The 72,089-nt window shown below is 38.7% G+C and overlaps 1 protein-coding gene, 1 long non-coding RNA gene, 2 other non-coding genes and 1 pseudogene across 4 annotated transcripts; 3 read left to right on the top strand and 2 right to left on the bottom strand.

The window, feature by feature from the left end:
* Positions 1–21,291: 21,291 nt before the first annotated feature.
* On the top strand, positions 21,292–23,596 carry LOC120273000. The gene is made up of 3 exons (XR_005540484.1): positions 21,292–21,787; positions 22,342–22,540; positions 23,462–23,596. It is a non-coding gene; the product is annotated as an uncharacterized LOC120273000 (long non-coding RNA).
* On the bottom strand, positions 23,533–26,217 carry LOC120272999 (annotated as a pseudogene).
* A 2,748-nt stretch (positions 26,218–28,965) lies between these two features.
* LOC120273398 (ABC transporter G family member 23) lies at positions 28,966–31,070 on the top strand. The gene has a single exon (XM_039280025.1). The coding sequence runs from the start codon at positions 28,966–28,968 to the stop codon at positions 30,883–30,885; it is 1,920 nt and encodes a 639-aa protein (XP_039135959.1). The 3' UTR covers positions 30,886–31,070.
* Positions 31,071–41,653: 10,583 nt separating this feature from the next.
* LOC120274303 lies at positions 41,654–41,760 on the top strand. The gene has a single exon (XR_005540832.1). It is a non-coding gene; the product is annotated as a small nucleolar RNA R71 (small nucleolar RNA).
* Positions 41,761–70,946: 29,186 nt separating this feature from the next.
* Positions 70,947–71,053, bottom strand: LOC120274271. The gene has a single exon (XR_005540801.1). It is a non-coding gene; the product is annotated as a small nucleolar RNA R71 (small nucleolar RNA).
* Positions 71,054–72,089: the final 1,036 nt, after the last annotated feature.

The following is a 72,089-nucleotide window of genomic DNA, read 5'->3' as shown; positions in this document are numbered from 1 at the left end:
TGTGAGTGATCACCAAGAAGAATTCATTCTCTCGGAAGTAAATGAGTCAGTATCCTATGCGATTATAAGTATGTGAGATTAGAAGACCTTAGCCAAGGTAGTCAAACTAATCATGTGAGACATGAAGGGTAGTTTGGTAATCTTACCCCACTATAGCTATTTGCATATAATCGAGTTCAGTGAGTTTGACAATTACCAAGGCTCTCACTCGGTTGGATACAAGAACGAAAGGTTTATACACATGGTAATCATAAACGGAAAGGTTCATAATGATCTACTCATTTGTGTTCAATTGGGTTACGATGTGAGGCCACGGTGCTGGCTAGGTGTCACCCACGTCCTTTGGTATCCTCCCATTGCCAATCGAAACAAACCTAGGGAGTCACGCTTAAAGGGATAATGAATCAGTCTCGTTTTGAGTGCAGGGGTAAAATTGTCAATTTACAATTTTACGTCATGGGATGAGTGAAATTGTAAATTGGTCTAGGGTTTTTGTCTTAAGTTTAAATTTTAATTTAAATTTGATGGAGTCAAATAGATAATCAAAATTATAAGGATTCAAAGACAAAAGTGCTTTTAGTTAGATTAGAACTCATATTTCTAAAAGAACTTCTATGGTAATGTTTATCATATTATGAAGGTTCATATTTTGAATAGGACTTCATAATTGAATAATGTTTATCATATTATGAAGGTTCATATTTCGAATAGAACTCATAATTGAATAATGTTTATCATGTTTTATGAAGTCTCTATAAATATAACTCCTCTCTAACCATAGAATCAACTCAATTAATTCTCTAGTGAGAAAATCCCCAAGCTCTCTCTTCCTCTCTAACCTTAGCTGCTCTTTGTATAAGAAAAGGAGATTGTCTTTTAATTTCAGCATGTGATCTAGAGGCGTGGGACTTTCGTTCGGCGCTAGGAGATCTACAACAATCCGAGAGATAAATTTGGTGCATCAAAGAAAGAAAAATCATTAAGAGGTAATTTTTCTAGGCCTTTTATTTAAATTACAGTGTTAATTGAAACAATTAGAATATAGCGCAAATATATTGTTGCTTCTGCATGCCATTTGATGTTAATTGATTTTTGCGATATTACCCAACGACATGACCATTGCCCTAGTATTAGACTCACCAAGTTTTGAAGGGATACGTGTATGAATATGTCGTGACCATCGGGTGTTTTTACCCCTCCAATTTTAGGGTTGTTCTTGGTTTGTGTTTCAACCCTAACTAGAGAACACCATTACCCTCATTGCAATCGTAGAAGGATTTAGGTGGAGGAAATTCCGTGTCCAATACTTGTACCATATTAGGGGTCAATTGCCGTGATCATTGGGTTGACCTACATTAGAATTTTCTCAGTCCAACTTGCCACTTGCATGATAGTTGTAGCACCCTGCACTCTTTATTAACCCCCGAGGGGATCCACATTCGTGACCACTTCTTTCCCTTGATTAATCCCCGTGTATTGCCCTCACTACTGACACTTTAGTTGCATTTATTTTGTTTCTTTATAGTTTCATTGCCACATGTAGAGTTGCAGGTCAAACAACATTGCAAAGAGGAAGTAAGGGTAGATTCTCGTGCCTTGGGAATACGACCCTCTGGTGTTCGAACGAGAGTTATTACCTGATGACCCGTGCACTTGCGAGATTGCACAATCGATCAATATCTTTACAAATTATTGATTCCCACTTTTGCTAGATGCAAATAATGGTATTCTACAATAATTGAGATGGTAGATAATACAATTCTTCAATCAACCAATATACTAGTTCAAGCATCTACCACTGATCCTACCAAGGATTACGACGTGTGGGGTATGCTTAAAGATTTAGGGATCTCACACCCCATTCTTGGCAAAACTTACAGGATTCTCATCAAAGATTCAAAGTTATTGGAAAGTTTAATTAGATGTCCAACGGAGTAACGCAAGTCTTTATTGTTAAGTTGATTGGGTTATGTTGATGACCCGCATCAGTGAATGTTATAAGACTCTAGTAGTGGTCATGAATAATTTGAACTTGTTTTTGATGTTATAAGACTCTATATGCAACTTTAACACTTCTCAGAAAGGAAGCTCTGTTATTTCTTACAATTGGTACCAATGACTTCATTTTATTCTAATAGTATTATTTGGATGGTTGTTTAATTTTTTCCTTAATATGATTTTGATTTACATTTCTGCAGGTTTGAATTCCTAATAATAATGTTTGGATGAATTCATTTCATTCTAATAGTATTGATTTACATGTCATTACGTTAGTTGTGACTGCATGCTTTGAATTTGAATTTGATTTTCATTTTCATTTACATTTCTACAGGTTTTGAGGTTGCAGATTTTTCAACGGCAAATATTATCATAGATAAACAATTGCTTGATGATGACTCAAATATTATTCTATTGAATTCATTGTTATATGATGTAATTCTATGTGTATTTCTGGTGACATAATTAATGTAAGGAGGTGGTGTTTGTCAAATATTTGTCTGTATTTGTGGTGCCATAATTAATGTGATGTCAAATTAATGTATTTGACATAATTAATATAATTTTGTGTGTATTTGTGGTGCCATAATTAATGTGGTGTCAAATAATTAATTATTGTGCAATGTGATATAGTTTGGAGTGCATAAATATTTAATAGAAATATATGAAGAAAAGTATAAGAAAAAATTAATAGATAAATATAATCAGTAGATAGTTTTACATAATTTTATGTCTTATGTGTCTTTTTTCTTGTAAGGGTATTTTTGTAATATTATCAGAATACCTTACCCTCTATTACCTTCAATCCAAACATTACAAGGTTTGGTAATCTCCATTTACCTTACATTTGTCCCAAATAAGGTATAACATAAAAACACCATTTCCCTTACTTTACCTTACCCTACCTTCCATTATGAACTCCTCTTTCACCTCTCCCAAGCAAGCCCTAAGGTAAAGTTACCTTGGTATGAGAGTAATTCGATGTCTAAATATGGGACCCTTAATTTAGTTTAGATCCATTTAAGAATCTACGCAGTTCATAGTAAATTCCACAATGACAACTAAAGCATTACAGGTAAATTAAATCCTAACACATATAATGTAAGTCAATTTCTTTGAAGTCATCTTTGATTCATTTGGTTCTTTAATTTCTAATTTTTTTATTTTAATAATCATTGAATCAGTTTCTCATACAATATTAAACATAGTATTTTTTTTTTTTACTATATTCTTATTTCTATTACCGATATCATACTCATCTTTTTTTACTTGTTCAACTACTGTGATGCCTAGCATCTAAATTTGTTGCATCACTACATGCAAGTGAAAACTAAAAGATGATTGACAAATTGATAGTTACCCAAAATATGAGTTTGTAAAAGGAATTTAAACACGCCATAATAATTAAAAGCAAATAGTCTGTACAATGAGAAATGAAAATCTTATATAGAATCTCGATGTTTTGTCTTTTTCTTTATTTTAGTCAACTAACTTTCAAAATGTTTATATTTGCTAATGTATATATAATTTGAAATATGTACTTTAGCCACTTTCCGAATTTAGAATTAAAAAAACATAATAGATACTAAATACTAGCATTGTAAAATCCAATCAAAGTGCTTTACCAAGAATTGGTTTTGATCATTCCCCTATTTACCTGGAATTTGGTAATCATCCCACTCGAGCTAGAATATTCAAACTTGAAAAATTTTGGTACACTAATGACCAATTAGAGAATTTAATTCAAGAAAGGTGGTCGAATCATAATTTTGTTGGTTGTGGTGCTTACATAATTTCCAAAAAACTCGTTTCTTTAAAATCAAATCTACGCCGTTGGGCAAAGGAAAATTTTGGTGCTTCCAACATTCACAAAAAAAGTTTTCTTTCTGAACTGAATTCACTTGATTCCTTGCATGAAAGAGGGACATTTTTGAGGATGATTCCAATCGTTTAACTCATATCCGATCTGAACTATACACTTTACTAAAACAAGAGGAGATCTTTTGGAAGCAGCGATCCCGGAATACATGGCTTAAAGAGGGAGATGCAAACTGATAAGTGCTTGTGCGATATGAATGCGAAGCATTCATTCCTTATGTTGAGCATTACTTTTCTTAGGTTTTTACATTAATATGTGTGTTTTTATGTTACTTTTACGCAGGTAGGGCTGTGAGGGCGAGTATGAAGGAAATAGGCCAATGTGGATCATAATGCACCTATTTTGGAGGAGATCTTGCTAAGGTTCAAACGCGAAGACATAGGACAGGTGTGAGATGCTAGAGTGTGTGCCAACCTCCTCGCATTCGAGTGAGCACATCCATTTGGAGGGGCACAAAGGTAGTCACACTCGAGCATTCCGTCTTATGCATACAAGAACAGGAGCTCCACCAACATATATATCATTGAAGAAGCAAGTGATTCACGACGTGAATGTGTGCCCGTTTGCGTTATCCTGATGAAAGTATGGAATTGGGAAGTTATTCATGTCTAACACTATAGCAGAGCACTGCAGCAACGTTGTAGCAAGTACTGTAGCAGCAATGTTCACAGCCGGCCGAGAAATCAGAGAAACAGAGAATCCACACGGGCGTGTGGAAATTATCCACGCCCGTGTGGAAATTCCGCACGGGCGCGTGTATCGTCCACGCCCGTGGAGTTGCCCGATTCCAGCCCTATTTAAAGCCGATTCAGCCCCAATTTTGGTATTCTTTTCTCCATCTTTTCCCCAACTTGCGAGAGGGCTTCGGCTAGGGTTTCAAGGGGTATTGGCCAAGGTTTTGGAGAGGTTCTACGGCTCCGACATCATGATTCCATTAGGAAGAAGGTTGGTAGGGGAGCTTCGATCGAGGGGTATCCTATACCGGACGAAGGAATCCTTGGACGACGAGTAGAGGACTTTCCACAAGACCATCGACACGACCATAGAGGTGGTTTCTTTATGGATTCATTACTTTTACATTTGATTTCTTTGATTGTACTTAGCTCCATGGAGAGCTAAACCCCTAGTTGGTACTTGGGTGATTGTGAACCCTAGGATGTATTCGTTTCATTGAACTTCTTTATTATGCTTTCAATAAATTGATGTTTATTGTGAGTTCCAACCTTGAATGCTTGATTGTATGAACATTTCCCCTAGAGTGACACTAGGGTTGAGAGTTCTTGTTGGTAACCTTGTGAGTGAGTGATACACCACGAGCGTTAGACAAAGCTAGGTTGGAGAGGGTTGAGAGGGTGTGTCGAGAGGTACAGGAGCGTCCCCTTTCCCCTCCGACGTGATAGATTCTACCTCCGTTCCTCGAGTTCTTTGCGGCCATAATAGAGTGAATGGTCTAAGGGATGAACCTCCACTGGGGCCTAGTTGCGTGTGCAATAGAGTGAAGCGTTGAGGTGATCTTAGTATCTAGGGCTTAATTGTGGCTAGGGACCTTCCGCCTGGACCAAAGGGTTAGGTCTAAATCTAGGAAGAGATTTATCACTTGGAATCCCTAGAGCTCATTGCAACTCTATGCGAGTGCGAGGTGTTGAGATTGTTCGATTTCTCCTCCGGGACATGTATAGAGTTAGGCATAGTTGACCTTAGATTTGGGACTATGTATGTAAGGATTTCCACGACTCACCATTGCATTGATTAGGAAGCATAATAGAGAGTTTTTGCACTTGAAGCGATTATCCTAGGTGAAGCATCATCCAAGTACCCCATCTTTATCGATTGCCTTGCCTCCTCCTTACTTTTGCTCTCTTACTTGTTGCTTTTAATTTCTGAGAATTGAATCATTACCACACTTATCATTGTTGATACTCCACATAGCTAAGAATCGAATTAAGTGTCTTTACTTCCTACTCCCTGTGGATTCGACCCCGCTCACCCTGGATTATTATTTCGACAAACCCGTGCACTTGCGGGATATAAGCAAGGGGATCTTGTCACAAACACAAAATTTTTTCACTTACTTGCTAATGGCAGAAGGAATAAAAACCTTATTCCCCGCATTAGAAGTAACGTGAGTTGGATTGAAGGAAATCAAGAAATTGGGGAAGTCTTCACTGAACATTTTCAAGCCCTACTTGGCACCCCAATTACTCATCGTTTCATGCTCAACTGGCATTATCTATTTAATTTCAAAGATAGAGTTGACCTTTCTTCACTTGAACTTCCATTCTCAACTGAAGAAATTAAAAATGTCGTGTTTGATTTAAACGGGGATAAGGCCCCAGGTCCAGATGGATTCCCGATTTTCTTTTTTCAAAAACACTGGAGCCTCATTCAGGAGGACCTCATCAATTTTTGTCGTGATTTTTATGACGGTTCCATTAATTTTGAACGACTTAATTGGGTTCACATTGCTCTTATTACCAAATGAAATGCATCAACTAAGGTTTCCGACTTTAGACCCATCAGTCTTATTAACTCTACTTGTAAAATCATTTCTAAAATTCTTGCTTCTAGGCTGAGTTACAAGATTGGGGATCTAGTTGATAACTCTCAATCTGGATTCATTAAGGGCAGATGTATTGCAGATAACATAATTGCTGTCCAAGAAGTGATTTTTAACCTCCAAAAAAAGAAACTTCTCGGCTTTGCCTTTAAAGTGGACTTTGCTAAAGCTTTTGATTCTCTAGACTGGAATTTTCTACTTGAGATTCTAAGGGCCAGAGGTTTTGGCAATCGCTGGATTTCTTGGATACACACCATTCTCTCAACTGCTAAAACACAAATACTCATTAATGGTACACCTCGGGGTTATATTCGATGCAAAAGAGGGTTAAGACAAGGTAACCCTCTTTCCCCTCTGCTATTTGCTTTAGCGGGTGATACTCTTAGTGCTATGTTCAACCATGCTATCAATTCCAAAGTTTTGGTTGGAGTTTAACTTGATCATTCCACCAGCATCTGTCAACTGCAATATGCAGATGATCTACTGATTTTCTCGGCTGGAGGACATGAAGACGTTCAAATTATCAAATTAATACTTTATCTCTTCGAAGGTTTCTCCGGTCTTTCAGTTAACTATTCTAAAAGCTGTCTGTATTCCACTAATTTTGGTTACCAACCACACTTTTCCTCAGCTAGAATACTTAATTGCAATAGAGATTGTCTACCAATTACATACCTGGGTATACCACTTACCAGTCGACGACTTAGACGACAAGACTGGACAAAGTTAATTGAATCCATTCGTTCTAAGCTCACTTCCTGGAAAGAAATTATCTTTCTCTGGGGGGTCATCTTACCCTCATCAACTCTGTTTTATCATCTCTCCCAGTCTACTAGATGTCAGTTTTCAAATTACCAGCCTGGGTAATCCATGAGATCGATAAAATCAGGAGAGATTTTCTTTGGAAGGGTCCCGATCTGGGATCTAAGGGGATAAGGTTGATTGCCTGGAAAAGAATTTGTAGACCCCGCAGTATGGGCAGTTGGGTAATTCTTGATCTCCAGGTTTTCAATAATGCTTTATTAGGTAAGTGGTGGTGGAAGCTCACCACCAAGCTGGCCTCCTGTTGGTCAAAAATTGTCTTTGCCAACTATGTGATAAGAGATGCACCTGATATTTTATATCATATCCCACCAAGAAATAAATCTTTCTTCTGAGCTGGAATTAATTCCATTCTACCCTCCTTTCTATTCTGCATATCCAAATCAATTGGAAATGGTGACAAAACTCTATTCTGGTATGATAAATGGCTTGAGGGTCAATCCCCAAAAGATCGTTGGACATCACTTTTCTTGGACTGCTCTTGTCCTTGGATTACTTTAAGACAATTCATTCACATAATTAATTCCGGTTGTAATCAATTCCGGGCAGCCTCTGTTGATGACTTTACCGTATTAATAAACTTTTTTCCGGACTGTGCAATTGATCAAGAGGACTCTTATTCCTGGTCTCTTGATAAAAACGGAACCTTCTCTGTCAAATCTTTCTATAATTTCTTAATTAATGGAGGAATTCGCAGTCAACTTTAATCCAAATTCTGGAAGACAAAAACCCCTAGCAAAATAACATTATTTTGTTGGCTTGCCTGGGAAAACAAAATTCTTACTCTCGATAACCTTTTCAAAAAAGGTTGCAATCCCAATGCTACTGACACATGTATTCTATCTCATAATAACTCGGAAACAGTAGATCATCTTTTTATTGATTGTTTATTTTCGGAGAGAATTTGGTCTTTTTCCGATGTTTGTTTGATATTGCTGCTCTCCCATCCTTTGTCTACAACATCTGGACCATTTGGATCCCCTCCTTAAATTCTAATTCAAGGATACTCTCAGACTTATGCACTAGAGCCATATTCTGGAATATCTGGCTGGAACGCAACAATCGTATTTTTAACCAAAAATATTCATCCATTATTTCTATACTCTATAAGACAGCTAACATGCTTTTTTCTTGGATTTCTGCAGACTCGGTGCCTTTTCAGCAAGAACCATCTGATGCTGCCCAAAAGATCAAGCGTTCCCTTAACTTCCTGAACTCCAGATCCACTGATTCTTCAGGTGAATTGGCGCATACCATAGACCGGAAGTAATCTGCTTCTCTTTTATTGCTGGACAGGCCTTTGTCTCCAGATGGTGGACTTCGCCAGCTCAGCTCGTTTTCTTTTCCCAGACCTTCATTATTGTTTTTTTTCTAGTTCTGTTTACTATTATTCTCATCCCTGGTGAGGATACCAACTTCTCTTATTGTTGTTTGTAAGTTTAGTTTATTTTACTTTTGTACTTGATACTCTCTGTCCCTCTCTTTATTTCTAATAAATTTGTGGTTTATCCACTTTATTCATCCAATCAACTTATTAAGTTACCCTTCAACTGTTTTAAGTTAAATATTAAATTCGTAAATAAAATATAATAATAATTACTTATTTAAACTTGTAACTGGTAACCATAAGAAATATTTTAAAAATTAAACAAATAATCAATTTTTAAAAAAATCAAAATTAGATTTAAAAAATAAAATATAAAAACACCCACATGTCATGGTTCGTTGGTCAATTCATAATTTTATTAATTTCTATTTTCCCTGTCAATGCAAGATGGTGAATGTTTAAAGGCCACATAAATATATAAATAGATATATAGATGTCCTAAACTCTACAGAAAATACATTTAGTCTTTAAATATAATCAATATATTTAGTCTATAAATCACACTGTTAGAAACGAATTAGTGTTTCTATTTATTAAATAATAAATTTTCATGGCACGCCCCAAACGTAGAATGATGGTAAACAAACACATGCACACTAGGTGAAAACCTAATAGGCATGCAAGACATTAAGACTTGTCTCAAAAAAAATATATACAATAAAATAAAAGTACAAATTTCAAACATACAAGAATGAAACACTTTAAATTACAGAAAATTTACAGAGACAATGTTTAAGGTCTACATTTCAAATGAATAATAACAATTTAAACTAGTTAGTTCAAAGTATGCTTTATTTAATAACTACTAAGCTACTCACTGGTTTACCTTACTCCTTATATAAATAAAATGAAAACCAATTTATGAGATGGGCAACCCGGTAAGTAAATCACTACAAATAATTGGGATCATGGGAAGTTCCAAAACTCCAGTTTCAAAAAATAAAATATAATATTATCAAATGTGTAATTTTTAGGACTAGAGTTACTCCATAAAAACTTCAATACAAAACTAAGAATAATATCGAAAGTACAGGTCTCCCAAACTATATATTTGCCACAAAATATCATATATAATTTATTTATACTATATGATCCAAGTTAGAATTTCAGAGTCATGTATTTATATTGGATGACCCAAGTCAGAATTCAGAGGTTGTTATTGTTACACCCACAAAATCGAGTTAAACTATTGTCTCATTTTCAAAATTTCCATATTGGCATGGTCAATGTTTGACATCTAATAACAGGGTCATCGAGAGTTTATATCGAGACTAAAACCCAATGTTGTCAGACCCGAACCGGAAAAACCGGGAACCGGCCATGTGGTCACCCCGGGTATACCCCATTGACACGGGTATTAAAAAACCCGGTGTTAACACGGTGACCCGGACGGTTCAACCGGGAACCGGTTGACCCGGCCGGGTCAATCGGGTCACAATGTTTAATTTTTTTTTTACAATATTTAATAATTTATTATTATTTTCTCATTAAAAATCACAAATCGTGTATATTTATTAATATTAATTTATAATTTATAATCAATAAATAGAATTACAATATATATATACCAACAAAAATTAATATTTAAAAATAAAATATATTAATGTATTATGTAAATATTTTCTAAAAATTTAATTTATTAAGAAAATAAAACAATAAATGAGTGTAATTTTATTATAAAATATAAAATTAAAGTATTCTAATTAAATAAAAAATATAAGAAAATTTAAGACAAAATAAAAACTCAATTGAGATATAAGAATTAGTGAATTAAATTTCTTATTTATTTTAACAAAATCAACCAATAAACAAATAAATAAATAAATAACACCGAGAGAAGTTCGATAATTATATATTAATATATTAAATTTGTAAATATTTAAAAAATGTAAAAATAAATAACAAAATTAGAAAACTCTACTTTATATAAGGTCATTTATCAATTTAAATATCAAATTTGAGTAGGTTTTTATAATATAATTATGGATTTAATATTATATTTGCTTATTATTTATTATTATAATATTTTTTTATATTTAATTATTGATCCCGGTTCAACCCCGGTTCGACCCGGTTAAACCCATTGAACCCTGACCCCTGGGTTTAGCCTAGTTATTGCCCGGGCCGGGTCTGACAACCTTGCTAAAAACAATCATAATAGAAAATAATTTAAATCTTCAAATTTAGAATGTCAATAAGTTCAAAACTAAATCTTAACAATCATGACAATGAAAACAAATAATTTATTCGGCAAGCTGAAAAGCATACCAAGATATTTATTCAAGTAATTTTATAGTAAATATATTTGCATTATCCCAACTTTTAAAGAAAATACTTTAATTATTATCAAGTAAAGGAATCAATAAATAAAAAGTTAACTTATAATTTAATTAAGTAACCAAAATAATTAATTTTAAAAATAATAGATAACTAAATAATAATTTAATAAATAAATCATAAATGTCAAAAATTGTATAATTTAAATAAATAAATATTACAATGATTTATTTGTCGTTTTACTTAATTGATTCAAGCCAAAAAAATACCCTAATTTCTACTCCGAAACAAAGTCCTTATTATATCTTAAAATTAGGAAGCAAGCTTATCAGCTTCATTAAATAAGAATTTTACAATTAATTAAGGTTGTGTAAGAAAAATTCAGGTCATTAATGGTTGCAGCAAGGCTATGACAATATATGGGTTTTGGAGGATTCCATATGCAAAAAAGAACAAGCTAGTATAGCTAGTGAGAATAACATCTCTGCCTTGCCATCCAATCATGGGTTAATGCAAAGGTATACGTAACTATCCACTTTAATGGGGACGTATATGAAATTCAACAACAACCTGTGGGCACTAGAATAGAGTACTCAATTCTCCTTATTTTAATAATAAAACATTCTGTGTATCCTCAATGGAACATTATTAAAATACAAATATATAAGTGTAACATATGTACGATTCAAGTAAGGCTTGCTAACTTTTAGTAGCCCTTTTGACTACATTTAGCATAATTTGGCCGATCCTTTTCCAAATCACAAAATTCTTGCGTCTGAGAAGCCTAGATGCCAAGGACTATGACATCTAAATTTCATAATGTTTAGCGTACCACTCAATCAATAGCATTTATTTAAATCTTCAGTTATTTCTATAGACTTGTAATTCAGATATCTTTTTCCCAGTCTAGATTTTTAAAAATAAAAATATTCTATAAACAGTAAGCTAATCCAGCAAGAAACAACTTTTGTATTTACCCAATTCAATCTCTAAAATAATGAAAAATATCAGCCAATTTTCAGCGATATAACTTTACTAATAGAGCTATATATATCATAAACCACACATGCATAAAATCTAAAATATTGCCGCGATTTATTTAAGAACAGACTCTACATCTTTCGTATTTTGCTCTTTTTAAAATTCTTTCACTAAGACATTTGAAATTGAAGAAAGATTTCTGTTATTTCATTAACAAAGTAATGCGATTTTTTATTCTTACAATTCCTTGAGTAAAACATGGAATAATTCATACATTAAACACCTTTTCAATCACCACATTTGTGAGTTAATGAACCCTTCATTCTATTTTCTAAATAGGCATGGCATGAAGATTATTTAACATCATTTGTAATAGTAAGAACTTATTCTTGCTGTAATTGTCTCCAAGGAGTATTTCAACAAACAGTTCAAGTGCATTGCAAAGAGATAGAGCAATGCAACTAGTTTGCCATTCAAAACCTACAATTTTTACATGTATTAACACAAATTAAGGAATAGTCTAATAAGAATCAGCATAAACCAAAATATGTAATTCACCGAATCAATGAATCAATACCACACATAACTCAATGCCTTTTAAGAATAAGCGTGGATGAACTCATAGAACCAATAAATCCCTACAAACATCCAAGTGAAAAAGAAGCAAACATATTGAAAGAAAGATATTCACCACATTGATCTATTGGTAAATCCAATTGTTATACAATAGAAACTAGAAGTTCACAAGCATAAGAATCATTTAATGATAAAGAATGTATACTAGCTAAATATTACACTTCAGAATAAGGATCACACTTAACATCATGAGTCTGGTTTTGTTTTTTAATTCAGCCTTTTGTGCTTTGAGTTTGTAGCTCTTCTTTGCTTTCTTTTATTTTATTATAGTTCTAGCTTCTCTGGTTGAGAAGTTCTTCTTAAAAAAAAAAAAAAACATCAACATCAACAAAATAACTCACCTTCATTCCAACTGAGAATGAGTTTGCTTCGGGACCTCTGGCGGTCGACGGCCGGAGGAGCAAGCGAGAGCAGTGTGCAAGGTAGGGACTCAGGTAGAAACGACAGTGTCCTCTTCAGGCCGTCGAGGGCGTCGTATGCCCAGATGGTGAGCACTTCTTCCTCGGGTGAGGGTGCTACTGAGAGGAGGGATCTGCGACGGACGAAAAGAGAGGTGGCTCCTGTAACGTCGAGTGGAGGCCAAAAGATTGTGGGTGCTAAAAGGCCCCGGTCGCCGAAGGAGGCCTCTTGCGGACGTTGCTTCCGCACCTCTCACTATACAGCGGAGTGTAGGCATCAGGTCGTGTGCCTGAGCTGTTCTGGGGTCGGGCATTTGGCAGTGAGATGCAAGGTGGCGAAGAGGAGCCCGCCGCACAAGCATTTCCATGTAAGATCTAAGAAAATGGGGACTGATAAGCTGGGGCAGGATGTTCCTGCGCTTAAGAGCACACTTCCTGAACTTCAGTGTTCTCATCCGGCAAGTAGGGTTTCGATCTCTCTGCCGCTCTCGCCAGAGGTCTGTGCGACTAGAGAGGAACTGGCGAAGGTGGTCATCCTCTCGATTGTTGAAGGTCACGTGAATGAGTCGAGTATCCTGGAGGCGGCGCCGACCCTCTTGAATGTCCAGTTGGCGGGGCCAATTACCCAAGTGAACGAGAGTTCTTTTCTTGTGCCGCTGGCCAGCCGGGACAAAGTAAAAGAAGTGTGTAAACTTGGAACGTTCAAGGCTTCTACAAAAGAAGGTTTGTGTCAGCTCCGGGTAGCACCTTGGTCAGCTGAGCTTGGATTGGAAGGGAAGGCGTCGGGCGAAGGTCAATGGATGCACTTGTGGAACCTTCCTTTGAATGGTTGGACGTGGGGTATTATTTCAGAGGTGATACCACCAGTGGGGGAGCTGGTGGCACTCTCACAGGCGACGACGATGCACAAAAGATTCGTTTCGGTTCTGGTGAGATGACGGCCGGGAGTGTCTCTTCCGATGGAGATCGACGTTAGCTTGGGGATGCGCAGATTTCAACGTAAGGACCCAGGGACTTTTCTCGACCCGGTTGAGCTTTGCTCCCGTCCGACTGACGCTGGTGTCGCTGCAAACATGGTTGAGCTCAGCTCCCATGCGGGGGTGAGAGACCGGGGTTGTCCTCGGTTTTGAGTAGACCCGATGGTCCGAACATCACTCGTCGGGATCCAATGAGCATTGTCTGTGCTCGGATACCCGAGCGGAGACAGGACATTTCAAAGGGGTTGGGCATGAGATACATACGAGTCCAAGAGTGGCGCGCGAAGGAGCTGCCGGCTGGTATTCTGAGGGGGGGTGACAGATGGCTTTCGTCGGTTGTACAAGGTTATAACATCGAAGGTGGCAGGTCCGCAATCGGGGGATATAGCCCAAAAGATGAGGAATGATTCACTGTCTGATGACGTCCTTTGCTATGGTCCCATTATCTCTCCGGATGACATCGGCTTGATTGCACGTGAGGGTACTGCGATTGGGGTGCCTTCTGTGGACCCGTTGCTGCTGTGTGATGTGCACTGGGTGACTGATCAGGTGTTGGGCAACAAAGTGGGCGACCTGGGTCGGATTCTGGACTGCAATATGAATAATCGGGAGTTACAGAAATTAAAGCCTGGTTTGGGCAAGGATTCCATGCCCAGTACTGACCCTCTCTCCAAAGGGTTTCCAAAATCTGATTTTGATCATTCCGGTGGGCCGGATGATGGTTTTTCCACACACAGGTGACTAAGTACAAAGATTGCTCCTTTCCAAACGAGTCTTCACAACCTCCAATAGGAGATCCTCCTGCGGGTTTTTGTTGGAAATTCATCGTGAATGTCTAGGCGTTGTTTCCACAAGTTCAGGTTACTGGGACTGAGATGAGCAAAGTTGAGATGCCTTTGGGGGGGGCATGGTTGATACTGAGTTACATCGGGAGGAAGGGGCTTCCCCTGAATGCTTGTCAGATTCTGAGGGGTCTATTACGGAGTTCGAGAGAAACTTGAAGACTCTTTTGCCGGATCTCTAGGTCGGCACTGAGGCGGCAGAGGTGGACATTCCTATTGACACTAGGAGAAGTGAGAGACCGAAAAAGCCGTCGTCTCGCTTTACTGAGAATGCTGGTTTCGTTGCGGAGCCTCCTAAATCCAGCAAAAAGAAGAATTTAAAAGGGGACCATCTGGAAGGTACAAAATCACTTCCCCTTTTAATTAATGACTGGTCTGATGCTCAAATCTTGAATTAATGTAATGCTTGTGGCATTAAATTTTCTGATGATGTTCATGTTTGTATTAATGATATTCGCATGCTTGAACGTAGTCGTATGGCCAACAGGTCGGCGGAGACCTGTGTTGAGGTCCGCAAGAACCATTAGTTTTTATGAATATTGTAAGCTGGAATGTTAGGGGTTTGGGGAGATCGGCGAAGCGGTTTCTGGTTAAGGACTTTTTGGGAATGCACTTTTCGGAGGTGTGTTGTTTGCAAGAATAGAAGTTAGAGGTCATCTCTCCTGCCATGTGGCGTGAGATTGGGGGTGGGCATTTTGACCAATTTGCGTTTGTGCCTGCGGTTGGTACGGCAGGGGGAATCATTATTGGGTGGAATAGCGGGGCCCAGTCTGGTCGTTCTACCTACGTGGGAAAACACTGCTTGTCAGTTGATTTTTTTTCGTTAAAGGGGAATTTTAATTGCCGTTGTACTGTGGTGTATGGACCATCTGATCGTAAGTTTAAGAGGGATTTTTGGGATGAGCTGAAATCGTGTCGGGGAAATCAGGGTATCCCCTGGTTGATTTGTGGGGACTTTAATGTGATCTTTTCGGAGGAGGATAAATTGTTTGGGCCTTGTAATTTAGCGGACATTAGACATGCGAATGACTTTCTACAGGATCTTAATTTATTGGAACCACCCACTTTCGGTAGGCGGTTCACGTGGACTAACGGGCAGGAGAATCCGAACTGGATTAAGCTTGACCGTTTTCTTGTCAGCTCTGATTGGGTGGTGCTATTTCCCAAGTTGATTTAAAAATGTCTCCCTAGATTGGGATCTGACCACGTTCCAATCCGTTTGGAGGTCGGTCTTCTTTCCTTCAATCCTAAGCCATTCCGTTATGAATTGATGTGGTCTTCGGCGGAGGGATTCAAGGAACTTGTTAATCAGTGGTGGGAATCAGAGTCACCCGTAGGATGTGGTGCATTTGTGATGGCCAAAAAAGTGGCCGCCTTGCGGGGCCACCTGCGGCGTTGGGCCAAGATGTCTTTTGCCTCTATCAAGCTAAAGAAGTTAGACCTGCTGCATGAAATTGATAAGTTTGATGTCTTGAAGGAATCCAGGAGGTTAGATCCTAGGGAAGTTCAGCAGGAATAGGATCTTAGGGACAAAATTGGTGAGTTGCTCAAGTTCGAGGAGATCTGTTGGAAGCAGCGTTCGCGTTTATAGTGGTTGAGAGAGGGAGATGATAACACAAAATTCTTCCATGCGGTGGCAAATGGGCGCAAAAATAAAAATTCCATCGCCTTTTTGAGACATGATGGTTGTGAGGTCATCAATCCCCGTGCTATTGGCTCCATGTTTGAGGACTGCTTCAAAATCCAATTCGGGACTAGGAGGGCAACTAGATATAATGTGGATCTACATGATTTGCTGGCTCATAAGCCCCCGGTAAACTTAATGTCCTTAGAAGACCCCTTCTCCATTGACGAGGTGAAGTTCGCTGTGTTTGAATTGGGTGGTGATAAGCCTCCGGGCCCGGATGGCTTTCCTATACAATTCTTTAAGTAATTTTGGGAGACAATCAAATTTGACCTTTTTCATCTCTGCGAGGACTTTTATGCGGGTCGGGCCAACCTTGAGGGGATTAACTGGGTGAGTATCGCTCTTATTCCTAAAGTGGTGGGTCCAGAAGGGCCGGGTGATTATAGGCCCATTAGTCTCATTAATTCCACTCTAAAAATCCTTTCTAAATTATTGGCGTCTAGGCTTGCTAAAGTTATGAATGCACTGGTGGACGTGGAGCAATCGGCCTACCTTAAAGGTAGATGCTTGCTTGAGAATGTGGCTCTGGCTAATGAATTGTTATTTAGCATTCATAAGCGTAAATTACCGGGGCACATCCTTAAAGTTGACTTTGCTAAGGCTTTCGACCACGTGGATTGGGATTTCTTGCTGGATTTACTTAAAGTGAGGGGTTTTGGCGAGCGGTGGCATGGTTGGATTAAAAGCATTTTGGTTTCCTCTAAGGCAAACATCCTGATCAATGTGTCTCCTAATGGCTACATTCGCTACATGAGAGGGCTCAGACAAGGTGATCCCCTGTCCCCCATTTTATTTATCTTGGTCACTGATGTCCTAAGTGTGATGTTTTCCCATGCGCTAAACTCAAAGGTCTTAGTAGGAGTGCCTCTGGGAAACTTTAAGAGTCGGTGTAATCCTCACTTTGCGGATGATCTGTTGGTCTAGACGACGGGTGGGCTGGAGGATCTCAGAATCATTAAATTACTTCTTCTAGTTTTTGAGGCCATGACTGGTCTTAAAACCAATTTCGCGAAGACTTGTCTCTTCTCCAGTAAATGGGGCGAGCTACCGGCATTGAGTGCGGCTAAGACGTTACATTGTCAGGTTTGCCTGCTGCCAGTTACCTATTTGGGCTTACCAATCTCGGGCAGGCGGCCCAGGCGCCAGGACTGGGAGGGGTTGATCTTCAAAATGAAAAATAGGCTTGCATCATGGAAAGGAAAATTTCTTTCTCTAGGTGGAAGACTAACGTTGGTTAATTCAGTCCTTTCGGCTCTGCCTACTTATTGGATGTCTGTCTTCCGTCTTCGCTCTTGGGTGATCAGAAGGCTTGCATCTTGGAAAGGAAAATTGCTTTCTCTAGGTGGAAGACTAACGTTGGTTAATTCAGTCTTTTCGGCTCTGCCTACTTACTGGATGTCTGGCTTCCGTCTTCCCTCTTGGTTGATCAGAAATATTGATAGGATCAGGAGAGACTTTTTGTGGACTAGTCCAGATATTGACAACCAGTCTTGTAGATTAGTCAGCTGGAAGAGTCTCTGTAGGCCTCGTGATCTAGGAGGGTGGGGGATTTTGGATCTGTCCATTTTTAACCAGGCGTTTTTAGGCAAATGGTGGTGAAAATTGTTGTCCATCACGGATTGGTGGATTGCGGATGTGATTAAGTTCAATTGTGCTTTGTCACACTGGGATTTGTTCCCAAGGAGGTCTAGCCGATTCTCTTTCTTTTGGAAAGGAGTTTTTAGCAGTGTGCCTGCACTGAGGGCGTGTATTTCTCATGGGATTCGTTCCGGGAGGGAAACTTCCTTTTGGAAGGATCCCTGGTTAAATGATGTTGCTCTTATGCTTATTTGGCCAGAGAATTTTTCTTCCTCCAGTCTTCAATACGGGACGGTACATGATTGTGCTCAAGTGTTGTCTTCTATCCCTTACTTAGAATTTTCTGGTATCCAGCGGTATATTGACCAAATCAATGCTGGGACCGACGGGGAGAGGGATATTAAAACTTGGAAGCTCACCAAAGATGGTGATTTTTCAGTTAAGTCTTTTTACTTATTTTTGAAGGATGAGGGGATGCGCTGCCCTGTGGCCAGGTTCTTCTGGAAAAGCAAATGTCCGAAAAAGATTAATCTTTTCAATTGGTTGGCCTAGAAAAACAAAATCCTAACACTGGAGAACCTCCAATCAAGGAGGTGTAATCGGATGCCTACGGCTACTTGTGTGTTGTGTTATTCTGGCATTGAATCAGTTGATCATCTCTTTCTCCATTGCTCTTTTGTTCGCCGCATATGGGATTATTTTACGTGTTTGCTGCAATTACCTGAACCACCGTTATCTTTAGTTACCTTGTGGGATTCGTGGAAGATGTCTGTTCGACACTCTCAAAGGGACATTGGGGATCTTGTGATTAAAGCTATGTTGTGGAATGTTTGGCTTGCTAGGAATGACTGTATTTTTAATGCCACGATTCTGCATGTCCATACTGTGATTCTGAGAATTGATCGTATGGTTTTGCTATGGTGTTCTTCATTTTCAGATCGCTCTCAGGAAAAGATGGCTAACTCCTTGTCTAGTATCCGCCGGAGCTTGGAGTTCTTGGGACCCCACGCTGAGGAGCTGTTTGAGACTCCGAGGACAGGGGAGACACTTTTGCCTAGCGAGGAGTAGGCGTTGGTTTGGTGGTCTGGGGTGGGAAGAGTTCTTCTAGCCTCCGTGAGGTTTTGTGTGGGTTGTTTTGTTACCACTGCTAGTGGTCCTGTTTGTGGGTTGGTGTTGTTTTTCTTTCTCTACTTTTGGTAGAGGCTTGTACTGTGTTGGTTTTTCTCAATGAATGTGGTTTATGCACTTTTTTTCAAAAACAAACAAACTCACCTTATCCGCTTGTAGACCAGCAAGTGACAGAGAAGGACTTCTCGTCCTTGGTGTTGACACCATTGTGTTATGATAAAGAAGAGGGCTTTGAGTTTTTCTTTGTTTTTGTTTTATTTTGTTTTATTATTATTTATTTATTTATTTATTTTTTGGAATCCAGGCTTAAACCAAATTAGGAGTGATTTGATGCAACAAAATCAAAGGATACCGTCACACATTGGAGGAGATTTTGTGATTGTTTTATTAGTTTCATTTAAATAGCAAGTTAAATTAGATTTGATAAGGAGGTAGTTGCATCTTAACATTGTGATATGATTATTTTGTTTGGATTAAAATTTCAAATTTGTGGCATCCATATTTATATGATATATAAACTTTTTAACTGATATCACTACAAGAAAAAAATGATATTTGTGACACATATATTTGCGACACATAAATGTGTCGCAGATTTACGACACAAATTGCAACCATTTGTGACAAAAAAAACAAAAATGTTGCAGATTTAATCAAATTGCGTCGCAAAAAAATGACCATCCAAGAATGTCGCCAATTTTGTCGCAAACTTTTTACACCTACCATGTAATGGTTTGTGAAACATATTGCGACACATTATTTGCAACGATTTATTGGCGTCACAAACTTTGTCGCAAATGTTGGCACCTAACATGCAATTGATTTGCGACGCTTTATTGGCGTCGCAAACTGTGTCGCAAAATTTGAATCCGTTGGGTTGAACTTATTATCAATTTTTATATCATTAATTATTTTTTATTATTAATTATTTTTTCCAATGTGATCTTGAGTGCCATGATCCTTTTAAAAAGGTTAAAAAGAAAGTGTTATGCATGAATTATAACCAAGTCCATAAACACTTGAAAATAAAAAACAATCACCACATATTTGCATATGCATCCTTTTCAAATTTCGATTATGTAATTTATTTTATTTGTATTTTATTGTATTTTTCGGTTGAGACTCTATATAAAATTTAATTTTTTAAAAATTAAAAAGGTTATATTGGATAGGTATTCCATTTTAATAAGGGTATTTCTCAAAGCTCTATTCAAAATAATAATAATAATAATAATAATAATAATAATAATTTAATTTTTTTTATCAAAATAAGGGATCCATTACTGTATATATAGCACATAAGCAAATAGAAATTTATTTTTTAAAAATTATAAAATCTATATTTTGTTATAATTAGGTTCATTTAAAAATTATTAAAAAAATAAAAAATCTTTTGAAATATTATTTTGTAATCTCAATCAAAAATAATATTGAAAAAAAAATGTTGTTAAAGAAATGATATCAAACCAAAAAATTTATAGCCTAGTGGTACTTAACCTTATTGTGGAAAACGATGATGAGTTCAAGACTCATTTGAAAAAATAATAATAAAGATCATAGATTGTGGGTGCACGAGATGATTAATCCCCAGCTCATGTTCATACTCTTGATATATAGTGTTTGTTGTTTTTATAAAAAAAATTGTCAAAATCTTATTTTGTATTTTTAAATTATTTTATTTTATTTTTATCGATCAACTATTCTTGGTATGAACACGGCGACAAGGTAATTTTTAAAAATTAAGGACAATGGTACAGAGAGACACAACAATAATATATATATATATATATATATAAATAACTTTTATAGTAACTCCCTTGTAATTATGCTAAAGAAAAAGTCTTTAACAATAGTAAGTAATTAAGTACACTTATATAAAAAAAACACTTCATATTCAACTTAAAAATAAATAACAATAAAATATAATATAAAATATATTTATAATACTATTAAATTTTCTATTTAAATTTGATATTTTACTTTATAATATCTTATAATAAATATTTATAAAGAGTAAATTGCAAAAGAGTCTGAACAAAATTTTTTTAAAAAATAATAATAAATCAACGGTCAGGATTGATGTTTGTGGAGAAACCCTAGATCTTAAAAGGCTTGGAACCTTGTCGGCCACCGTGCCTCTCCTCTCCGACCCTTGTCACCTCCGCGCGCAGAGCCTATCCCCCACCTTTCCAGCCCTCCTAACCTCCGCGTGCAGAGCTTCTCCTCCACCTCTCCAGCCCTCATCACCTCCGCGCACAGCGCCTCTTCTCCACCTCTCCAACCCTCATCACCTCCACGCGTAGAGCCTCATAAAGCCCCCCCCTCGAACCCCGCAGTTGGTGCCTCTGTCATCATGCACAGCACCCCTTTTCTCTTCACCACTCCACCTCCCATCACCTCAATTTCATCCTCTTACAAGCCGCATGCCGGCGAAAATCTCTACCCGAACCTCTGCAACCTAAGGTTAGACAAAGCCTCGTCACCAAAAATCTAGTTCGGCCATTTCGAGGGATGTCGAGAGGTGTCCAATCATATGAGAGGGTGTCGGATACAGTGTCCCACCGTGTCGATGGCGTATCCGTGTTGGACATCGGCACGACACCGGTACGTCGGCTGTTTTGTCGTGTCCGTGCTTCACAGGTTATTTAATGAAATTTTCAATAGAAATTAGATTTGATTCTTAGCTTTCTAATGGCGGTGATCTCATGTAATTTGGTCTAGTAGTCTGGGAGAATTTTGATGTTTAATTTGCATTGGTTGGGACTGTGGTTGCAAATGAGCTTCATGGAGTTTGCGAGTTCTAACTCAAAGTTTAAGTAATATCTTTGAGTTTTTATGATTTGAAGTTGTAGAAGACAAGTAGAGGAATCAAAAGAACTTTGAATCATGAAAATTGGTGAAGAAATGGATGGGTAAGACTTCATTTGAATGACATGGAAGTGACACAGATGAACCTCTCTTGAAGAACAATGTACTCAAACATTTGGTGGCAAAGAAATTAAACTCTTTTGTTTATTTCTTTTATAAATCTAAATTTCATTTGCATAATGAACTACTTGAGTTGTAGATTGGTAGTTTTATGGCAAATAGCATTTTTCTTGTGGTTTATTACACATAACTCTAGTTCAAAAACATTGCATTATATTAAGTGATACTTGTTTGACAATCAAAATTCTTGAATTACTGCATTGCAGGATTGAGCAAGGATCGGCATTCAATTCACATTCGTAGTGATGGACTCTTTCATAGACAAAGACCTGCGTAGGCGGGCAACCAGTGTACAACTTCACTGTATTGTCAACCTTTAGTTTCTCAGGTACTACTGCGCAGGTGGGCAACTACTGTACCACTTTGCCGGATTCTCAACCTGAGAAACAACCTTCAATTTGTCAGGTACTACTGCTACATTTTCAGGCTTTGCCATCTCTACCATCTTTTCCCTGGGCTTCTTCACTTCATTGACATTGACTAACACTGCACGTCCAACTTTTTTTCCCTAATTTGCTCGTCAACCTTATCGAATCAACAAAATCTCCAGTCACCACCAATTGATCATTGTTCTTCCCTTCGACACTAAAAGATTTGACACCTAGGAATTTTTTTTACCAAATTTGCATGTAAACAAAATCAATGAACTTATGATCAGAAACAAGAACATGAATCAATGGCTTCAGTGGCTGCAACTATTTTCATTGCTTTGATTTTGCATTTCTTACAATTCATATGCACCTTGATCACTATCTTTTGCTGCAATTCAATTCATGTTTATCAATTCTAAACAAAGATAAATGAAAAAACTTGATTAATTAAAAACATATATATCTATATATACGTATATATTATTATTATACCTTCATGTTTGATGCTTGAGATGGATGAAAGTAAGATCAAAGTTGTGAAGGAAGGTGGTTTATATATGAATGGGGTGAAGGTTGTTGCTCCAAGCTATCTAATTTAAACCACTCTAAAGACTTAATAACCATGTATGTGGAAATGCATGGCTATGATTAGTGAGTCAACGTATCATGATAGAAAGAAAGGAAATATTCACCGGGCCCTAATTCTTTTAAAATCTAAGTGGAAATATCCATGCTAGCAGTCTAAGTGATTCCCACCTATGTATTCCTTAGCAGCCTTTCAAATGGAAATCTAGGAAGTTTATTGTGATTCCCACCTATGTGTTGCAAATATAATCGGTTCCGGCCACTGTTTACGAATTTATGCAATGTATCTTTGAATATTGTGGCATTATGGAACATTTTGCATTCCCAATTGATTATCTATTAGTGATTCCCCTTTCCAATTGGTTAGTAGAGTTTGGATGAAGCTCACAGCAGCCCTGGGTTGCATGCTGCTGGCGGACCAGGATGATCATTTTTGGATGATCATTTTTTTGCAACACAATTAAGCATCCATGTTGATGGCGATTGTCGGATCGACGTTCGGCGGGCAATCGCGGATCAGGTGCTGCGCTTATGAAGGATTGAATGAGGGATTGATCCTGGAGGACTAGTTGAAGGAGTAGAGACGGGCGGAGAACTTGGAGCAGTGGGAGAAGCTGACGGTGTGAGCGCCGGAAGGGGCAATCATGTCGATCATCGAGAGGATGTTCTTATTGAAGATCTAGTTCAGGAGGTAAAGATCGAAGGTCGATTTCGGGAGGTTGCCAGCGACGCGGGATGCTTGTGAGATGAGGCCGTCTCACCGTCCGAGCTCAACGTTGAAGTTTGAACCGCCGCTCTTCCATGTAGGTGTTTGATATTATGCTTCAATGGAGATGAGATTGAGAAATGGGGGAAGAGGAGAGCTTACGAGGACGACGACGTCTCTAGCGGCGATGGCAAGGATGTCAGTGCAGGAGACAACGTTGGGGCAGACGGCGTCAACAGCTTGCTTGGCTTTGATGACGGTATCGAAGCCGTCGCCGGCAAGGGAGAGGTTGTCCAGTGCATCCTTCTCCGTGTCTCTGTTTGGTGATGCTATCATCACTGATGCATCACAAGGCTGCATTTAAAGGTCATTTTTTCTTTTTTTTTTTAATAAAATATTTTTATTTATTTAAATCATGCATAAATCTTCAGTATTTTTTTCATATTTTCTAAAAAAACTATTTTTTAGGTTCAACTGAGGCAGATAAGTGGTGATACAGAAATGAAATATAAAACTAATCAAACAATTGTATTTTATCCTCTTTGGTATGCATGTATGCTGTAGCCATTTTAGTTTGTTAGTCAATGGCTTCATATGAGAATAAGTTCATAACTTGGGATGCCAGCTGAACTCAAATGGTAAGATAATGAAGACCAAAAGAATATCATAAAATTAGTGGATAAACGAGACACCCAAAAGTGTAATTTAGCCGTCCTATACAACAGCTTGCAGCAACTCAACATTTTCTTAAAACATTAGGTTCTGTTTGTACTGAGGAAAATCAAACATGATGGAAATTTGCTTATTCTGTTGTTTTGGTTGAATGAAGAGCAACAAAACCAAAAGAAAGACTTGTCTTTGGATTGAAGAAAACAAGAAGAGAAACAACGCATTTTCTGAAGTTTTATGACATAATTTGCAATAATGGGCAGAATCACTTGAATCGAAAGAAGAGCATGGCATATCAACTACCTCAACGAAACAATCATGGAAGAAGAGCCTAAGAGTCGCCGGAATGGTGATGAATGTCTGTCTTATCTTGTTCGTCACAACCTGTCGAACAACGGCTTCAACACTCAGACATGTGAAGCTGTAGAAGTTCTCCACTAGTTGCCCTTCTCCTGTTTCTACCGCCATAAGCAGCAACACTGTAAAAAAGGTCGGTTTTCATAACTCCATCTCCAATACAATCTCTACTGGCTGTTAGTTTGTCTTGTTAGATATAAAGGAGAAGCAGAGCATGCTCTCAACGACAATTTGCACATAATTTAAGCAATCTAAACTTGGTCTAAGGGTAAGCCTTGCAAGCAAACCTAAGTAAACAAATGCCCCCCGCTTGAGTCAAAGTCAATTTTAAGTATACAATATTCCTCCTAATAAGAAAATGGCATGGTCTCAATCTCTTGCTCAATCATAAGCCTCTAGGTTTGGTTACTTAACTGCAGCTACTTTCCCATGTTTTGTTATGGTCTTGATGGCATCCATATGAGAGGATGTTGACATACCAACTAATACAGAGTGATTGAATTGTTTGTTTTGCAGCTTAAGGAACAAATAGACCATAAATTCAAAGTATGTTAGGCTTCACATGAAAAAAATATTCATGTGAATTCAGATTCACATGAATCTGAAATGAAGTTTCAACTCTTAAGCTCTTCTCTGAAAGTATACAACCATGGAAACATGCCTTGCAAAAGGACATCTTCACAATTTGCACCACTGAACCTGAAGTTAAATCCTCACCTCCAAAAGAACCAGCATTGTGGTACGTTTCCTTTTGATTTTTTTTTTCTGTTTGTTGTACTTGTTCTGCAATCTATTTCATTAATATCTTTTATCATTCTTCCAAGTAGATAGCTATTAAAGAAATGAATTGCAAAATGGTTTTTATTTTACACTAATTAAGCAAGATATTTGCATGCAATTAAAACTTAGCTCTTGCCTTTTGTACCTTTAACAGAGCCTACTTTAAAATGAAGACAGTACTGAATCAGTGTTGATGAGAATAGCAGTAAGAGTGGAAGAGGCAAACACAACATTGCGTTGTGGCTCAAACTAAACCATATATATATTTTTTTTTTGGGTAAGCTAGTTTGCATCCACATGACTCTCCTCTGCATGCCCCTTCCATTTCTACTATTACCTCTATTCCTCATTCTTGCCTTTCATTAAGCTTGATTTTGCCTATATAAATAGTGGATGTCTTTATTTCTCTAGTTTAGTATTTTGTATACTTCAGTAGTACTATTTGCTAAATAGTACAACTCCAAACTTAACGCTTGAATTGGTAGTACATTATGTACTGCAGTGTCATGGATCTAATTCACTTTTCAAAGACCATCTTGCTCTCTTTTTTCAAGCATTCAATTTAGCAATTTGGGTATTTGATGATTATTCTTGCTCGATAACATGTAATTTTTGGTTAATAATTGTCAATTAATCACCGCAGAAGACTTTTTTTTTGTTTTATTTTACCTTACAGTTACAGTCCCTCTGTTTAGTTCAGTGAATTTGTTGTCCATGAATTTTGAAAAGTTATTTATATAATTTTTTTTAATGAAAATAGTGATATATGATCTTGAGTGCCATGTTCCTTTTAAAAAAGTTAAAAAGAAAGTGTTTTTTATTATTATGATCTTTTTCAAATTCTAAAACTTGAGAAACTTTGCAAAGAAGGCTGCCGAAACTGTTGTTTTGGTGATTGATGAGGAAGGAGTAGAGTCCTTGATTGCAAAACTTCTTAAAGGAGCTAGAGATGGCTAGGTTAACTCAAATTGGTCTGAGTGATATATTGTTGTTGTTTATTTTCCCATTAATCTACTCATATGGACTTCTTGCTGGAGATGGCCAGGTACCTAAAATGGATTTCCTTGTAGATTTCTCTAGTTCTCTATAATGTATTCGTTGAACCAAGTGTTTGGAAATATTCTGTACAGGTGCAGATCATGTCCAAGCTGCAGAAAAGTACATTACAGGCTTGGATGCAAGAAGACTATCAAAATTCTTTGAGAATAGGTACATTTTGTTTGGACCCTTTAAGGTCTTGTTAGCCTTGTGCCAACTGCAGCTTGCAATCTTGGTAATATTTGCATTTTTTTTCACAAGATATAATTATTTTTCAACGACTATGCTACCTATTAAGTATAGATGGTAGATATTAGACATGGCCACATATTCATTGTGCTATTTAAGATATAGCCAATGAAGTGAACCTCAGGTTATTCAACTTTTTTATGTATTTATGTAGGAGCCTTACTAATATGGTCATTGGCTTCTTGTTACTGGTGTATTCTTGGTAGCTGATGAAACTAATCCTTGTCAGTTAGAAGCTAATTAGTGTTTTTAAGAGTATTATTCAGTGCATCAAGATTGGAAGCCACTGAACAATAGTGAACAAGAGCGGAAGATCACAAAAGAGTTTGACACCAAAAATTTATGGCAACAAAGAGTTTGATGGTGTGTCATGGATGAAGTAATGGGTTTATCTCTGGACTTTTTTTTTTATATAATTTTGTTGTGATTTTTCAGTTTGTGAGCAACCTCAACTTGTCGATGATATTATAACAAAATGAATGTGGTGTTTTGGATTATTACAATAAATACTTGGACTTTTACATTTTGTACTATTATTTTGTATTTGTTTGTTGTATTAGATGTTTGAACTATTATATTTTGTATTGCATTGTTATTTTAGATATTTATCGATTGGAATGTTTATTTTGAAAAATATTATAAAAGTTATTGTTCAGGATTGTAAATTAGGTTTTGAAACAGGTTTGTAAAAATAGTTAAAAAATTACTATAAATAATCATGATTATGGGTAATTAATTTGCGACATAATTTGCGACAATAAAATTGTGTCGCAGAATATCTCACCAAGATGCAACACAATTTGAGATACAATTTGCAACAATTGAAATGTGTCTCAAATTTTGTTGCAAAACATCGCACACATTTGCAACACAATTTGCGACGCAAAAAGTTTTGCGACAAACAAAATGGGTCGCAAAATTTGTTGCAAAAAGACTCAATATTTGCAACACAATTTGCGATAGATAAAATTTTGCGACAATCAAAATAAATCGCAAAGAATGTTGCAAAAAGTCTCAAATAGTTGCAACATTTATTGCGACACATAAATTGTGTCGCAATAAATTGTCGCATATCGTTGCAAATTGAATGGCAAATATTGTTTCAGAAAGTCTATAAATTGCGATTAAATTTGCAACATTTTTATTTTGTGTCGCAAAATTTTGCGACACAGTCTTCAAAAGTGTCACAAATATTTGCAATATTTGCGACATCTGAAACGTGACACATTTTATTGTGTCGCAGATTATGTTACAAATTGCAATCTATGACACAGTTTTGATCTTTCGTGTCGCAAATTGCATTTTTTATTGTAGTGTATTTCACTGATATACTAATGACACTTAGCCAGTAAATCATGTTTTTATTATAAAAACCAGTGAATCATGTCAACTACCACAAATTTTTTGTTTAAAAATTTAAATTTTACATATTATTAAGATGGCATGCCACATTAACCAAGATCCGTGCTATAAAAAAGAGGAGTGAATCTTGATATCAACAATTATGAATAAAAATATTTCATATTTATATATGTAAATTCAATTCCATCCGCAATCCATACCCAAATGATAAAAAGGTGAAATTATATAATTTTTATTTTATTAAGGCAAAATGGAATCCAAACTACATGGGCGCACAAGCATAAGCTATATGATCAAACTTTACAAATGCGATTATACAATTTGTTTATTTTCAACAGTATAATTAGACATGCATACAAAATCCACCAAAATAAATAAATAAATAAATAAAAAGAAAAAAAAGAAATGATAATTATTGCCCATCTAACACTGCCGAACTCCAACTAAAGCCTTTTGATAATCAATCTACCACTGCCAACCTCTAAAGAGTACACTAATCACTAAATATCAACATGGTAGGCAATCAGTTAACTTCCAAAGATAACATTTGACTTAGTTCGAAGTTAGGTCCAACCTCCAACAAAAGATCAACATGGTAGGTAATCAGTTAACTTCTAAAAATCAAGTGACCAATGTTAGGTTTGACCTTCATATTAAACCTATTAATACCTTCTTTCTTTCTCTGACCACAAACACTAATGTTCCAAAAAGAAATGGGAGACCTATGCCTTGATCTTGAATCAACAGTGTTATCCACAACCACAGACTCACCCAATGACTCTGCTTCTTCATCCTTCTCCTTCTACCAATCATCATCACCTCCTATTTCTCTCAGAGACATCACCCCTTCTTTCAAAATATCCATCAACAAACTCTCTTACAGCCTTCAACACAAAAGCGTTAAACCTCTCAACAAGATCAAGTCCAAGCCTGTTCAAGTCATCAACTCAGTCTCCTTCACTGCAACCAGCTCAGAAGTCCTTGCTGTAGTTGGCCCAAGTGGCGCCGGGAAGTCGACATTGCTTCGCATACTCTCTGGAAGGATCATGAGGTCTGAGTTCGATACCGAGGCTATTTCTGTCAGTGGCAAACTAGTAAAAAGCCCAGAGCAACTTCGAAAGATATCGGGGTTTGTCACACAGGAAGACAATTTACTCCCTCTACTTACTGTCAAGGAAACATTAATGTTCAGTGCCATGTTTAGGCTAAAAGATATGAGCCTAAAAGAGAAGGAAGAGAAGGTTGTAGGAATCATGCAAGAGCTTGGCCTTCATCACATTGCCAATAGCTACATTGGAGATGAAGACACTAGGGGTATATCAGGAGGAGAACGAAAGCGGGTATCGATCGGTGTAGATGTTATTCATAATCCACCAATATTACTTCTGGATGAGCCGACATCTGGCCTTGACAGCACTTCTGCCATGAATGTCATTGAACTTCTTGCGTCCATGGCAAAGACTAGGAGGCAAGCTTTGATACTAACTATTCATCAACCCAGCTATAGAATGCTAAGGTATATCTCCAATTTTTTAATTCTCTCTAATGGTACTGTTGCTCACTGTGGCACTCTTGCATCACTGGAGCAAACCATATCACAACTAGGACACAAAATACCTAGGCAACTGAATCCTTTAGAGTATTCAATGGAGATCATCAAGCAATTAGAAGATTATTCAGTGAAACACAAAGCTTCCATTGATAAATCTGAACATTGGAGTGCTAGTGATTGTGCAATCCAAGTGCTCAGGGGAAATGGACAGATGAAAATGAAGACTGAATATTGCCCGAGAAGAGATGAGATAACAGCATTATCTTGGAGATTTTGGAAGATCATATATAGAACAAAGCAGTTGTTTGTTGCAAGAACAATGCAAGCCATTGTAGGTGGATTTGGCCTTGGGAGTGTCTATCTCAACATGAAGATGGACAGAAATGGTGTATCAGAAAGGCTTGGCCTCTTTGCCTTTAGCTTAAGTTTCCTTCTCTCTTCGACAGTTGAAGCTTTACCGATATTCTTGCAAGAAAGAAAAGTTCTAATGCGGGAATCTTCGAGGAAAATGTATCGGCTTTCTTCATATATGTTGGCGAACACCATAGTCTTTGTGCCTTTCTTGCTAGCAGTGGCAATTCTATTTGCAGTGCCAGTATATTGGCTAGTTGGACTCAATCCATCTGCAAGTGCTTTCATGTTCTTCATTTTGATGGTTTGGATGATTGTGTTGATGGCTAGCTCACTGGTTCTCTTCCTAAGTTCAATATCACCTGATTTCATACTTGGAAACTCTCTCATTTGTGTCTTCCTGGGAATATTCTTCTTGTTTTCAGGTTATTTCATACCAAAGGACAGCATCCCAAAGTATTGGATTTTCATGTACTACGTTTCTCTTTATAGATATCCATTGGATTCTCTTATCATCAATGAGTATTGGAACATTAGAGACAAGTGTTTTGCTTGGGAAGATGATAATAGTTCCAAGTGTTCACTCAATGGTGGAGATGTTCTAATGGCTAGAGGACTTTACAGTGACACGAGGTGGATGAATTTGGGAATTATGTTCGGCTTCTTCTTGATTTATAGACTTCTTTGTTGGTTGGTTCTTGTTTGGAAGGCTTCCAAGACAATGCTCTAGAGAGTCTCTTAGTTCTAACTGCAAAGTTTGTTTTATGTTTGGTCCATTAGCAAGGTTATATTTAAATTCTATACGTAAAGAAGTAGTCTTGTATAGTTTATATATCTTTCATCTTGTGAAGAAATATTTTAAATTTGTTATCCTTAACGGATGATTGCCATCGCCTTCTGTATTTTCTTTTTCCTTCAATAGCACTATGGTTTACCCGCTTAAAAACAATAAATATACATATATATATATCCAATTAAATATTAACAATAATATAATGTTGTTTTCTTTCTACTAATAAAATATATAGGTGAAGAAAGTTTAACTAACGTGAAAGGATATATGGATTGTCCAAACAAACACTATGCTAGAAAAATATTTTAGAGGTGGTTTTCCAACTTTACAGGGTCAGTTTTAAAACTGGCTCTATATTTTTAACAGTGGTTTTTGTCCTATATTTAAATTGTCTCATATAAAATCAGCTCTACAGTTTAGAGTAGGTTTATAGCAACCGTTGAAGTAAGTTTTAGCTGGAAACGGTTTATTAACTAAAACTGTGATGAATATTTTTTAACATATTATTTATATACAAAATTATTTATAAATTGTGAATTTTTTTGATAAAATCTTTATATCCAATTATATAATCACTTTCTTTTGTTTAAATTTTAACTAATTGTCCACACATGCTAATAACATTAAACATAAAACAACAAACCAAATTTTTTTCAAATAAAAAAAAAACCATGATGATAAAAAAAAAATTTCGAAAATTATTTATAATGATGTGGTTTCAAATTAGCTAAAGTGTGAAATTTTGTGATTTTTAGTTATATCAATTTATGTCAAATTGTGCATAAAAGAAAATGGATATAAAACATAAAAAAATTAATTATAAATAAAATTAAATATTTTTATAAAAATTTAAATAATTTTGAAATTAAAAATATACCAATAAACCTTCAAATCCTTTCACTTTTGTCTTTTAAACATTTTAATGTCTCACATGACTAGCATGTGTGGTTTTTAAAAATGTTCGAATTGGTTTTATAACGAAATTAACCATAAAACCAAATGCTGATTCTCCTTGCTCGGCATCCTGAATACTTAGGGAGGTGTGATTTAATTTGTTCGGTTTTAAAAAAAAAGAAGAGGAAAGAGCTACCACCTTTGAAGTGTGAAGCTACTCTTGAAAAGTTTGATACTTGTATATGCTAATGAGAGAAAGAGCTATCTTCTAGGGATGTGTGAAATCTACCATTTCTTTCTTTGTAAAGTTTAGTTTTAAAATAAGTAGTAAAATCCACAATTATGAAAATGTCTTTGAATAACTAATTCTTTCTTAGCAGGAGTGATTGTTGAGTTGAATCATACACATACAGATGGAACACTTTGAATAGGGTGTGCTTATACTTGCTGCAAACAATTATGAATATATTATACTGGTTGTCATTTTCAATTTACACTTGAGAGTTTAAGTTTTTGGGAGCTTGAGATCAAGCACTTATCTTCCTTATCATCTTTTTTTCTTGAGGACAAGCAAAAGTTTAAGTGGGTGGGGGGGCGGGGGTGATGAGTGCATTTTATATAGATATTTATATACCCTATTGTGTGTTTTACTTATCCTTTTAGCATGTTTTTATGATAAACCGATGCTACTTAAGATATGTTTGCTAAATGTTGCAGATAATTATGGTTTGGACCAAAAGGAGTGAAAAGAGACTAATTCTGAGACAAAATAACATTGCAATACAAGATTAAGGATAAGCATGGTCAGAAGCACTATCGGAAGCACGAGTATCCTGAGCCCTATGCGTTATACTAGAGTTTATACAAAACTGAGAAGCACGGTTTCACTACCCCTAGCACCATCTTGTTGAGAAAGCACGATTGGTAAGCATGGGTGTGTTTACCTTTGGTTGAGATCCGCAAGTGCATTGGTCGTCAGGTAAAACCTCTCGCGTAAGCACGAGAGGATCGTATTCCCAGGGGTTCAAAGAGCTGCTATTACTTTCCTCTAGAAGACACTATCTAGTCTAACAAAAGTAGGTTTAAAACAAAATAAGAAAACTATAGACAAATTGGACTAAGGCACACCACATAAACACATTAAGGAAGCAAGTAGCAATGAAAGAGTGAGGTCCCTGAGCGAGGATCCCCTCAGGACTACTAAAGTTGGACATATGATAGAATTAAACAAACAATGGTGTTTGTGGGCAAAGAGACATCCTAAAGTAGGTTACCTCGATGGTCACGGCGACAACCCCTAATCCTATACTAGTATTGGGTCAGAATTACTTCCGCCCAAATCCTCCTATGATTGCATTACGCTTAGGAAAATCTCTAATTATGGTCAAACATAATACCTAGGTTCATCCCCAATGGTTGGAGAGGTACAAAATACCCGATGGTCATGGCGTATTCATACACGAATCCTTTCTAAGCCAAGTGTATCTAGTACATGGGCGATGGTGATGCAACCAAGTACAACCTAGAAATCAAACCACAAAGTTCTCATGCAATTTGATACATCAAAGAACACAAAGCTTAAACCACAAAGCAAACCAAATGCCATAAATGTAAATCACAACATCCATATAAGCAAGTTCATGCCAAGGTTCACCAGATGCCCGATGATCTTGGGAGTCTAGTTCAACATAAATATAAGAAAGATCTCAAGATACAAAACAAGCATGAGTAAAATCATAAACAAACTCCCTTAGATTCATCGACTAGAAAGTGGTGATGAGGACTTGTTGAACCACGCCAGTATGCTCTTTGATGATAGATCTGCCTTTTCTTGCCTCCTTGAAGCCCTAGGTGATGATGGTGGAGAAAGGGTGGCTAAAGACCCTTCAATGATGTCCTAAGCCTTCTTTTAAACTCCTCTCGGGATGGCATGTGGTCGGCATACGGGCCGTGAAGTTTCCAGTCAATTGCCAAAATTCACGTAAGTTAATACAGTGAATACTACAGTAAACATCTACAGTACTGTATTCGGTGTCTTCACGGCCATATGGCTGCCACTATAAAACTCCAAACTTAGCATTTTTTTCAAGTTTTCATTCTATAGGCTGCTATAGGGGTGCTATAGTGCTTTGGCTCTAAAAAATGCCGTTTTCGGTGCTGATTTCTTCTTGAATCACGTTGTCGAACTCACCTAGGCTTCTTTTATGCCTGTAATACAAAATAAACCAATTTAGGCCATAAAAGGGCATCGATTCATCAAGAAGTACATAAATTATACACACACAAATATGTATAAAATACATACATTTAGGCATTTATCAACCCCCAGGCATTTTGCTTGAAAGCTCTTGGGAATATCAACATGGTCACTATGCTCCTTACACGAGTGTGCTCTTAGAGAATAGATAGTAAGCATGGGCATGTTTACCCCAGTGTGATTTACTAGTATTGTGCCAAAATTAATTCCCAGGATCTGAAGTCTACTATAGTCATCAACACGGCCATCAGCAGGGCTGTGTTTACATTTGGAAAGGGTTATTTAAGCCCTAAAATTAGATTTCAAGAGGATCTTCTTCTCTTTTTCTGGAGGCGTGGGTTAGGACAGCTGTCGGCATCATTCATGGCTTGATCTGGAGTGTAGACAAGAGTGGAAAAGGAAGATCGTCGGTGACAACCATTGTCAAGCCTTCTCTGATTTGATAATGAAGCAAGAAGGGAATTTGATGGACAATGTCTATTTCTTTTATTGCTTTCATATGATTGATTGTAAGACTATGAGATGCTAACCATCTTTCGGTGCTTCTGATTATGAACCTTGACTTTTAATGTTTTAATGTTAGTGATATTAATTCTTGAGTATTCTTGTGGTCTCCCTTTTGTTCATATTGTTTATTCATCTTTGTGTTGATTACCTTGTTGCATGTTCATAGTTAATTTAATGTGGGTATTGCTGATAATCGCATGAACGTTCATTTTTCGTTGCTAGTTCCCAGTCGATGAAATCACAATATAAGTTGCCAGTTAACCTTAGATTTCCCTTTTGTTTTCTAGAGAATAGATTCTATTCATCTAGCTAGGGCACACATTAGGGAAGGGGTTGAGTCTTCTCTGAGCCTTGAGTGAGGACATATGTTATCAAACCCTCCATAGGTGGTTACCCTGGTCCAAGAAGAAGCTCTTGAATTATTGCCTAGTCATTGCATTTGTCAAGGGGATTAGTCCGGGCCACTATCCTTCCCATTGCTATCTCTTCAACCCAAAAACCATGTATCTTCTTCATTCTCTATTATTTTCTCTTTTAGTAGTTTAATCAATTCAACCCAATCTTTGAGTCAGCTAGATATTATAAAATGAACAAGTATTGAGAGCTATTCTAGTTCCTGTGAATTCGACTACTGAATCCTGTTGGGTACATTTTACTAGTTATACAACCCCTGCACTTGCGGATATGCAAGGGGCATATCATGGCGGTATTTGGTAAGTGTTATATTATACATATTATATTGATTATCTTTTACACATAAGTATTCCTCAAGAGTGTTTTCATTGATAATTAGTACGTAGTTTGTTCTATTTATGCTCTCAAGACAAAAGAAGCACAACAAAAGCTAGAGGAATGAATTCGGTAGGAAAAGAGGACCAAAAGCATCAAACAGAAAAATACATGGGTAAGGTACACGCCTGTGTACCCTTCAGACATTGCCAAGATAAGCATCTAGAGACATACACGGGCTATTCACATAGCCATGTACATGACCTGCATTCACCAAACTAAAGTCCTCCCGAGAAAAACATAGCTGTGTGAATGATGTTGATTGCCTCCCCGCAAGTGTACGGGATTGCCAAGTAATAACTCATGTAAAGATATGAGGATCGTATTCCACGGGGCTAAGCATCTCATATTACTCCTTCTCAGCTTATTATCTAGCCTAACATCTTAAGTGAAGGGATTTACTTTACTAGATGCAATTAAAACTGAATACAAGTTTAATAACAAATTAGAGAGAACAAGCAATGAGCAAGCAAGAATAACAATGAGATACAAATGCCTATGGATGCGGATTCCCATCAGGGGTTATCATGATACATGGATGATGAACACAAGATGCAAGGGTAATTTGGACTGAGAGATTTTTAGATTAGAACAACCCCAATTTCTTGGCATGTTGAACCCTAATCCCATATGAATGTTGTTAGGAATTTCTTCCAAATCCATATTCCTATGATTGCATTAAGAACCAGGAAATCTCAAAATAGGAAAAACTCGTCCTAAGTTTACCCCTAAAACACGGAGGGCTACAAACACCCAATTTCTTGGCGTGTTGATACAAGTATCCCCTTTTAATCCATTTACGATCTAATAAATGCGAGTAGGTCACATCTACATGTATAACTCATAAAAGAACCACGGATTTCTCCTTAGTGCAGCTCTTAGTATGAAAGCAATGGATTAAATCTCAAAATAATCCAAGCATGGAATTAACAAAAAATCATCCAAAATACATGATAAAACCCCATAAGGTTCACCAACATCTGGTGGCCTTGGGGGTCTAGTGTGTCATCATACCACAACAAGCAATAAAGTCAAGTAAAACACAAAGAAAACTTATAAATGACACTTCCTAGATGAAAATGGTGAAGGAGGAGGTTGAAAATGTGCCGAATGATGCTTCCCCCACCAATAGAATTCAGAATGATGCTTCCTCTAGCCGCGGGTCTCCTTCCTTCAAATAGTTGTCGATTTCCCCTTTGAATGATGATGTCTTCTTGCCTTGAGAGCCCTTGACCTTGCCCTTGGATGATCTTCTTGTTTCCTTACCCTAATTCTTCTTCCTAATGTCGCCCAAGTCTCCCAAGAAGTCTCCAAGAAGCTCCCTCCAAATCTGTCCAAAAGTCCCTCATTCTGCCCTAGAAATCAGGATTTATACCCTTCACAGCATACGGGCCGTATGCGGCCGTATGGGGGCCGTATGGCACTCTTTTCATTTCATGGGGGGGTACATATGACCTTCATACGACCTTCATACGAGCTGTATGGGGGCCGCATGAAGTGCTGGACAGGCTGCTTCAAATAATCCCACTGCTATAATGTTTACTACAGTAATATCACTATAGTAACTCTGTTGTAGTAATTTCAGGACTGTTTTCTTCTTCTTTTTGCGTAAATCATATCGTCATGTTCTCCATAGCTTTCCCGTACCCTATAAAGCAAATAGTACACGATTAAGCACAAAACGGGCATCAATCCTCAATAAAATACATGCAAAGTGTATAAAATACATATAAGAAAATACCTACATTTAGAAACTTATCAAGTATCCCCACACTTAAGTGTTGCTTCTTCCTAAGCAAACAACTCATGAAAATCAAAGAGACTGATAAGTGGCTAAATGTATTACCTCGGGCTCAAGCAAGTATAAGAATCCAAAAGCAATGGATAATGATCAATCGATGTTGAGTTACAGTCAATAAGCATAATAAAAATACCCTGTCTCACCCCTAATATGTCTGTGCCGTGTAAGTGAATCTTTTATCTAATTTGCCCTGATCTGGTCTAGCCCAAGGACTTCAATCAGTACAGTTCTAGATGCTAATCACTCCACATACAAAGAATACTAAGTCTTAAACTACTAAGTGCTACTTTAATGGCCAAGTAAGATCCTTCTAATTCTATAGCTTGAAACTGAATCCTCTTTCTTCTCAAAACCTCTAGTAGGTAATCAAAAAGATCAGTAGGGTTTTTATTTTTATTTCATAATTCATCCTTTTTTTTTGAGCCCGACTAACGTAGACTGCACCAAAATCATTTTGAAATCTTTCTGGAGGGTGCACATGCTAGTTAGGCACAAGAGCCACCCAACTACTCGATTACAGTCTACATAGACGCATTTATGCTTTTGTAGCAGAGTAATACTAACATAGACTCATTTTTTTCACACACTCATCCTAGATCACATCTTCAGAGTACTCTACATGCCACAAAACTAGGATTAGCTCAACAAGACATAGAAGTTCTTAAGAATACATTAAAGGATAGAACTTAGTGTTCTAAGGCCAAGTACTTAAAGTAGTGTGTTAAGCATACAAGAGAGTTAGAGTAGTCACATTGGCTATTCCTAGGGTATCGACAGAAATTCAGTGTATAAGATAATACTAGGGGTGAATCAGGATTCAATAAAGCATAAAAACAAGTAACTCACATCAGTCATTAATCCAAGCAAAAAGAATCTTAGAAGAATGAATAAAGCCATCGTAGGTAACACTAGCATATAAACAATGGTCCTAATACATTAAATACACCCATTCCAACACTTACTGTTGTACATTGCCCTCAATGTACACTAATCATGATAAGCATGCTAGATGAAGCAATGAAAATAATAGAGGAGGGTGAAAACGAACTTCCCCAGTTCATCTTGTGCTCGTCGTGGGGTATGACTCGACAAAAGGTGTGGTGAGCAATACATGTCTTGTCCAACCTCCATTTCAAACTAGAAAAGCTCACCAAATTCCCTTAATGCCCATTCCAAATGGTTTTGTTTTCAAAATATCATATTTTTCTTGATGATGTGCCAAGTTGAAGACAGGTTCCTCGAGTGTAGGTGACGGTGTGGTGTTTCTTAGGTGTCTGGAGGAGAGCCTTTTGGTGTTAGGCATTCCTACAACAAAGATAAACTTTGATCAAGCTTCGAGGGATTCAAGATAAATAAAAAAAAAGATACAAGAGATAGGGGAAAATGATGAAAAACAAGGTTTAGTGGCCATACGGCCGTATGGGCGCGGTATGGTCACTATTCATGTGGCAAGAGTTTCCCCATATTCCTGAAATCGAAATTTTTTTACATATATTCAAATGGAAATCCATCCATGACATTCAAATCATCCAAACCAAGAAAAATTCTTGAAAATTCCACACAAAAACTACAAGAATGCAAAAATAATGAAAAAGAAAAAACTAGTGCATCAAAGAGCATAACGACGAAATCTTGAGAAAACTTGAGTTAAAGTTGAGGAAAACTACTAGATCAACATCTCCAATGGATGAGGAGAAGTTTTAGAAGAAAAAATATTAAGATTCGGCCAAGAAATGGGTGAGAAAGAAGAGAACAATTTGGTAGAAAAAGAGAGAAAATAAGAGAATCGAAGAGAGAGAAGAGAGAGATGGTTAAATTGGCAAGAACCGGGCCATGCGACTCCTATGCAGCCAGTATGGGGGCCGCATGGCATGAGAGGCTCCTCTCGGTGTTCTGGATGAGGGGGCAGATGGCTCCCATGCAGCCCCATATGGGGGCCGCATGAGGCTCACCCAAGCCTCTTTTTGGTACCCCAAATGGCACAGACGGCCTCCATACGAGTTGTGAATGGCCGCATGACTAAATTATGCTATCTAAACCCCAAAATCCTGCTCCAAATGATGAAATAATGATACAACAAGCTTTGAAACTTCTCCAAAAATGAATGAAATGAATAAACCCACGATCTAGCACATAAAATAATACCAAAACATGAGTTTCTCAAGAAGTTGCATGATTAATCCATGATAAAATTGATGAGAGCAATGTGCAAAGTGTGTATGCATGAACTTACTAAAAAAAACAAGCTTAAGAAATACAAAAAGTAGAAATGAACTAAGACCTAGAATACAAAAAATGCAAGAAAACACTTCCGAATGCTTGGGTTGCCTCCCAAGAAGGGCTTGTTTAGCGTTACGAGCCTGACGTACCTCCTCACTTACCTCATGGGGGTTCAAAGAGTTTGAAGCACCCTCCTGGTTGCCTTTGGTGTTGTTACTTCTCGGTAGATTCAATGACAACAATGAAAAAACTTCGAATTGTTCATGCGTAGAGAGGGGAGAAAAATTTACCTTCCCTCCGTGAGATGTGGGATGATGAGGCTTGGTACCTTTCTTTTTTCGCCCATGAATTTCCCTCCACATTTTCTTCAACATTGATTCTTTTTTTACTTTTTTCTTTGGCATTGGTGGAGGTCACCTTCTCCTTTGGTTGCTTCAAGTTGCAAATTTGAGGGTGGTAGTGGGGCTCTTCTTGTTTTTCATTCCCTAAGTCCTCCAAATACTCATCCAAATGATTTATCTAGAGCGCCTCCTACACACAATCAGAAATTAACCTATCAGTTTCATCAATGAAGTAAAGTGTGTCATCATGATCTAAAGAGTGTTTCATGGCAGTCGATAAAGTGAACACCAGTTCTTCTTCTCCGACTCTCAATGTTAATTTTCCTCCTTTTAAATCAATTAGGGCACCCGAGGTGGTAAGGAATGGTCGGCCAAAAAACAATGGTGTCTCTACATCCTCATCGATGTCCATGATGACAAAATCCATAGGAAAGACAAATTTGTCCACTTGGACAATTACATCTTCAACAATCCCACGAGGTTTTCTTGTTGATCTATCTGCCAGTTGCAAAGTCATCCTTCTGGGCCTTAACTCATCCAAGCCAAGTTTCAAATACATGGTGTAGGGCATGACATTTATGCTAGGCCCTGAATCTGCTAGAGCATTTTCTTGGACTCCACCTTCAAGCATCCACGGGATTATAAAACTTCCCGGATCCTTCAACTTTTGTGGAAGTTTCCTTTCTAAGATGGCTGAGTAATTCCCTGTGAGTGCAACCGTACCTTCCTCCTCTAACTTCTTTTTGTTCGTAAGGAGCTCTTTTAAAAACTTGGCATATTTAGGCATTTGGGTCAATGCTTCCACCACCGGAATGTTTAGGTGGAGTTGTTTGAAAATGTTGATGAATTTTCAAAATTGAACATCCTCCTTGTCTTGCTTCAGTCTAGCCGGACAAGGGATTAGAGGCTTGTACTCAGATGATTTTGACGGTCCTTGTTGTTGGGGCTTATCATTTCTTCCATGACTATTTTCTTCAATGTTTTTCTTAGCTAGCTTGGGGTCTTCTTCAAGGGTTACCCCACTTTCCTTGACACTTGGGTCAACTTCGATCCTTGTCTCAACTTGCCTCCTGCTTCCAAGGGTAATGGCCTTCAAATGCTCCTTCAGATTATCTTTTGTGTTACTAGGAAGACAACCTAATGGCCGTTCAGAATTCACCTTTGCGAGTTTCCCCACTCGATGCTCAAGTGAATTTACAAAAGCTGAGGTTTCTTAAAATAGAAGCTATCTCACTGAACTGTGTGGCGTGCTGAGTGAGCTGAGCATTCACCTTGCTAAATTGTTCATCCATGCTACTAGTTATGTTATTAAATCTGGCATCAGTATTGAGCATGAACATGGCTAGAACCTCTTCAGTAGTAAATTTCTTCTCAATAGCCGGTTATTGAAATTGAGATCCTTGGGGTGGTGCACCTCTTTGTTGTTGACCTTGGTTCCATGCAAAATTTGGGTAGTTCTTCCATCCTGCATTATAAGTTGAGCTGTACGAGTTTCCTTGATTTTGTTGCCCCCCAATATAGTCGACATTCTCAATGGAAGTAACAGAGAAGCTAGCAATAGGACATTGGGCCGCACCATGCCCACCTCCGCAAGTGCTACAACTCAACACTGATTCTGACCTTGAACTACTGCCCATAAGAAGATCAAGCTTTCGAGTTAACACATCAACTTTTGCGGCCAAGGCATCATTTCTACTCACTTCATAAATTCCTGCATTCTTTTGTGAAGATCCTCTTGAGGCCCAATGTGATTCATCGCTTGCCATAGACTCAAGTAATTGCTTAGCCTCATTAGGGTACTTGTTGCTAAGGGATTCAACAGCCGCGGCATCAATGAGTTGGCGAGTAGCATAGTTCAGCCCATTGTAGATGATCTGTACTTGCATCCATGAAGCAAAACCATGATGGGGGCACCTTCTAAGGAGATCCTTGAATCTTTCATAGGCTTCAAACAATGTCTCGGATTCCCATTGTTTAAATGCCGAAATTTCTTGTGTCAATTTGCCCACTTTGCTTGGTGGAAAATACCACCCAAGGAATTTCTCAACCATATCCTTCCATGTTTTTATTGACCCAGGACATAGAGATGTAAACCAACGATATGCCCTATCTCTCAAGCTGAATGGAAATAGCCTCAATCAGATAGCATCATTCGACACCCTATTTATCTTGAATGTAGAGCAAATTTGAAGGAAGCGGGAAAGGTGGCCATGCACATCCTCATTTGCATGACCATTAAATTGAACCGAGTTTTGGACATGCCGATTGTACTTGCTTTAATTTCAAAATTATTTTATGCCATGGATGGTGCTTGAACACTAAACTGATCACCCAAGAATGGAGGTCTTTTATATTCGGACAAAGTGCTTCGCTCTTCGGCCATGATTGAAGACTCTCAATCATCAATTTCAATGTTTTGTGCACCTAACCCTTTACCAACTTCTCTCAATCTCCGATACAAGGTTCTTTTAATTTCACTATCTGGTGTAATCAAAGTTGATGGACATGTCATGCACAGTACCTTGCAAAACCAAGAAAGATGGTAGAAAGTTAAGAAAAAGAGAAAAGAAAAGAAAAGAAATGATAAAATGAGTAAAAAAAATGAAATGGCTAGAGTAATAATCTAAAAGTTTCCTAGAATTCCTTAAAGTCCCAAGAAACGGCGCCAAAAACTTAATTGCTTCCCCGCAAGTGTATGGATCACCAAGTAATACCTCGTCTAAAGACACGAGGATCATATTCCACGGGGCTAAGGATCTCCTATTACTCCTTCTCGGCTTATTATCTACCCTAACATCTTAAGTGAAAGGATTTAATCTACTAGATGAAATTAAAACTAAATACAAGTTTAATAACAAATTAGAGAGAACAAGCAATGAGTAAGTAAGAATAACAATGAGATGCAAAGGACTATGGATGCAGATCCCCTTGATAGGTTATCATGATACATGGATGATGAACAAAAGATTCAAGGGTAATTTGGACTGAGAGATTTCTAGATTACAACAACCCCAATTTCTCGGCGTGTTGAACCCTAATCCCATACAAATGTTGGTAGGAATTTCTTCCAAATCCACATTCCTACGATTGCATTAATAATTAGAAAATCACAAAATAGGGACAAACTCATCCTAAGTTTACCCGTAAAAATGGAGGGTGACAACGCCCCTTACGTATGTCCCACAAGTGCATGGGTTTGTCGAAGTAATAAAATCCCAGATGAGTGGGGTATCGTATCCACAGGGAGTAGTGAATAAAAACACTTAAATTGTTTCTTAACTAAGTGAAAGATGAATAGTGATATGTATGACAAGATATAAAATAATAAAAGTAAAAGAACAAGAAAGAGAGCACAAGTAAAGGACAAGGTAAGGCAATCTATATAAATGGGGTACCCAAATATTGTTCCGCCTAGGAAAATCATTTCAAGTGCAAGAACCCTCTATTATACTTTCTAACTGATGCAATAATGAGTCATGGAGATCCTTAAAAACATGGTCCCAAAGCTTAGGTCAACCATGACTAACTCTATACATGTCCCGAGGAGAAATTGAATATCCTCTCAACCTTGCACTCGTATAGAATTGCAATGAGTTCTAGGGATTCCAAGTGACAAATCCTCTTCCTAGATGTAGACTTAACCCTTTGGTCCAGGTGGAAGGTCTCTAGCCACAATGAAGCTCTAGGTGCTAAAATCACTTCAACGCTTCACTCCGTTGCACCCGCAACTAAACCCCAGCAGAAGGTCATCCTTTATCCCATTCACTCTTCTATGATCACAAAAAACTTGAGGAAATGGAGGTAGAATAAATCACACTATAGGGGAAAGGGGACGCTCCACTACCTCTCGACTCACCCTCTCAACCCTATCCATTCTATCTTTGTCTAACTCTCGTGGTGTGTCACTCACTCACAATGGTTACCAACAAGAACTCTCAACCCTAGTATCACTCTGAGGTAGTATTCATACAATCAAGCATTCAAGATTGAAACTCAAATAAAACATCAATTAATTGAAAGCATCATAAAAAGGTTCAATAAAACGGATACGTCCTAGGGTTCACAAATACCCAAGTACCCACTAGGGGGGTCTAGCTCTCCATGGAGCTAATTACAATAAATTAAATCAAATGTAAAAGCAAAGAATCCATAGGAAACCCCCTCGATAGTCGTGGCGATGGTCTTGTGGAGAGTCCTTTACTAGTCAAAGGATCCCTTTGTCCGATCTAGGATACACCTCGCCTGGTCGTTGCCGATGAAAGCTCTCCCACTAACCTTATTCCAAATGGAGCGCGATGTTGGAGCCGTAGAACATCTCCCAGTCCCTGGCCAATACCTCTCAAAACCGTTACTATTGTCCTTTCTCAAGTTGGGGAAAAGATGGAAAAAAGGATACTGAAATCGGTGCTAAAATCGGCCTTAAATAGGACTGGAATTATGAATCCACACGCCCATGTGGGCGCCCTAGTGGATTTTTCTCACGGGCGTGTGGAATTTCCACACGCCCGTATGGATTCTCTGTTTTCATCTTTCTTCAGCCGGTTGTGAACAGTACCTACTGTAATGTTTTGCTACAGTGGCCTGCTACAGTACCGTCCCGAAACTCTCCCGAATCCATGTTTTCATCGAGGTAATATAATTGGGCACACGTTTACATCATAAATCACTTTGCTTCTTCAATAATGGACATGTTGGTGGAGATCTTGCTATACATGTACAAGCCAGAATGCTTGAATGTGACTGCCCTTGTGCCCCTCCAAATCGTTGTGCTAACTTGAATACGAGGAGGTTCGTACACATTCCCGCATTTTGAAACCGACTTATGTCTTCACGTTTGAACCTTCTCAAGATTTTCTCCAAATGCTACATTTACGTTCCATGTTGGCTTCTTTCTCTAATATTTGGTCTCACAACCCTTTCTGCATGAAAGTAACATAAATACACACATATTAGCGTTAAAATATGATAAAACTAATGCTCATCATAAGGAAAGAATACTTCATATCCTTATCACACAAGCACTTATCAGAGTGCTACCAACACCCGATTTATCGCCTTGTTGATACAAGTGATAAGTGCTTGTGTGATATGAATGCGAAGCATTCTTTCCTTATGTTGAGCATTACTTTTCTCGGGTTTTTACATTAATATGTGTGTTTTTATGTTACTTTTATGCAGGTAGGGTTGTGAAACCAATTATGAAGGAAAGAAGCCAATGTGTATCACAATGCACCGATTTTGGAGGAAATCTTGCTAAGGTTCAAACGTGAAGATATAAGTCAGATGCCATGTGGTCGGCATACGGGCCGTGAAGTTTCCAGTCAATTGCCAAAATTCACGTAAGTTAATACAGTGACTACTTCAGTAAACATCTACAGTACTGTATTCGGTGTCTTCACGGCCATATGGCTGCCACTATAAAACTCCAAACTTAGCATTTTTTTCAAGTTTTCATTCTATAGGCTGCTATAGGGGTGCTATAGTGCTTTGGCTCTAAAAAACGCTGTTTTCGGTGCTGATTTCTTCTTGAATCACGTTGTCGAACTCACCTAGGCTTCTTTTATGCCTGTAATACAAAAGAAACCAATTTAGACCATAAAAGGGCATCGATTCATCAAGAAGTACATAAATTATACACACACAAATATGTATAAAATACATACATTTAGGCATTTATCAACCCCCAGGCATTTTACTTGAAAGCTCTTGGGAATATCAACATGGTCACTATGCTCCTTACACGAGGGTGCTCTTAGAGAATAGATAGTAAGCATGGGCATGTTTACCCCAGTGTGATTTACTAGTATTGTGCCAAAATTAATTCCCAGGCTCTGAAGTCTACTATAGTCATCAACACGGCCATCAGCACAGCTGTGTTTACATATGGAAAGGGTTATTTAAGCCCTAAAATTAGATTTCAAGAGGATCTTCTTCTTTTTTTCTGGAGGCGTGGGTTAGGACAGCTGTCAGCATCATTCATGGCTTGATCTGGAGTGTAGACAAGAGTGGAAAAGGAAGATCGTCGGTGACAACCATTGTCAAGCCTTCTCTGATTTGATAATGAAGCAAGAAGGGAATTTGATGGACAATGTCTATTTCTTTTATTGCTTTCATATGATTGATTGTAAGACTATGAGAGGCTAACCATCTTTCGGTGCTTCGGATTATGAACCTTGACTTTTAATGTTTTAATGTTAGTGATATTAATTCTTGAGTATTCTTGTGGTCTCCCTTTTGTTCATATTGTTTATTCATCTTTGTGTTGATTACCTTGTTGTGTGTTCATAGTTAATTTAATGTGGGTATTACTGATAATCGCATGAACGTTCATTTTTCGTTGCTAGTTCCCAGTCGATGAAATCACAATATAAGTTGCCAGTTAACCTTAGATTTCCCTTTTGTTTTCTAGAGAATATATTCTATTCATCTAGCTAGGGCACACATTAGGGAAGGGGTTGAGTCTTCTCTGAGCCTTGAGTGAGGACATATGTTATCAAACCCTCCATAGGTGGTTACCCCGGTCCAAGAAGAAGCTCTTGAATTATTGCCTAGTCATTGCATTTGTCAAGGGGATTAGTCCAGGCCACTATCCTTCCCATTGCTATCTCTTCAACCCAAAAACCATGTATCTTCTTCATTCTCTATTATTTTCTCCTTTAGTAGTTTAATCAATTCAACCCAATCTTTGAGTCAGCTAGATATTATAAAATGAACAAGTATTGAGAGCTATCCTAGTTCCTGTAAATTCGACTACTGAATCCTGTTGGGTACATTTTACTAGTTATACAACCCCTGCACTTGCGGATATGCAAGGGGCATATCATGACGGTATTTGGTAAGTGTTATATTATACATACTATATTGATTATCTTTTACACATAAGTAGTCCTCAAGAGTGTTTTCATTGATAATTAGTACGTAGTTTGTTCTATTTATGCTCTCAAGACAAAAGAAGCAGAACAAAAGCTAGAGGAATGAATTCGGTAGAAAAAGAGGACCAAAAGCATCAAACAGAAAAATACATGGGTAAGGTACACGCCTGTGTACCCTTCAGACATTGCCAAGATAAGCATCTAGAGACATACACGGGCTATTCACATAGCCATGTACATGACCTGCATTCACCAAACTAAAGTCCTCCCGAGAAAAACATAGCTGTGTGAATGATGTTGATTGCCTCCCCGCAAGTGTACGGGATTGCCAAGTGATAACTCATGTAAAGACACGAGGATCGTATTTCATGGGGCTAAGCATCTCATATTACTCCTTCTCAGCTTATTATCTAGCCTAACATCTTAAGTGAAGGGATTTACTCTACTAGATGCAATTAAAACTAAATACAAGTTTAATAACAAATTAGAGAGAACAAGCAACGAGCAAGCAAGAATAACAATGAGATGCAAATGCCTATTGATGTGGATTCCCATTAGGGGTTATCATGATACATGGATGATGAACAAAATATGCAAGGGTAATTTGGACTGATTTTGTCCGTGGAGTCGCCTGATTCCAGCCCTATTTAAAGCCGATTCAGCCGCGATTTTGGCATTCCTTTCTCCATCTTTTCCCCAACTTGAGAGAGGGCTTTGGCTAGGGTTTCGAGGGGTATTGGCCAAGATTTTAGAGAAGTTCTATGGCTCCAACATCGTGATTCCATTAGGAAGAAGGTTGGTAGGGGAGCTTCGATCGAGGCATATCCTATACCGGACGAAGGAATCCTTGGACGACGAGTAGAGGACTCTCCACAAGACCATCATCACGACCATCGAGGGGGTTTCTTTATGGATTCATTGCTTTTACATTCGATTTCTTTGATTGTACTAAGCTCCATAGAGAGCTAAACTCCTAGTTGGTGCTTGGATGATTGTGAACCCTAGGATGTATTGGTTTCATTGAACTTCTTTATTATCCTTTCAATAAATTGATGTTTATTGTGAGTTCCAACCTTAAATGTTTAATTGTATGAACATTTCCCCTAGAGTGACACTAGGGTTGAGATTTTTTGTTGGTAACCTTGTGAGTGAGTGACACACCACGAGCGTTAGACAAAGCTAGGTTGGAAAGGGTTGAGAGGGTAAGTCGAGAGGTACAAGTGCGTCCCCTTTCCCCTCCGGCGTGATAGATTCTACCTCCGTTCCTCGAGTTCTTCACGGCCATAATAGAGTGAGTGGTCTAAGGGATGAACCTCCATTGGGGCCTAGTTGCGCATGCAATGGAGTGAAGCGTTGAGAGGATCTTAGTATCTAGGGCTTAATTGTGGCTAGGGACCTTCCGCCTGGACTAAAGGGTTAGGTCTACTTTTAGGAAGATATTTATCACTTGGAATGCCTAGAGTTCATTGCAACTTTATGCGAGTGTGAGGTGTTGAGATTGTTCGATTTCTCCTCCGGGACATGTATAGAGTTAGGCATAGTTGACCTTAGATTTGGGACTATGTATGTAAGGATTTCCACGACTCACCATGGCATTGATTAGGAAGTATAATAGAGAGTTCTTGCACTTGAAACGATTATCCTAGGTGAAGCATCATCCGAGTACCCCATCTTTATCAATTGCCTTGCCCTCTTCTTTATTCTTGTTCTCTCACTTGTTGCTTTTATTGTTGAGAATTGAATCAATTTCACACTAATCACTATTGATCTTCCACATAGCTAAGAGCCAAATTAAGTATTTCCACTCCCTACTCCCTGTGGATTCGACCCCGCTCATCTGGGATTATTACTTTGACAAACCCGTGCACTTGCGGGATATACACAAGGGGATCTTGTCAACAAGTATCCCCTTCTAATCCATTCACTATCTAATACATGCGAGTAGGTCACATCTACATGTATAACTCATTAAAGAACCACGGATTTCTCCTTAGTGTAGCTCATAGCATGAAAATAATGGATTAAATCCCAAAATAACCCAAGCATGGAATAAACAAACAATAATCCAAAATACATGATAAAATCCCCCAAGGTTCACCGACATCCGGTGGCCTTGGGGGTCTAGTGTGTCATCATACCACAACAAGCAATAAAGTCAAGTAAAACACAAAGCAAACTCATAAATGAAACTCCCTAGATAAAATGGTGAAGGAGGAGGTAGAAAATGTGCCGAATGACGCTTCCCCCGCCAAAAGAATGCAGAATGATGCTTCCTCTAGCCGCGGGTCTCCTTCTTTCAAATAGTTGTCGATTTCCCCTTTGAATGATGATGACTTCTTGCCTTGAGAGCCCTTGACCTTGACCTTGCCTTTGGATGATCTCCTCGTTTCCTTGCCCTTCTTCTTTTTTCCAATGTTGCCCAAGGTCTCCCAAGAAGTCTCCAAGAATCCCACTCCAAATCTGTCCAAAAAGTCGCTCATTCTGCCCTAGAAATATGGATTTATACCCTTCATAGCATACGGTCCATATGGGGGCTCAATCCTCAATAAAATACATGCAAAATGTATAAAATACATATAAGAAAATACCTACATTTAGACACTTGTCAAATGTACACGTCCGTGTACATCTAGCAGTTTGAAGAGTATAATCCAGAGGAAAACATGGGCTGAAGAGAAGCATATGCCCATGCATCTTAAGAACTGAAGAGAAGATCATCTAGAGATATACACATCCAAACAAAGGGATACACGACCCTATGCACCTAATAGTGTACCTGATAAGTGCTATATTATACATATTATATCAATCATCATTATCACTTAGGTGGTCTTCAAGAGTGTTTTTATGGATAATTGTTACTTAATTTGTTCCACTATTGCTTACAAGACAAAATAAGTGCAACAAAAGGCAAAGGAAGGAATTTAGGTGCCAAACGGTGCCGAAAGCAACAAACAGAGAGTTTTACGGGTAAGATACACGGTTGTGCACTTGCCTATATTCATTTTGGCAAGTAAGAAATCCAGAGAAATACACTGACACCATGTACATGACCGTCCACTCCCTAACTAGGGTTCTACTGAGAAGAACAAGACCATGTAGATGAAGTACACACCCATGTACACTTCGGAAGTTATAAAGCATGATCAAGAAGAGAACAAGCTGGTAAACGCAAAACATACGGCTGTTCAACTCAAGAACTAAAGGGGAGATCTATCAACAGAGTTACATGACCAGATGAAGAGATACACGGTAGTGTACATCAAATCATGTTACTGAAGGAGTGAGTTCTCAATTAAACCAGAGATCTACACGAGCAAGATACACGCCCGTGAACTTGCCTGTGAACCGATCGGAATTCTGGGGATATAAATAGAATGCTAAAAAGGTTATTTAGGATCTATTTTCTTACTTAATTATGGATGGATAAAGAATTGAGGACTGACGGCTAGGGTTGGAAGAGATTAAAGAATCATGGAGGAGATCGAAGGATTCGTCGGAGTGACCATCCATATGCGATGATATCGGCTCACATCTAGTTTATCCTCGAAGACATTGAGAGGGTGTTTCTTTTCCATGGCTAGGGTTTCAGAGCATTATTTCCATTGCTTAGATATAAACATTGGCCATATGGAAGGCAAACTTCGTTAGTTGAACGGATTGATGTAGCTTGGGATAACTTTATTTTTTATTTTCTTTTGTGTTCATCTTTTATACAATGATTGTTTATTAGCTAATATATATAGAATTAGTACTATTAAGTCCTTTTGGATTTGACCTTGCTTTTGATCATTATTACTTTGATCGGCATATGCATTGTGTTCATCACTATCATTACCCCTGGGATCAAGTTTGCAATTCATTCAAAGATCTATAAGGGCAAAGTACATGTTCATGTACTTGCCAGTGTAATATCCAGATTCCTGGAGGTATAGATAGAAAGCTAAAAAAGTTATTTGGAGATCGGATTTTGGGAAAGTGACTGAGGATTGATGGCTAGGGTTTGAGATGATTCTAAGAAAGGAAAGGAAGCTTGAAGGAGTTGGCAGAGTGATGATCCAAGGGCGACAATAATACCTCACATCTATTCCCACACCAACGTCTTTGAGTGGGGTTTTCTTTATCCATGTTTAGTGTTCTAGGGCTTTACATCCATTGCTTAGATTTGAGCATAGACCCCATGGAGGGCTAACTTCCTTGGGTGTGAGGATTAATGTAGCTTGGGATTATTTTATTTTGATATTGCTTTTAAAATAGATTGCCTTTGTCTTGTTCGGTTCATCTATGTCTTTTTATTGTTTATCTTACGTGACAAGAGTGGTCATTAAGTAATATGATATCTTGTTCTCAATTAAGTGAACACTGGTAATTCCCAAGTGGGTAGTATCTTCATAGACCATAGAGGTAGCCATTTCTCTTAATAAGTCATTAAGTGAACATTGGTAATACCCAATGTGGTATCTTGTTTTCAATTTGTTTTCATGCCTTTTTTTGTTTATTTAGGGGTGTTAGACATTTTCTTATGTTTTTTCCTTTTCTTGGAAGTGGAAGGACATTTCTTTTTTCCTTTTATGTGTGTAATGGCATTGTGGTGGTTTGATTCAAGAGTTGAGGGTAGATTGGTCATTTTGCCTCAAATTTTATCCTTTTTCATCTTATCTTCTCCTGTAGCTGGCCTTAAGAGGATTTTTCTGCAACTTTGATCATTCATCATCTCTTCTTTAAGTTTTTATCAAATTCTCAAGATTCTTTGGAAATTAAGAGCCAAGCTTCTCTAATTGAAGTTGTTAAGAGTGAGTTCTTTGTAAGATTTTGTTTTGATTATCTTGTTTATTTTCTTTGGCATGTTGTAGTAATTCTTTAGCTTTATAAGTGTTAGCCTTTGTATGAAGGTTCTTGAGTATTTGTTTTGAGTAGAGCTTATCGTGTTCTTCTTTTCTTTATTCTATCTTGTTCTTGTTTATTTGGAGAGTTGTTAATGTCTCCTTTGGATGGATTTTTAGATTGAAAATATGAGCTTCGAATGCTCTAGGAGTTGTTATACATCCCTTTATTGTTTTTCTTCAAACCCCTAGTGAATTATTATAAGGATATTTGTAAAGTTTTAACACTCTGTTATTGTAGCTCAGCCTGGTATTACTATAGATAAGAGAGTTTGTTTTAAGGTACTATAGCAATCATGTGTTAGTGCATGTTGTTTTGAAATGGATGGAAGCTCAAGCTTTGCCAACTAATGATGCTTGTGTAGTGATGAAATTTTTACAAAAAGCTCTTCTCCCGATTTCGTAGTCTGCAAGCAATAATAAGTGATCGGGGAATAAATTTTTGCAACACATAGTTCGAGAAGGTAACAAAGAAGTATGGGGTTGACCACCGCATAGCCACAACGTACCACGCTCAGACGAGTGGGCAATTTGAAATTCTGAATCATTAACTATAGTGTATTCTTGAGAAGATTGTACATCATAGTAGAAGAAATTGGTTTGAATGATTAGATTATGCTTTGTGGGCTTATAGAATAGAGTTTAAAATCGCCACATGGCACTCTCCTTATCCTTTAGTGACAAGTGTCTAAATGTATACTTTATATTATATATATTTTATATGCTTAGCATGTATTTCGTTAAGAATTGATGCCCATTTTGTGCTTAATCATGTGTTATTTACTTTGTAGGGCACAGAGAAGCCATGGAGTACACGAGGACACAATTAGGGCAAAAAAAAAAACCGGGTTTTTTACAAGATCGCTGCATATTTACTATAGTAAGTATTGTAGTTGAAGTTCTGTAGTTTTTTTGGGCAGAGAGTTTTGCCTAACTCATGTGGTCTCCATAAGGGGCTGCATGAAGGCCATATGGACCTTGTTATGATGCGAATCATCAATGTTGTGGGCTTAATACGCTCTCCATATGGCCCCCATACGGCCTGTATGACCTGGCGGTATAAAAGCAAGTTCTAGGGCTAGAATAGGGAGCTTTCACCACCATTTAAGAGAGGATAAGAATCAATAAACGAAGTGATCTTTGGAGGCGAAGTTCAAGGTCTAGAGAAGGTTTCAAGGGCTTTATCACCCAAGGGGAAGATCCATCACCAAAGAAGGAAGGATTCTTAGGACTGGGAAGTGGCCTTCGGCTAGGGGAAGCGTCATTCCGCAATCCTTTGATGGGGGAATCATCATTTGCCCTGATCTCCACCTCCTTCTTCATTATTTTGTCTAGGTAGTGTCATCTGTGAACTCTTATTTTGTTTGCTTTACATTCTTGCTTGCATTTGTTTGATGGCACACTAGACCCCCAAGGCTGCCGGATGTCATTAAACTTTTGGGGGTTGATCATGTATTTTGGATGATTGATGTTTAATTCTAATGCTTAGGTTGATTTGTGATTTAATTCATTCTACTCTTTTTGCTAAGAATTACTTATCTAGAGATCCATAGTTCTTTCTTGAGTTATACACATTGATGTGACCTACTCACGTGTATTAGATTATGAATGAATTAAAAAGGTTTGCTTGTACCGACATGCAGAGAGATTGGATGTCGGTAGCCCTCTGATCTTCAAGAGAAAACTTAGGTTGAGTGTACCCTTGTCTTGGTATTTCCTTGTATTAATGCAATCATAGGGGTGTTAGTTGGGAAGAGATTCTCACCAACATTCATATAGGATCAGGGTTCAATCACCAAGAAATTTGGGTTGATCTAATCTAGAGATCCCTCAGTCCAAATCACCCTTGCATCTTTTGTTCTTCATCCTTTTATCATGATGACCCCTCAAGGGGATCCACATCCATATGTCTTTGCTTTTCATTGTTGTTCTTGTAATCTCTTACTTAATTCTTTAATTTGTGTAGTCATTTCTTATATATTTTATTGCATCTAATAGAGTAAATTCTCTTGCTTAAGATGTTGGGCTAGATACTAAGCGGCGAAGAAGTAATAGTAGATCCTTGACCCCGAGGAATACGATCCTCGTGTCTTTACATGAGGTATTACTTGGCGATCCCGTACACTTGCGGGGAAGCAATCAAGTTTTTTGGCACCATTTCCGGGGACATTAAGGAATTCTAAGAAACTTTTAGCTTATTGCTCTAGCCATTTATGTATTTATTCATTGTTCTCATTTCTCTATTTCTCTTGTATTATATTGATTCTAATCTGCTTCTTATATTTATTTATTTATTTTTCTTTATATCGTTCATATTAAGTGTGCACTATGGCAAATTCAGACTTCGTACGAGAGAGCAACATGAATATATATGCCAACTGGATTAATTGGAAACTAACTCAACATCAATTTTCATCTCCCCAAGATAAGTATTCATACACATTTCAGCCATCTGAAGGTTCAAGCTTGTCAAGTGAGGATAAGTGTTGTAATACGGTGCTTACAGCCTACATGAATTTATGGACTGGTTTTATTGAGGAGAGAAAGCAATGTGCCAATTGAGCAGCATGCTTCGACTACTGAGGAACAACAAAGTAGCAACCATAAACCCTGACTTGTTGGGGCATGCTAAAGAGAACTGATCAGTTACACGGATATAGGAAGCTAGTTTGGATGTTAAGCTTGAGCCAAGAAAATATCAAGGGAGAAGCTGAATGCTATGTATAACATCCTTACAGCATGAATGATAGTTTAGATGAGAGTTCAGTTTCCATAGAAGAAAAAGAGCCTGAATCGTATGATGGGTTAAGGAACAGGACTTAAACCTATCAACAGAGGAAGCACCCGAGTTAGAGTTGAAGACACTACCTGAACACCTTGAGTATGCCTTATTAATGGAAGGGACACAACTTCCAGTTATTATTGCTTCAAATTTGACAGTTGAACAAAAGAAAGACTTGGTGAATGTTTTAAAAAAGCACAAGAAAGTAATTGCTTGGAAGATAGCTGTAATAAGGGGATAAATCCATCATTTTTTACTCACAAAATTTTTATGGAGGATGATCACAAACCTACAGCCTTGCCTAAAAGAAGTCTCAATCAAAATATGAAGGAAATGAAAAGGGTTGAAGTCATCAAACTTCTCGATGCAGTAATTATTTATCCAATATCCGACAATAAATGGCTAAGTCCAGTACAAGTGGTTCCTAAGAAATGTGGGATAACTGTGATCACGGATGATAAGAATGATTTAATTCCAACCCGAATGATCACTAGATGGCTTGTTTGCATTGATTATAGAAAATTAAATAGAGCTACTCAGAAGGATCATTTCCCTTTACCATTTATCGATTAGTTGCACGAATGACTAGTGGGGCACGCTTACTACAGTTTCTAGGATGGGTTCTCTGGCTACTTCCAAATAATCATTGCACCGAAAGATCAGGAGAAGAACATATTCACATGTCCATATGGCACATTTGGTTATCTCCGCATCCCTTTTGGGATATGCAATGCCCCTGCTACTTTTCAAAGATGCATGATGGTAATTTTTTAAGACATGGCGGAAAACTTTATGGAAGTGTTTATGGATGACTTTTCCATCTTCGATGATTCATTCGAGTTATACCTCAAGAATCTAGAATGAGTCCTCATTCGATGTGAAGAAACTAATCTTGTGCTAAGTTGGGAGAAATGGCATTTCATGGTCCAAGAAGGGATAGTCCTAGGTCATAAAATTTCAAAAGAAGGAATTGAGGTACGCAAGGCAAAGATTTCTACCGTAGAAAAGCTATCACCTCCAAATTCAGTGAAGCCATTAGGAGCTTTTCGGACATGCAGGGTTTTATAGAAGATTCATCAAGGATTTCTACAACATATATAGACCCTTAACAAGGTTGTTGGAAAAAGATGTTCCATTCGAGTTTGACAATGATTGCATGAGAGCTTTTATTACACTAAGGGAGAAGCTAATTTAAGCACCCATAATGGTTCCTCTAAACTTGGACTCTCCATTCGAACTGATGTGTGATGCAAGAAATTTTGTAGTGGGTGCAATCCTGGGGCACCGGTGAGACAAACACTTTCATCACATATATTATGCAAGAAAAACTCTAACAAAAGCGCAAGAGAATTTCACTACTCCTGAAAAAGAACTACTTACCATGGTATTCGCCTTTGACAAATTCTGGTCTTATCTCGTTCTTTCTAAAGTGGTGGTGTACACTGATCATTCAATTTTACAATACCTACTTAGCAAATCAGATGCTAAACTGCGATTGATTAGGTGGGTCTTATAGCTTCAGGAGTTTGATCTTGAGATCAAGGATAAGCGGGGAGCAGAAAACCTTGCAGTTGATCATTTATCCCGTTTAGAGAATCCTAATATGGATGCTTTGAGAGAGAAAGAAATCAATGACTTATTTCCAGAATAGCACTTGTACAATATTTAGGTAGTGGAAGAGAAAGATCCACCATGGTTTGCTGATTTTGCGAACTACTTGGTTAGGGGAGTCATCCCAAAATGGTTAACATATCAACAATAGAAAACATTCTTTTCAGACCTCAAGCACTACATGTGGGAAGACCTTACTTATTCAGAGTTTGTCCCGATTAGGTTGTTCAAAGATGTGTATCCCAGACAAAGGATATAAGTATCTTGAAGAAATATCATTCAGGATCCACTAGAGGCCATTATAACAAACCAAATGACAAAGAAGATTCTTTATACAGGCATTTATTGGCTTTCATTATTTCAAGATACGCAGAAATTCATATAATTGATAAGTTCTTATGTGATAAGAATGTGAAGTTTTCTTTCCTTATGATGAGCATTATGTTTATCAGGTTTTAGCGCTAATACGTGTGCATTTATGTTACTTTCATGCATATAGGGTTGTGAAGCTGAATGTTATAGAAAAAAGCCAATGTAGATAGTCAATGCACCATTTGGAGGAAATCTTGAGAAGGATCAAACGCGAAGACATAAGTCGGGCTCAAGATGCGAAAATGTGTGCCAATCCCCGTCTATTCAAGTTAGGACAATGATTTGGAGGGGCACAAAGGTAGTCACATTCGAGTATCCCGGCTTGTCCATTAATAGCAAGATCTTCACAGATGAAGTCATTGTTGAAGAAGCAAAGTGGCCTATGACGTAAATGTATGCCCGTTTACATTACCACAATGAGAACATGTATTCGGTAGTGTTTTGGGCTGTAATGTAGAAAACAGTATAGCAAGCACTATAGCAATCAACTAAAGCTGGTACTGTTCATAGCTGGCCGAAAAAGAGAATTCCAAAGAATCCACATGGGCATGTGGATGTTATCAACGCACATGTGGAAATTCCACACTGGCCATGTGGAGAATCCACAGGACCGTGTGGATGCCCGATTCCAGCTCTATTTAAGGCTGATTTCAACATTCTTTTCTCCATCTTTTCCCCAACTTGAGAGAGCGCGGCAGCTAGGGCTTGTAGAAGTATTGGCTAGGGATTGGGAGAGGTTCTATGGCTTCAACATCATGCTCCATTTGGAAAAAGGTTAGTGGGAGAGCTTTCGTCGGCACCGATCTGGCGAGGTGTATCCTAAGCCGGGCAAAGGGACCCTTGGACGAGTAGAGGATTCTCCACAAGACCATCGTCATGACTACCGAGGGGGTTTTCTATGGATTACTTGTTTTTACATTCGATTTCATTGATTGTAACTAGCTCTAAAGAGAGCTAAACCCCCTAGTGGGTACTTGGATTTGTGAACCCTAGAATGTATTTGTTTCATTAAACCATGTTATATTGCTTTCATTAATTGATTTGTTATTTTAGTTCCAATCTTTTATGCTTGATTGTTTGAATACTCCCTTAGAGTGATACTAGGGTTAAGAGTTCTTTTTGGCTACCCTTGTGAGTGAGTGACACACCACGAGTGTTAGAAAAAGCTAGATTGGAGAGGTTTGAGAGGGTGAGTCGAGATGTAGTGGAGCGTCCCCTTTCCCCTCCGGTGTGATTCATCCTACCCTATTTCCTCAAGTTCTTTGTGGTCATAGTAGAGTAAATGGGCTAAGGGATGACCTTCTACTGGGGCTTAGTTGCAGAGGCAATGGATTGAAGTATTGAAGTGATTTTAGCACCTAGGGCTTAATTGTGACTAGGGACCTTTTACCTAGACCAAAGGATTAGGTCTACATCTAGGAAGAGGATTTATCACTTGGAATCCATAGAACTCATTGCGATTCTATATGAGTGCGAGGTTGAGAGATTGTTCAATTTCTCCTCCGGGACATGTATAGAGTTAGGCAAGGTTGACCTTAGATTTGGGATCATGTATTAAAGGATCTCCATGACTCATTAATGCATTAGTTTGAAAGCATATTAGAGGGTTTTTGCACTTGAAATGATTGTCCTAGGCGGAAAAATATCCGCGTACCCCATTTATATCGATTGCCTTACCTCCCCTTTACTTGTGCTATCTCTCTTGTCTCTTTTACTTTTGTTTACCTTACATCTTATTACACAACTATTATTCAATTTTCGCTTGGTTAAGAAACAATTCAAGTATTTTTATTCCGTACTCCCTGTGGATACGATACCCACTCATCTGGGATTTATTACTTTGACAAACCCATGTACTTGCGGGACATACGCAAGGGACGTTGTCAAGTTTTTGGCGCAGTTGCCGGGGAGTAGGCATTTAGAAATCCTTTGAACTTTGTTTTCTTAGCTATTCATTCATTTATTCTATTTCATATCTTCTTTTTCTATTATTATTCTGATTTGTTTTCTCACTTTGGGTGCAGCTCCAGGTTATGACCAGAGGGAACCCTTCGATATTAATTGAAGGAGACCTTGAACTTGAACGTACACTTAGAAGAAGCGGAAAAGAACCTGTGCAAGAACCATCCAATCAAGCTGAAATAGAAGTTGAAGGGTCAGATAATATGGCAGAACAAAATGAGCAATAGAGGACACTTTCTTATTATGCTAGACTCTCAATTTTGGGTACACATTCGAGTATTGTACAACCCCCGATTACAGCTCTGAATTTCGAGCTGAAGCCAGCATTGATCCAAATGACTCAGCAATCAGTGCACTTCAATCATTTAGCTGATGAGGATCCAAACAACCATATAGAGAACTTCTTGGAAGTTTATGATATGCTGAAGATTAACGGTGTATCGGATGATGCTATTAGATTGAGGGCTTTCCCATTCTCGCCCAAGGGAAGAGCGAAGCAGTGGCTATATTCTTTGCCCAAGGCCTCCATCACGACTTGGAATGAGATGGTCAAAGCTTTTCTTGCTCGATACTTTCCTCTATAGAAGTCAGCCAAGCTTCACAATAAGATATCGTCGTTAGTGCAGATGGAGTTAGAGTTATTGTTTGAGACATGGGAGTACTTCAAGGATCTTTTGCAGAGGTGCCCACAACACGGATTTCCTGAATGGATGATTATTCAGACTTTCTATAATGGGTTAAATCCGAGTACAAGGCAATTGCTAGATGCCACCGAAGGAGGTACAATTAGGAGTAAAACCCCGGAAAAAACCCGACAGTCAGTAGAAGACATGTCCATGAACAGTTATGAGTGGAATGCACAGGAAAGGAAAAAGGTGGGCGGGCTTCATGAAATAAATGCAGTAACTTCATTTGCAGCTCAAGTGGAATCATTCAGTAAGAAGTTATACCTTCTAACTTCTAATAGAGTGGCGATCGTGACTACTTGTATCGGATGCGGTGGAGGACATGCTCCCTCTGATTGGCGAATCTCTATTGGTGATGCATCTTCAGTGGAGAAAGTCAATTTTGTGGGTAATGCAATGAGGAAGCAAGGGAATCCATATAGCAACACCTACAATCCGGGTTGGAAGAATCATCCCAATTTCTCGTGGAGCAAACAAGGACCACAAAAGGCAATGGCACCAATGGGTTTCCAACAACGACAAGCCCCAAACATGGATACATGGTTTCAATCAGTCAAGGCTACACTTCGCAACCACACCGCTTCTTTGCACAATCTTGAGAATCAAGTAGGGCAAATTGCAAAGTCTCTATCCGAAAGACCACAAGGAAGCTTACCAAGTAATACTGAAACCAATCCTAGAGAGCATGTGAAGGCGATCACTCTGAGAAGTAATTGTGAGGTTGAGGGTAGGTTTTCGAGTGAGAAGCCCAATGTAGACACACTCGAGGTCATAGAGGTTGAGGAGGGAGAAAGCAAAGAGAATGAGGTGGCACCCCCACTTTTTAAGCCAAAAATCCCTTATTCCTCTAGATTAAAGAATGACCAAGGGGATGAATAGTACAAGAAGTTCCTGTGTTTGTTTAAGCAACTCCACATCAACATTCCCTTTGTTGAGGCATTGTCCCAAATGCCTAAGTATGCAAAATTCTTGAATGACTTGTTGACCAATAAGCGAAAGTTGGAGGAGAGTGCTTTAGTTTTTAGATACCTCTTGTTCGGCTATTTTGCAAAAGAATATGCCGAACAAGAAGAAAGACCCGGGAAGCTTCATCATACCGTGTAACATTGGCAATTTGTGTGAAGAAATGGCATTAGTGGACTCAGGGGCCAGTATCAACGTTATGCCGTATACTTTCTTTCAAAAGCTAGGCTTGGGATAGCCTAGGCCTACTTGGATGACATTGCAATTGGCAGATCGAACGGTGAGATATCCGAGGGGCATTATTGAAGACGTGCTTGTCAAGGTAGTCAAGTACATTTTTATTGTAGACTTTGTAGTGTTGGATGTCGATGAGGATGCAGATATACTTTTGATACTTGGGAGGCCATTCTTGTGCACTTCCAAGGCATTGATTGACATAGACAGTGGGGACCTGACTCTGTGGGTTGGAGATGATAAGCTCACATACCGCTTCGATGAAGCCATCGGCATTCTCTCAACTTCGATGATACTTTGTATTTTCTAGACACTACTGATGAGATTATTGATTAATACATGTAGGAAATGTTCAACCCGCACCCATATGAAAGTTTGTTCGACCAAGAGATGGACAATGAAGAAGTAGTGATTCTTGGTCCAACGGAAGAAGTGCATTCTACTTAGGGGATCATGAAAAAGATGCTCCCCAAGATGAATAGGATAAGGAGATGCCACCGGAAACTCCCCAAGGCTATTGGGAAGGTGCATGAACCAAACAAGTTGGATAAACCTCTATTAGGTGGTATCAAGCCCGATAATCCCCCCTCTACCTTCAAGAGACTTTGCTCATCATTCTTTCAAGCTATGGGTAAGAGGGCAACCTTCATCTATGAACCCCCATTAGGTAAGGCAAGGTACGTCAAGGTTAGTGACGTTAAACAAGCGCTTCTTGGAAGGTTGCCCAAGTGTTTACTTTTTTCTTAGTTGTTAGTATAGTGTTTGCATGAATAAAATGTTGAGTATTGGTGTCTTGATTTATTGTTGCTTTTGCTATGATTTTATTGTGGACTCTTAATGTCATCATGTGTTTTCATGTGGATTTGGCAAAGTTTTGGTCTCTCGAGCTAGTTTCTCATGTTTTGCGCTGGCTTAGTTTGCATAATAGGGGCGCGGACACAGGGTCATTGAGAGCTCATCCAGAGAAGACACAGGGGCATGGACGCGCCCTTGTGAGCGACCTTGTGACTTCCACATACCTATGGGTAATTTCCGCACGGGCGTGCGTCTTCCTCCAGAGACGTAGCAATTTTTCCTGAGAGCACACAGGGGCGTGGACTCACCCGTGTGGGCTGGAACAAAGGCCAGCTGGCTCTGTTTTTTCCCCCGGCTCGCTGTTCTTGCGCATATGGTGCCCAGTTTCACTGTATTCATGCCGAACTGATGTTTTTAAGTGCTTTATTCATAGATTATGGCACCACGGACCAAGAGGTTAGCCTAGAAACGTTCTCGCCATGATAGTGAGCCGACCCCATCACCGGTAATCGAATTTCCTGACCCCGTTCATCAGTAGCGGTTTTAGCATCTCCAGTACCTAAAGATTGGACAGTCACGTTTTATCGACTGGGATGCAGTAGAGGACATTGGTCTTGCTGAGGAGGTTAGAGCACTTGTTAGTGTTGGGGGTTGGGACCGAATATTCTCCATTCAGGAGCCCGTCAGGCGAGATATCACCTTGGAAGTTCTTGCCTCATTTTCTTTTGATCGTGACACAGTTGATATCAGTTTTGACGTTTCCAATGCCATTCGTTTCTGTGCTTCCGGTCAGCACATAGGATGTCTTTGACCCATTTCTCGATATATCTCGGATTGTATGATCAGAACTATCCTGATACTATCGAGTACACTGAGCTCCTCACTGATTATCCTTATAATCTCACTCCGAGAAAGGTTTTCCATGATTTATGCTGTGGTCGTCAGTATTCCGTAGGCCAATCTAAGGCCTCATTGCTTACTCAACCGGCGCATAGGTACATCCATGCTGTTCTTAGCAGGTCCATGATAGGTCAGGGGGATGGTACTGTTTCACTTCGCAGGACAGATCTTTTGTACCTCCACTCCATGGTCCATGGAGTCCCTCTCCACTTAGGATATGTGGTTGCCGACTATTTCCATCATCAGAGTGAATATTTGCGATTGGGAGCATTGTTTGCAGGACCCTACATCACTCGTCTTATGTTCAAGATGGGTCAGAGGCGAGGAGAGAGTCAGTAGTCCGGCACCATTGGATTTGGCTACTCTCCGTTTGATGGGCATTGTGAGACGTACAGGCTCGGGCGGATATGCACTAGTAGAATCGTCATCTGGGGACGATGAGGAGCCTGCTGAGGCTACAGAGGCACCACATGCAGCCAAGCCCATAGTCACCGAGGTAGCTCCGGCGGCATCAGCCGATCTTGAGTCATCTTCCCCTTGAGTTCACGAGCATCTGGCTCGACTCGAGGCTGCCGTTGCTACCATCCTTGAAAACCAGGCACGGATTCTGGAGCGTCTTGATCGTATTCAGCAGACTCTTGATGAAGAGGTCTCATCCGCTTCTGTGCCAGCACCAGCACCAGCTCCAGATACCGACGCTTGAGGCGTCACACTCATGAGACTGTTATTTTAGTTTCTTGCTCTTAGTTGGTTTGTTAGTAGTATTTAGACTTTTGTAATCAGAAAGGCTTCACCTTCTGAGAGTTATCTTATTGTGTTTCTTTTGTGCGAGTATATGCTCTATTATATTAATTGTATGAACTTGTATTTTCTTTTACATTTTGTTGAGCTTCACTGAACCCCTTATATTTCGTGCAGATGGCCTTGAGAATGAGGAGGATGGTGTTTTAGTCATAGACATGATCATATGATGTTGTCACATGGTTGTGTGAGCTTCACAACCTATACAACAAGCCTATGAGTTAGACTTCACCAAACGATTAGTGAGGAGTTCAGGGGAATATTGTTATTATTGCATTCCCAGACACATTATGCTTCCATTGCTATTATTTTTATTGTGCTTGCATGCGTACATTAAGAATAATGTACATCTTAAGTGTGGGGGAGGGTTCACCTTATACATGACTTTTACTTGTGTTTTCATGAGCATGCTCTTGTTGCCAACGAAGGTTCACCTTAGGGTTATGAGTTTAATTCTGAGTTTTTGGAGGTTATAAACATGGATTTTATCATGCTCTAGTTTTCATCCAATTTTATTGAATATTTTTGTCCGATTGCTCTTTGTGCACTTTTCTCGCTCATTAGACCTATGAAAACTCTAGTTCATTTTGTTTGGGACTTAAGTGTGCTAGTTTTTATTTGAAAAAAAGAATTGGAAATTCTTTGTTGTTTGTACATAGGGGGTGGAAAGAGCTATCACCCATGATGTATGTAGCTACTCTCATAAGTCGGATACTTGTTATGCCCTAATGAGAGAAAGAGCTATCTCACGGGATATGTGAAAGCTACCATCTTTGCTAGAAAGAGCTACAACCTCGAAAGTGTGAAAGCCAGTCGGGAGGCATGTTGGGAAAGGGCTACCTTAGAGGTTATGTGAAGCTACTACATATTCTTTATGTTTTTAAATAAGTCCTGTGTTAATAAGAACTTAGTAGCGGACATAGTGTTGACATGAGTTGAGTTTTTCACACACATAAACACCCATTCGGATTTTATCACTTTCATTTTTGATTGGATTGCTTGTTAGAGCATTGATTGTTTTGTCTAATGTTTGACTCTCTCCATGACTTTAGAATTTTATTCTTGTACACTTTTGGTGAACCTAAGGACAAGCACTTCTCTTTTCTTTCCATGAGTTTAATTTTTAATTTTGCTTGAGGACAAGCAAAGACTTAAGTGTGGGGGAGTTTGACAAGTGCTTGAGTAGACATATTTTTATATATGTTTTACATGCATTGAGCATCATTTTTACTATGGTTTATGTCTCATATTGTGTATTTGGTGTTCTCTTATGCATATAGGTTGTGAATGCCTTGAAGAGTAAAAAGGAAGCAAAGATAGGCTATAAAGACACAATGTTGGGAGTTCTTGTTCAATTCAAAGGACAAAGACACGAGCAAGAATTCATAAACGTGGAGATGTGTGCCAACTTCCAAGAAGATTCAAGTCAATTCAATAGTTGGATGGGCACGGGTTTGTCGATGTAATAATCCCGGATGAGCGGGTATCGAATCCACAGGGAGTAGGGAATAAAAACACTTAATCCGCTTCTTAGCTATGTGAAAGATTAGTAGTGATAAGTGTGACAATGATTCAATTCTGAAAAGTACAAAACAACAAGTAAGATAGCACGAGTAAAGGAGGAGGTAAGGCAATCGATAAAGATGGGGTACTCGGATAATGCTCCACCTAGGATAATCGTTTCAAGTGCAAGAACCCCCTATTATGCTTCCTAATCAATGCAATGGTGAGTCATGGAAATCCTTAAATACATAGTCCCAAATCTAAGGTTAACTATGCCTAACTGTATACATGTCAAGGAGGAAAGATTAGATAACCTCTAAACCTCGCACTCGAATAGAGTTGCAATGAGTTCTAGGGATTCCAAGTGATAAATCTATTCCTAATTATAGACCTAACCCTTTGGTCCGGGTGGAAGGTCCCTAACCACGATTAAGCCCTAGATACTAAGATCAACTCAAAGCTTCACAACGTTGCACGCGCAACTAAGCCCCAGCGGAGGGTCATCCCTTAGACCATTCACTCTATTATGGCCGCAAAAAACTCAAGGAACAGAGGTAGAATCTATCACATCGGAGGGGAAAGGGGATGCTCCTGTACCTCTCGACTCACCCTTTCAACCCTCTCCAACCTAGCTTTGTCTAATGCTCGTGGTGTGTCACTTACCCACAAGGTTACCAACAAGAACTCTTAACCCTAGTGTCACTCTAGGGGAAATGTTCATATAATCAAGCATTCAAGGTTGGAACTCACAACAAACATCAATTAATTGAAAGCATAATTAATAGATTCAATGAAACAAATACATCCTAGGGTTCACAAATACCCAAGTACCCACTAGGGGTTTAGCTCTCCATGGAGCTAAGTACAATCTAAGAAATAGAATGTAAAAGCAATAAATCCATAGAGAAAGCACCTCGATAGTCGTATCGATGGTCTTGTGGAAAGTCCTCTACTCGTCGTCCAAGGATTCCCTTGTCCGGTATAGGATACGCCTCGACAGAAGCTCCCCTACCAACCTTCTACCAAAGGAATGATGATGTCGGAGCCTTAGAACCTCTCCAAAACCCTAGCCAATACATCTCAAAACCCTATCCAAAAACCCTCTCTCAAGTTGCGGAAAAGATGGAGAAAAGAATGCTGAAATCAGGGCTGAAATCGGGTTTAAATAGGGATGGAATCGGGCTTCCACACGGTCTTGCGGATTTTTCAAACACCCGTGGGGATTCTCTGCAATTATGATTTTCTGCCGGCTGTAAACAGTGCTGCTACAGTGATTCACTGTCATGATTTACTACGTTGACCTGCTGCAGTACTCTGCCAAAAATACTCCAATGAATCTACTTTTCATCGAGGTAACATAAACGGCCACACGTTTATGCCGTCGATCGCTTTGCTTCTTCAATGACGGATTAGTTGGAATGGTTGAGTGTGACTGCCCTTGTGCCCCTCTAAATGGTTGTGCTAACTCGAATACGGGGAGGTTGGCACACACTCTAGCATCTCGCACCCGACTCATATCTTCATGTTTGAACTTTAGCAAGATTTCCTCAAAAATTGGTGCATTGTGATCCACATTGGCTTCTTTCCTTCATAATTGGTTTCACACACCAACCTGCATAAAAGTAACATAAAAACACACATATTAGTGTAAAAACCCGAGAAAAGTAATGCTCAGCATAAGGAAAGAACACTTCACATTCATATCACACAAGCACTTATCAAACTCCCCCACACTTAAGCTTTTGCTTGTCCTCAAGCAAAAATTAAACATTCTGTGCATAGATGAAGGAAATATTGGAAGTGCTTGGCCTTAGGTTCACCAAAGTGTACAGAGAGAGCATTCTACAAGTTAGGGAAATTTCAACATTAAATACAAAAAATCAAAGCTCTACCTAAAAACTTGAATAAAAAAAAAACAACAAACCCGAAATCGTGTACGTGTGTGAACTCACTCAAAACAACCCAAGGTATACTCCTCAAAGTTCTAAGTACAAGGGACTTATTTATCTATAAAAGTGACAACAATTTCAAAGATGGTAGTAGCTTCACACATCCTCTAAGGTAGACCTTTCCAAAGCGGCCACTAAGGTGGCTTTCACACTTTCAAGGTGGTAGCTCTTTCTACTTGAGTGGTAGCTTTCAGTCATCCTATGAGATAGCTCTTTCTCTCATTAGGGCATAGCTAGTATCCGACTTATGAGAGTAGCTTCATACTTTATTGGTGGTAGCTCTTTCCACCCAACAAGCACAAATAAACAATAAAACTATTTTGTTCTTTCTTTTCATTTTCTTTTTTTTACGCAAAACATAGCTATAACTAGTCCTTTAACATCGAACAAGAGTTTCCAAAAGAGTTTAAAGAGTGAGTAGTGCAACAAATGTCAATTGGGTAAAAATTCCTAGAAATTCATGCAAGAACTAGAGCATGAAAACATTCAATGTTAAAAATTCTTCTAAACTCAAGAATACAATCATTGCAACTAAGGTGAACCGCCATTGGCTATGTGAGCATGTATAACAATCAAGAACGATAAAAAAAATGTGTGCACTATGAAATTCCCCACCCCCCCACACTTAAGTTGTACATTGTCCTCAATGTACACATGCAAGCTCACTCATAATGGATATCAATCAAAAGAAAATGTGGGAGAAGCAATCAAAACAATACTCCCCTAACTCCTAGTGTCACATTTGATGGAGCTAAGTCCTTGGGAGTAATGTTCCGATGGGTTGTGAAGCTCACACGGGCAAGTGCCGAAGCACCTTGGCCGTGCCCATGATAGGGTCTCAATTCCCATGATGACAGACCATCTGCACGCATACACGAGAGGGTTTAGTGAAGCTCAATAAAACAAAAGTAACTCGAGTATACAAAAGATAGAGCAATGGATACAACTTGAGACAACAATATGAAAATAAACTCAGAAGGAAAATCCTTTCTGAGTATACAAATCCAAAATAAAATGTAGAAAATAAAATGCGAAAAATAAGAACAGAGAAGGTAAAGACGCCTCAAGTGTCAGTGTCAATATCTAGTACATTTGTTTCCGTTGCTAGTGAAGATGACGCTGATGCTGCAAAATAAATGAAGATTGGCAAAGAAAAGAGAAAGAGAAGCTTACCGACAAAATCAGAATGAAAGACTAGAAAACGGCCGGAAAACTCAATTAACAACCCTCTAAAACGACGGTGAGAGGTCAGGAGAGAGCAAGGATGTGTTCTCAAAATGTTTGAGGGTGAAAAGATGAAGAAACCCGAAAAGATTTTAAAGAAAAACTGCGGTTCTAGCATTTCTGTCCATCCACACGGGTATGTGGAAATTACCCACGCCCATATGCCTGACCCACAGGGGTAGACACACACCCCTGTGGACTCTCCATGCAATCGAGAAAATTCTATAAGTAAGACCCATGCCCGTGCGAAAATTCCACACGGGCATGGACATTCACAGGCCCAACTCACAGGGGCAAACGCACGCCCTTATGTCTTCTCGGTATGGAGAGAGCCTGTCTGTAGAGATTCGCACGGGTATGCAGAAATTACCCATGCCCGTGCGATTTTCACAATGTCACTCACAGGGGTGAGTTCACGCCCCTGTGTGCTCTTGGGATAATCTGCCACACTCTGCAGGAATTCACATGCCCGTGTGGAAATTACCCACGGGCGTGCGAAAATTGCATGGTCATTCACAGGGGCAGCCGCATGCCACTATGCCTTCTCTGGATGAGCTCACAATACAAATCCACGGGTGTGCAAAAATTCCACACGCCCGTGCGTTTTCTCTTGATGCCTTAGAAAATTCTACAGGCTCTGTAGAAAATTTCTAAGCTTGTTTATACACTCAGAGCCTGCCCTAATATTCAAGTTTTACCATTGAAAAACATGAGAAATAGCTCAAATGACTAAAACTTCACCAAAACACATGAAAGCACAAGATAACACAAACGGTGCACAAGAAAAGCATAGCAATGGCATATAAGAATCAAAACACCAATACTCAAGCTCTTATTCATGCAAGCACTAAACTAGACACTAGAACACAGTAAATACTTGGGTTGCCTCCTAAGAAGCGCTTGTTTTACATCACTAAGCTTGACGTACCTCTTTTTTACCTTATCAAAGCTTGAAAAGAGTATGTTACTCCTGACTAGACATTGCATAGCTACTTCCTTTAAACCAAAAATGTGCTTGCCGGGGTGGAATATTTGTTGGAGAGTCCAACCATCTTACCTTTGTCCTCCAAGGAAACAATTTGGGTTCGGAATTGTCCAAGCTTAGCACAGGTGGGACATTGGATGGCTTCTGATAAGTGCTTGTGTGATATGAATGCGAAGCATTCTTTCCTCATGTTGAGCATTACTTTTCTCAGGTTTTTACATTAATATGCGTGTTTTTATGTTACTTTTATGCAGGTAGGGTTGTGAAACAAATTATGAAGGAAAAAAGCCAATGTGGATCATAATGCACCAATTTTGGACGAAATCTTGCTAAAGTTAAAACGCGAAGACATAGGTCGGGTGTGAGATGCTAGAGTGTGTGCCAACCTCCTCGTATTCGAGTTGACACATCCATTTGGAGGGGCACTAGGGCAGTCACACTCGAGCATTCCGATTTATGCACATAGAACAAAAGCTCCACCAACTTGTCTATCATTGAAGAAGCAAGTGTTCCACGACGTGAACGTGCGCCCATTTGCATTACCCCAATGAAAGTATGGATTCGGGAAGCTATTCAGGCTGGATACTGTAGCGAAGTACTGTAGCAGAACTGTTCACAGCCGGCCGAGAAAACATGAATTCAAACAATCTACACGGACGTGTGGAAATTATACACGCTCGTGTGGAAATTCCACATGGGCTTGTAAAATTATCCAGGCCCTTGTGGTTGCCTGATTCCAGCCCTATTTAAAGTCGTTTTAGCCCCGATTTCAGTATTCTTTTCTCCATCTTTTCCATAACTTGAGAGGGGGTTTCGGCTAGGGTTTCGAGTGGTATTGGCTAGGGTTTTGTAGAGGTTCTACTGCTCTGACATCATGATTCCTGAGGAAGAAGGTTTGTAGGGGAGCTTCCGTCGAGGCATATCCTATACCGGACGAGGGAATCCTTGGACGACGAGTAAAGGACGTTCCACAAGACCATCGACATGACTATCGAGAGGGTTTCTTTATGGATTTATTGTTTTTACATTCTATTTATTTGATTGTACTTAGCTCCATGGAGAGCTAAACCCCTAGTCGGTACTTGGGTATTTGTGAACGCTAGGATGTATTTGTTTCATTGAATTTCTTTATTATGCTTTCAATTAATTGATGTTTATTGTGAGTTCCAACCTTGAATGCTTGATTGTATGAACATTTCCCTTAGAGTGACACTAGGGCTGAGAGTTCTTGTTGGTAACCTTATTAGTGAGTGACACACCATGAGTGTTAGACAAAGCTAGGTTGGAGAGGGTTGAGAGAGTGAGTCGAGAGGTACAGGAGCATCCCCTTTCCCTTCTGACGTGATAGATTCTACCTCCATTCCTCGAGTTCTTTGCGGCCATAATAGTGTGAATGGTCTAAGGGATGACCCTCCGCTGGGGCTTAGTTGCACGTGCAACGGAGTGAAGTGTTGAGGTGATCTTAGTATCTAGGGCTTAATCGTGGTTAGGGACCTTTCACCTGGACCAAAGGGTTAGGTTTATAATTAGGAAGAAATTTATCACTTGGAATCCCTACAGCTCATTGCAACTCTATGCGAGTGAGAGGTTGAGGGGTTATCTATTCTTTCTTCTGGGACATGTGTAGAGTTAGGCATAGTTGACCTTATATTTGGGACTATGTACTTAAGGATTTCCACGACTCACCATTGCACTTATTAGGAAGTATAATAGAGGTGTCTTGCAGTTGAAACAATTATCCTAGGTGGAGCATTACCTGAGTACCCCATCTTTATCGATTGTCTTACCTCATTCTTTACTCATTCTCTCTTACTTGTTATTTTTACTCTTGAGAATTGAATCACTGTCACATTTATCACTATTGATCTTTCACATAGCTAAGTCACGGATTAAGTGTTTTTAATCCCTACTCCCTGTGGATTAGATACCCGCTCATCCGGGATTATTACATCGACAAACCCGTGCACTTGCGGGATATACGCAAGGGGATCTTGTTTAGTTTTTGGTGCCGTTGCCGGGAGTAAACATTTAGAGATACTTTGCACCTTGTTTTCTTAGCGATTTCACCATACATTTTGTCTCATATCTTCTTATTCTATCATCGTTCTGATTTCTTTTTCTTTCTTTTTGGGTGCAGCTCCAGGTTATGACCTGAGGGAATCCCTCAATATTGATTGAAGGGGATCCTGAGCTTGAACATACACTTACAAGAAAAGGGAAATAGCCTGTGCAAGAACAGTTTAATTTAGCTGATTTGGAAGTGGAAGAATCTGCAAACATGGCAGAGCAAAATGAGCAACAACGAACATTATCCGATTATGCAGGGTCTTCATTTTTGGGGACACAGTCAAGTATTGTGCGTCCCTCGATTATGGCTCAGAACTTCGAACTAACGCCGGCATTTATCCACATGTTGCAACAATCCGCACAATTCAATGCTTTGGCCGATGAAGATCCAAACAGCCATATAGAGAGCTTTCTTGAGGTGTGTGATATCCTGAAGATAAACGCGGTGATGGATGATGCAATGAAGTTGCGAGCCTTCCCATTTTCCCTAAAGGGAGAGCGAAGCAGTGGCTACACTAATTACCTAGAGCGTCAATTACTACGCGGGAGGAGATGGTAGAAGCTTTTCTGACCCGTTATTTTCCTCCCGGAAAATCAGCAAAGCTTAGGAGTGAGATCTCATCCTTTGTTCAGTTGGAATTGGAGTCTCTATTCGAGACATGGTAAAGGTTCAAGGAGCTCCTGAGAAAGTGCCCGCAACACGGATTCCCGAAGTGGATGATTTTTCAGACCTTTTATAATGGTTTGAACCCGAGTACAAGGCAACTCTTGGATGCGGCAGCAGGAGGTACCTTAGGTAGAAAGAGCCCCGATGAGGCCCATCAGTTAATTGAAGAAATGGGGTTAAACAACTACCAATGGAATGCTTGGGAGAAGAAATAGGTGGCCGGTCTCCATGAAACAGATGCGGTAACTTCATTGGCAGTGTAAGTGGAAAATTTGAGTAAGAAGTTAGACCTTCTAACTTCAAATAGAGTGGCAGCTGTGACTAATTGCAATAGGTGTGGTGGAGGACATGCTCCCTCAGATTGCCCGATCTCTATTGGTGATGTTTCTTCGGTGGAGAATGTTGATTTTGTAGGTAATGGGGCCACCGGGTTAGAAGAATCATCCCAATTTCTCATGGAGTAATCAAGGCCCACAAAAGGCCATGGGGCCACCGGGTTTCCAACAACAACAACAAGCCCCTCAGGTGGAAAACAGAGTCTCAGGTTTGGAAACCTGAATGAGTGACTTAGAGAAGCACTTGACTCGATTTGTCCAATCAGTCGAGGCTACACTTTGTAACCATACCGCCTCTTTGCATAACATTGAAAATCAGGTGGGGCAAATTGCGAAGTCTCTCTCTGAAATGCCACATGGAAGCTTGCCGAGCAATAGAAAGAGCAACCCTAGAGAGCACGTGAAGGCGATTACTTTGAGAAGTGGTCATGAGGTTGAAGATAGGCTTCTGAGTGAGAAGGCAAAAGAACACGCACCTGAGGCTATAGAGGTAGAAGAGGGAACAAGAAAAGAGAAAGAGGTGCCACCCCCACCTTTCAAACCAAGAATCCCTTATCCCTCTAGATTGAAAAATGTCCAAGGGGATGAATAGTACAAGAAGTTCCTGAGTTTGTTCAAGTAACTCCACATCAATATTCCTTTTGTTGAGGCATTGGCCCAAATGCCTAAGTATGCGAAGTTCTTGAAAGATTTGTTGACTAACAAGAGGAAGTTGGAGGAAAGTGCTTCAGTTATTTTAGA

This window comes from Dioscorea cayenensis, chromosome 12, assembly GCF_009730915.1.
Source record: "Dioscorea cayenensis subsp. rotundata cultivar TDr96_F1 chromosome 12, TDr96_F1_v2_PseudoChromosome.rev07_lg8_w22 25.fasta, whole genome shotgun sequence".
In the NCBI taxonomy this organism is placed as follows: Eukaryota; Viridiplantae; Streptophyta; class Magnoliopsida; order Dioscoreales; family Dioscoreaceae; genus Dioscorea; species Dioscorea cayenensis.
The sequence above is the reverse complement of the archived record's forward strand: the minus strand, read 5'-3'. Positions and strand labels throughout refer to the sequence as shown.

Bases quoted from the DNA above. Each gene is read 5' to 3' on its own strand.
- LOC120273398 (XM_039280025.1), top strand. From the start codon at position 28,966: ATGGGAGACCTATGCCTTGATCTTGAATCAACAGTGTTATCCACAACC.